The 72089-nt window shown below is 38.7% G+C and overlaps 1 protein-coding gene across 1 annotated transcript; it reads left to right on the top strand.

The window, feature by feature from the left end:
- Nucleotides 1-32553: 32553 nt before the first annotated feature.
- LOC149286340 (netrin-1-like) lies at nucleotides 32554-57814 on the top strand. The gene is made up of 7 exons (XM_089494244.1): nucleotides 32554-32650; nucleotides 35023-35958; nucleotides 37488-37676; nucleotides 39299-39448; nucleotides 45235-45288; nucleotides 45375-45455; nucleotides 57486-57814. Exons 1-7 carry the CDS (start codon nucleotides 32554-32556, stop codon nucleotides 57812-57814), a joined length of 1836 nt encoding a protein of 611 aa, XP_089350370.1.
- Nucleotides 57815-72089: the final 14275 nt, after the last annotated feature.

Below are 72089 nucleotides of genomic sequence, written 5' to 3'. Positions count from 1 at the left end.
CATTGCAATTTCCAGTTGTATTACTGTTTGTGGGAGTTCTATGTTTTATTTTGCGTGATATAATTACACTTTATGAAATAAAACATTAGGTAGACACCTAGATTTCATCTTAAGTGATACTACAAGGTACAACCACTACAGACTATGATCTCAAAAGAAGGATTAATGAGTCTAGAAAGTCTGTTTTTAAATTAATATATGATGAATTGTTTTATAGGTTGGTTTTCCGTAAAGCTCTTGCATATCTTATGTATTTTATTAGACTTTAGTGTAATAAATTACTGAAAAGATCATGCATGCAAATATTTAATTAATTCTTACATGCTGGTAGGCAAGATAATTATTAGAGAAATAGTCAGTTTTTCTTTCATTTTTTTTTATTCCTCATTTGATTATCATTTCATTACCCTTCAAAATGTTGACTAATTTATATAGAAGAATATAAAGTACTCACATTGGTATAATATAAAGGGGTTAACATATTTAAAATCTATATTGAGAACTCTGCTATAATATCCTTTAATCAATAGAACTGGCATTGCATTGAATTTACCTTGAAAGTTGTGATCACCAAAATGGCAGAAAAAAGGTTACACTACAGGCAACTGAGTCATTATAAATCACTATGAATAAACATTGCAAGCATGTAGGTGCTGGCAGAGATGTCTGTTATGGTGCAAGACGTTTTCAGAACAGTTAACTATGTCTGGTATCCAGTTAACTAAACATTTTTAGAGCAGCTATAAGAGATCACGGTAAGTACCAATTTACTTAAATAAACTGACTCTATATGTACTTTTCCAACATCTGTCCTAAACTGTTTTTCGGGACTTTGTTCATCTGGATTGTAAAATCCAGGCTTGAAGTTAAGGTTTGTAATACTCGTGTAAAGTGTATTAAAGAATTCTCGGGATTAAACAACATTTTCAAATGACACACAAAATAACGGGTGCAAGGATGTAAAAAAACAGAAGTCAAATGTTAAGATTCAACTGATTTTTACGTTAAGAGAAGCATAAGTGAATATGACATTCAATTGTTTTAATCCAAAATAATGATTTAACCTAAATATTCCAATTTACATATATTTGACACAAACATTCTAAATTTTAAGCAACTCATAGAGCCATTGGCATTTTATGTGTTAACACAAAGCTACATCAGTAAACTTAACAGAATGTACATCTGCTTAAAACAGACATAGATTTTTTTCCTTCATAAAATAGATAATATAGATTACTTTTATTTTCTTACATCCTACAACATCTGGCATATCACATAAATGTGTTGCCTAAAAGCATGAAATTAAAGGGAATGAGAGTAAGATATGTAGATCTCTTTAACTGATAACTTTTTACATGCATGAGGATTTTTAAAATAAACACAGACAGCTTAATCACGCGGGGAGCAGAGAAATTTTCTGTGGTTGTCAATGAAATTCCTTGAACAAAAACATGGACTCCAGTTGGTTATGGGAATAGATATAGAAATTAAACTAGACCAACGCAAAATATATGTTAAAAACCACACATTCTGTGCCAGCCACACGATACGTGGCAAAGCCAAGATGCCAACCATGTATCTTATACATGGTGACATCCATGGGCCCTATCATGGTCGTTTCTTGTGCTGACCAGAAGCCATCTTCCCCGTCCCAGCGAAAGTCTTGCATTTTTAACTTAGCTTAGGAGAAGAAAGCCTTGAGACAAATAGTATGGCTTTCTTTGTATTGAACAGAATGCTGCAGATTAGGGTCATCTTCTCAGAGACTAAAAAATCTGATCCCTACCTTTAGCCACAGATGTCGCTCGTACGGACCTTTAACTCCTGACGGCGAAACTCCGCCTGTGGAGACCATTGGTCTACCTGCTCCAGGAGTTAAAGGTCCGTACGAGCGACCAATAGAGTCACTCGTACAAGCCTTTAACTCATTGTCAACTGAATTTAGTTTTTATAGCATCATTCTTGCAAATGACTGCATTTGTTCTGCCTAATGAAAATATACTACAGTAATGCTATATACCAAAATATTTTTTTATTTGAACATAATTTAGGAGAAGCATTCTACATGAAGCCATCCTTGTTATTTTATGTTATCAAGTTTCTTTGGTGTTCACATTTATGTTGAGCTGCCATGTGCATTCAGATTGTTATCTATTCCTTTTGCATTTATTGACATAGTCACCTGGAACATTAAAATACATGCGTCTTATTTTAGCATCACCACGTAAATCATGTCAAGAATGCAAAAAGCCTGCTCATTAAAAGAAATACCTACTGAGTATTTTGTTGTATGAGTAACTAACAAATATCTGTTACAATTTTTTCTTACTTCATTCCTTACCAGCTCTTCTTCTAAGCCTAATTTAAGACTGCTTCTTAGATGGAGGTGTTACATGATACACCATCTTTTATATCACTGGCAACAGTCATTTCCTACAGGCAGCAAGGTGAAAATTTCTCAGAAGGATATAATAATATCTTTAAAAACTTGATATAACAAAACAACCAAGGAGCGCATATACATGAGGAGAAAAACAAAAACAACACAAATAGTGTAATATGTATGTAAAAATGAAAAGTAAAAAAGGGTGTAAGATCCCTTGTGTGTTGGCTGTTCTTGATGACTTGATTCTTTGGGAGGGGATCTCTCAGCGTTTACCCCAAGTGTAAAGAGTTGTAGAAGATATAAAAATTCTGCTACTATTGAACCCTGATGAGCCTGACTTATTCAGCAAGTTTGTGAGTGGATCTTACACCCTTTTTTACTTTTCATTTTTACATACATATTACACTATTTGTGTTGTTTTTGTTTTTCTCCTCATGTATATGCGCTCCTTGGTTGTTTTGTTGTATCGTTGAACACCTTGAGGAAGAGTGTTTTTGGAAGCTGCAATCTTGGGGAGTATTCATTTAATTATTATTATTTGCACTTCACACGTGGAATTTGGATCTCTGTTTTTGTGGTTTATATTTAAAACTTGATATAAGTCATGATATTATTTGTCTCCACCATGTTTGTTTCAAGAATATGTAGGCTCAAGGGCCGGCCTTAGGGGTGTGTGACCTGTGCGGCCGCAACAGGGGCGCCTGCCAGGGACTTAAATTAAAACATTGTTGTTTTTTTTTGTTTAGTTTTTTTAACTTTATTTAACATCCTCCATGTTAAATAAAGTTTTCTTAACATGGAGGATGTTAAAGTTAAAACAACACAAAACAACACAAAAAAAACAATGTTTTAATTTAAGTCCTGGGCAGAATGATTCTATATCAAATTAGTCTATAGTTTGGCCAATGTGGAGGTACACAAGGTTATCCTTGATCGATTGCTGTCTGTTTATGTATTGTAGTGCTTAATGTGTCTCTTAATGTATTTGGTGGATATTATTTTATGCATGCTCTGATTTTTTTTTTTGCCACTGGTCAAGTTCAGCATGTTTAACCAATAACCATGAAATTTAAATTTATTTAGAAACATAGCATATGGCTTTCAACATGATGTTGCCCTGGGCATAGTATATAGTAAGGAAATAAATCCCTGGATCAACGTTCTGTCCCTATTAATCTAATATCCATAACTTGTAATATTATTGCTTTCAAGAAACACGTCCAGGCTCCTTTTGAACTCTTTTATTGAGTTTACCATTACCACTTCCTCTGGCAGAGAGTTCCATAATCTCACCGCTCTTACTGTAAAGAACCCCCGTCTGTGCTGGTGTAGAAACCTTCTTTCCTCCAGCCGTAGAGGATGTCCCCTTGTTATAGATACAGTCCTGGGTATAAATAGGTCCTGGGAGTGATCTCTGTACTGCCCCCTTATATATTTATACATAGTTATTAAGTCCCCCCTAAGCCGTCTTTTTTCCAAACTAAATAACCCCAATTCTGATAACCTTTCTGGGTACTGTAGTCCTCCCATTCCCCTTATTACTCTGGTTGCCCGTCTTTGAACCCTCTCCAGCTCCACTATATCTTTCTTGTACACTGGTGCCCAGTACTGTACACAGTATTCCATGTGTGGTCTGACTAGTGACTTGTACAGTGGTAGAATTATTTCCTTGTCGTGGGCATCTATGCCCCTTTTGATGCACCCCATGATTTTATTTGCTTTAGCAGCAGCTGCCTGACACTGGTCGCTACAGGTAAATTTACTGTTAACTAAAACTCCTAAGTCCTTTTCCATGTCAGTCGTCCCCAGTGTTTTCCCATTTAATACATATTCCCAGCCTGGATTTTTCTTCCCCCTGGATTTTTCTTACATTTATCTGTGTTGAACCTCATCTGCCACATCCCAGCCCAAGCCTCCAACCTATGCAGATCCATTTGTAACCGTGCACTGTCCTCTATTGTGTTAACCACGTTACAGAGCTTAGTATCGTCTGCAAAGATTGATACTTTACTATACAATCCCTCTACAAGGTCATTAATAAATATATTAAAAAGAATAGGACCCAAAACTGACCCCTATGGTACCCCACTAGCAACAGTCACCCACTCAGAGTATGCACCATTAATAACCACCCTCTGTTTCCTATCACTGAGCCAGTTACTTACCCACATACACACATTCTCCCCTAGCCCAAGTATTCTCATTTTATGTACCAGCCTTTTATGTGGCACCGTATCAAATGCTTTGGAAAAATCAAGATATACGACATCCAGCGATTCACCCCAGTCTTGAGCTCACCTCCTCATAAAGGCTGATCAGGTTAGTTTGACAGGACCGATCCCTTGTAAACCCATGCTGATATGGAGTCATACATTTATTTTCATTGAGATACTCCAAAATAGCATCTCTTAGGAAACCCTCAAACAGTTTACACACAACAGAAGTTAAACTAACAGGCCTATAATTCCCCGGGTCACTTTTTGTCCCCTTTTTCAATATTGGCACAACATTTGCTATGCGCCAGTCCTGGGGAACAGACCCTGTCACTATAGAGTCCTAGAATATTAGAAATAGGGGTCTGTCTATTACATTACTTAACAACCTTAGAACGCAGGGGTGAATGCCATCTGGACCTGGTGATTTGTCTATTTTGATTTTTTTTAGGCGGCACTGCACTTCTTCCTGGGTTAGACAGGCGACATGTACTGGGGCATTTATCTCATCCTGCTGTATATTACCTGGCATTTCATTTTCCTCTGTGAATACAGCAGAGAAGAATATATTTAATTGATTAGCTTTTTCCTGATCCCCGTCTATAACTTCTCCCTCATTACTTTTTAAGGGGCCAACGCTTTCATTTTTAACTTTTTTACTATTTATATAGTTAAAGAACATTTTGGGGTTTGTTTTACTCTCTTTGGCAATGAGTCTTTCTGTCTCCAATTTTGCTGCTTTTATCTGATTTTTAATTATTTTATTTTTTTCCCGATAGCTTTTTAGTGCTTCCTCACTGCCTTCCTGTTTTAGTAGCTTAAATGCCTTTTTTGCCATTTATTGCCCCCTTTACATTTTTATTTATCCACATTGGTTTTCTCTTGTTCCTGACTCTTTTATTCCCATACGGTATGTACCTTTCACAGTGAGAATTTAAGATATTCTTAAAAATCTCCCATTGAGTGTCTGTACTCTTGTTTTTGAGGACATTTTCCCAATTTACAGTGTTAAGGGCTTCTCTTAGTTGATCAAACTTTGCCTTCCTAAAGTTCATAGTTGTTATGGCTCCTCTAAGAGTTCCCTTATTGAAGGACAAATTATAATGTATCATATTGTGATCACTATTTCCTAGATGCCCCCTGACCTGCACATTAGTTACTCTGTCAGGTCTGTTGGTTAATATTTAGTCCAGTAGGGCGCCCCCTCTGGTCGGGTACCATTTGGGACAGATAATTATCCTTACTTATAGTCAGAAACCGGTTTCCTTCATGAGATTCACAGGTCCCGGTTTCCCAGTTTATGTCGGGATAGTTAAAGTCCCCCATAATAACCACCTCATTGTGATTAGCTGCCTTGTTTATTTACTTTAATAATTGATCTTCTGCTGCTTCCATTATATTTGGTGGCTTATAGCAAACCCGACCAGTATTTTATTATTTTTCTTTCCATATATTTCTACCCATAATGACTCCACATTATCATTTCCCTCACATATATTCTCCCGCAGTGTGGCCTTTAGGCTGGACTTTACATAAAGGCAAACTCCTCCCCCTTTTCGGTTTTTTCGATCCTTCCTGAATAGACTATAACCCTGTATGTTAACTGCCCAGTCATAGCTATCATCCAACCATATCTCTGTTATACCCACTATGTCATAATTTTCTTCAGACATTATTAACTCCAGTTCGTCAGTTTTATTGGTCAGACTTCTGGCATTAGTAAGCATACAATTTAGAGGTGTATGGTTTTTTTCCCCTATGAAGCCTATCCCTATTAACTATTCTAACCCCTCCCTCCGCTCCACCCCCAGGTACATTTATAAGCCCCAGCTCTCTATCTACACTATCTTCCCCTTCTATATTGTAGTTTCCCTCCCCCCCTTCCCCTAGTTTAAACACTCCTCCACCCTTCTGGCCATCTTCTTCCGAGCACAGCTGCACCCTCCCCATTGAGGTGCAGCCCGTCCCTACCGTAGAGCCTGTATCCGACAGAAAAGTCCTACACCAGCTTCTGAGCCACTTGTTTAGCTCCCTAATCTCCCGCTGCCTCTCTGGTGTGGCACGTAGTACAGGTAATATTTCAGAAAATACTAGGTGTTCCATTTAGTCACAATTATGAAAGACGGCTTGTTTTTCTCAAGAGAACAATGTGTTTAAAACATAAAAACAGTACAACCCAGCACAAAAATCACTGTATATCTTGCCTGATCTCTGAGCAATAAAGTTAATTTGATCTTATTAATATATAATATATAAGTGCTCATTTGCTTTAGCATTTTATAAATACTTACATAATATGTATTAATATTATGCTTGTCATTGAGAGCTTTTTATGTTAAAAACTAATAAGTCATAATATATTATTTTCTAAATTTTACTACTTGAAATGTAAGAAAACATTTTTCTGTCCAGAAGAATATACAGAGATATTCAGATCAGTGATTTGGTTTGGACAATACTGTTACAGAAACTTGGCAAGATATGAAACAAAGCTAAATAAAGGGGCTTTTGTATTTTAAATTTCATTTTTGAACTGATAGAAACAATATGGCTTGTAATCACTTCCAATAAGAAACACAGAACACTTGTAAGTGAATAAATGATTTACTGACCTGACGAGCTCTGAACTAAATATCAGTTATATATTGCTTAGCCATTCACCACAGCGTCTGCATTTTATGTTCCATTTGGAATATAAAAAAGAGGTATTGTTTTTTTGCCTGTTATGTGCCTCTCTCCCTCTTGCTGTCATTGATTATGGTTGCTCCTTCATGACCATGTAGCACAGGTCTCGTGTTACTACCTTGTGCAACTACTAGAGTCCTACTATAACCTGGTGCTCTGGTCAGTGCAATTGCATGAGGTTACATCAGGTATAGAAGCAAGAAGATCGGTGCTAAGGATATTTCATTCCTTCATTTCATTTCATTAAAGTTTAAAGTCTTAATTTGCACTGTTTTAATGCAAATATTTTGTTTGTAATTTACAAAGGCCACTCGTTTATGTTAAGTCACAAACTGCTTAAAGGTAACACCAGGTTGTTGAACTTGAGATTTGTGTCTCAAAACAGCTAAAGGAAATAAAGCTATCAAGTAGTCGGCAAACTGCTTTTGTTCACTGTGAAACAGTCATAATGGCCCCCTGTCTAGAATCCTCGCTTACTCAGTTCTCAGGAGTTTTGCTTTCTTTATGTGTCAAAAATTTCTACCAGTTCTAACATGTAGTCATGGTGCACCACCGGGAGAACACTCATGCGGAGAGTCAGAAGTAGATAGTAGGGGTAGCTTTAAGTCCTATAATGCATTCCAAAAGCCTTCTCTTTATTGAATCTATTAAAATTTTTCTTTAAAAACACTATATTTGTATTAATATAAATTCATTGAGCTCTGTATTAGGACTTGGCAGCAGATAAGAAGCATTTGGCCCATCTAGACTTCAATATTCAGTCCTTGGTCATGTCTTGGATTCACAATAGCTTTATGCCTTATACCGTACAAGTTTAAATTCACTCTTTAGGTTTCTAGAACTGTAAACAATAACATAGGTGAAGTCTGACCAGAGATCTGTAAAGTAGCAGAACCATCTTATTTTACTAATGGCTCTAGTCTACCCTGTTGCAGACATTTGTATCACTTGCAAAAAGACATGCCTTACCATTAAAATCATTTTTAATACCTCTAATAAAGATATTAAAGTATGAGTACCAGTGCTGATCCTCAAGTTACCTTATTAGTAATCAGACCTTCATCTGAATGTAGAGCAGTAATTACAACCTCCTGTTACTTGTCTCTCAACCATTGCCTTAGCCATTCTGGTATTTTAACATCCAAACTCAAAGACTGCAATTTATTTATGTCTTCTATGAGGGACAGTATGCATTATCTTACTATTATCTAGATAGATAGATCCACTGCTCCACTGACAAGATCTCCCTGTAGCAAACCCATGTGTTTCTGATCTTGCAAACCTTTTAGGATGGGTTGCATCAATTTTCCAACTACTGACATAAGTCTTCCCTGCTACCTTCTTTGTAAAGCGGTACTATTGTTATAATTATTTATTGTTTTATATCGCGTCATCATATTCTGCATCACTGCATAACTTCAAATCTTTTGGAACTATTCCTTTAAATGGTGACTGGAAAAATCTGCTAAAGGTTTTGCCAGGACACTTCGAAGCTCTCTTAAGGTTTTGGGTATATCTCATCAGATTCCATGGGTTTGTCTGTTTTTAGTGGCTCTTCTTCCATTTGTAAACACATATGCTTTACATGTATCCCTATTTCTTGTTACTAACAGAGGTCCACCTAACTCTTTAAAAACTGAACAGAAATATTTGTTTAAGCAGTCAGCTAGATACTTATTCCCATTTAAATAACTCCCTTCATTTTTGTTTAACCGCTTTGTGTCCAGGGGTTTCATTTGCCTAAGTGATTTAAGTTTTTTTGCTACTTTTAGCATTTCCCCTTTTCCATGTTCGGAGTATCTGCATAAATACTCCATTACTTCAAATACTCCAGGACTCCATTGCCCTTTATTATTGATTGCAGCACCGATGATCAGATAGTAGGTCTCATAAGGACTGACACTGCTGGAAGAAAATGCCCAAACAGAAGAGTGCTGAGTTATTCCAGTGTACTATCTGCATCAGTGATGCCAGCTCCTGCTGACAGAGGAGACCCCAGGCCTGATCTCCATACCTGGGAACTCTCGGGGTTTGACCCGGAGATTGCCGGGTGAGCGCTGCTCCTCCGGTTCTCCGGGTCAAGTCCCGCTCCCCGTCAATTTTTCCTATAAATGGGGGTGTTTCTCGCTGCTGTTAGACGTCAGCGGGACCGCCCACCATCGTCAGCGGGCGGTCCCGGCCACGTCCCACGTTCCCAGGTATGCTGATGTCCCGTCTACCGGCAGGGAAATGTGAGGTTTAGAAGATCTCAGGTCTGATATTTATTCACCTATGTTTCATAACTCTATTATATGCAAAGAAGGTATGGCACATATTTCTACAGAAATATTTATTAGTATATGTAATATGAAAAAAATCATGTCATAGTTAAATAAACTAGGCAAAAACAGGGAAAGCATGACTTAATCAACCATAGATTTAAATTCCAACCCAGTAATGACATAGCCAATAAATATACTATAAAAAGTAGAGCGCAGCCAGTATCGAGATCAGAACATAACAATGCAACAAAAAAGCATCCTTCTAGAAGTTGTATGGTATTATATCATTCATTTATTAAGCTTTCCTCTATCGCTACACATTAATATGTATATCAAAAAAGATACACAGGGCTTATATATGTATGTATACCATACCATTGTTCAGTATATTGTTTCCTATATGCTAATCTATGGCTGTTGGTTTCCCGCTATAGTATAATGAATAGTAATAAGCTATCTCCAAAGGGATTTCAAAGCGATTTGAAGGAATAAATAATCCTACTCTTTGATCTAAAACAACTTTGAACTTGAAATTTTTGCAAGGAGTGGATCAAAGAAAAATTGCTAGTACAGTTGGGATGTAAACTGAAAAGGACAATTCAAAACAAAGAAATCAATTAGCAACACAATTAGGTTCCATAAATAACAAAGTAATTTGCAGCATGTCATCTTTTACTTTCAGAGTAATTCTATCAGCAGAACAATATGTTTTTGCTGCTTTCAGTACCAAACACAGTGCAGACATTACCAGATTTCACATACTATTCAAAATAAACCCAAGTATTTTAATTCCCTATTTTTAACCAAATTGAAAATGCCTTTCAAGTAACAACTACACACTAACCTTCTTCCTTCAAATGTTACTTCTAAGAACAGAAACCATAGAAGGAGGCTTAACAGATGTAGTAGTTTATGAGGTTGTTTATAGATTCTCAAAACTTGCTATGACCAATGTTTGCCTTAATGACTGCTTTAACTCTATCCGGCAAGATTGTGAATAATTTCATTCCAGGACCCCTTTAGAACATCCTAGAGATTGTCTAGAGATGTCAGTATGTTTCTCCATTTTACTTTAAAATTTTCCCAGAGATGTACAATGGGCTTGTGGTCCAATGCAGTGCAAATTGACACTCCTTACTCTTCCTTGGAATTCAGCTATGCCTTGTACAGTGTCAATGTGGCAACAGCCCTTCAGGAAAATGAACCCTCTTCCATACAACTTTAAGTCAAAAGTGATGGTATGCCTTTGCAAGATTGAGTATTTCTTCTCTCTGGTCAAAGTGCAGTTGGTCGGGTGCAAGTCACCAACTTCAGAATAGGCAAAGCATCACTACGCCTCAATATTTTCTGCACCATATTTAATTGAGGTTTTACACATAGTCACGTTAGCCTCTTAAATGAACTGTGCGATTGCAACAATCAACAATTTTTTGAGTCTTCCGCTGGGAAAATGTATTGGTTGGCCCATGCTAAAAAAATTTGACTAATAAGTGGCTTAGAATTAGCCTCTCTCCCACAAAGTCCACCCTTTGCTAGTCATCTTTTTACTGTACTTTTGTTTACTGGGGTAGATGTTCTTGGTTCAGCTGTGCTTAAAAAAGCTGTGCTTTAATTGCAATTATGTTAACTTGATATACTGGTCTTCTGACCGTTTGGTCACTTTAGGTCTGCCTGGTCTTGCTTTGGATGTAAATGGTTTGATTTTAGAAAATCTCTGCAAGGAAAATTGATGTCATTCACAGGTGGTATGCACACTTTATAGCTGAACTCATCTTCACAGTGTCATGCTTTCTTTGTACAGTATGTAATTTACATACTGTACCACCCAAGGACCGATGTATGTTGACTCATTTATTTATTTGTAGTACCTGTAAACAAAGAGAATCTCTACAGTGTGTGTTGTATTGCCTTCTTTTAAAGTATTCAACTTAGCTGCAATTTGGGAAAGTTCTTTCAGCACTCAGAAGAACAACTTTTCGTCAGATTACTTCACTAAGCTCCTTTGACATGATTACAAAAGGCATTTTAACTGATGTCCTTCTTCAAAGGCCCCAACAGGAGCGCTAGTAGAAAAACCAGCAGGAACATACTAACAGAATTAACATCATGCGTTAATAGTTGAAAGACAAAATGCAACTGACATGTGCGCTAGGATGTTACCCTTTGAATGAAACATATAGTGTCACAACAGTTTTGAGAATTTTTAAGCAAATGGTGTTTAAGGATAATAATAAAATGGCAATTTTCCCATTAACGTCCTCACCCTTTGTGCCATGGGGTTAATTAAATAAATCTGACGGGGTGCATTGCCCTTATATACTCCCCTCACCTATCCCCTGGGGGGTTAAACATTATACAGTTACTCTATAGGGTGTACAGATGTCAAACCTTGCCTCCCCTGTACCCATACCATGTTCCTTGTGGCATGGGGGTTAAAGTATTTACCTGGTACATCATAGGTAAAAAATGTTGCCACGTCACCACAATCATGGTGAGAACGGGGGCACTTCTGCTGCTGTCTTACAGAAAATCAGGGCAGACCAGCAACAGAAAGACATAGCCCCTCTGAGCCTTTGATCACTTCTATGGGGGCAATAATGCAGGCATGATCGCCAGCTTACCATGATTGAATCCTAGCTGGCAGCTTCAGGGATATAGTTCAGTTTCCTAGCCTCTCTTGCTGCCTGATTACTGATTACAAATAGGTTGTTTTTTTACTTTCATCCTAGTAAAATAGTTTAAACTGTAAGCTTTAAAAATGATATACCGTATTCATCGGCGTATAACACGCACTGGTGTATAACACGCACCCTCATTTTAACAAGGAAATTTGAGTAATTTTTTTTTAAAAAATAAATGAATTGGAAGCTCAGAACTTAATGCTGGAGTAATTTTTATTACATTATAACATTTATTATAACATGTATACCACTTATAAGGCAAATATGAAAGAAAAAGCACCTATTTGAACAAAAAAACTGAACAAAAAAAACTTAATCAGAATCACTGCTATCTGGGAAACCACACACACACTCAGACACACACACGAACACACTCAGACACACACACACTCAGAGACACACACACATTAATTTTATATATTACTCCCTACCCTTTGGGAGATCTGGTATGGGTCCTCTCTATCTTCCGGCGTTTTACTTTTTGTGCTGATGACGGGGCCGGAGTGACGTCATCACCCGGCCCCCAGCATCAGAGAGGGCGCAAGAGAGTTGTGCAGAGGAAGATTGTGCAGCTCTAGGATTTATCGGCATATAACACGCAGGTAGGGTTCTAGTTAAACAAGTGCGTGTTATACGGTAGTTTTCTTCAGCACATTTGCCTTTTCTAGCCACTTTTGGGGCCAAACTCCCAGAATATCATTTAAAAAAAAACATAACTCTACTTTGGAAACAGTGATACATGTCATTTATAGTTAAGCCTTGTAACTACCAATAAATGCAAATACCAGGAAATATGAGGTGTTTCCAATATCAGGACAAATACCTACATTTTGTATAGATATGTATTATTTTTATAGGTGTTCCAAGTTCAAGTTAGGGCCAAATGAAGGAGCTCCTCTATCCCCTGATTGGGGAGAGGACGTCACCGCAGGGGCCATCGTATTGCCCCAAGTTTAAATTAGGGTTTCTTTAACGTCTTCTTTCCTGATTAAAGGATCGGGGGGATGTCGTCACCGCAAGCGCTGCCATATTGCCCCGAGTTCAAGTTAGGGCAAAATGATTACCCTTTTGGTGAAGTCCTTTCCCCAAATTGGAGGATGGAGGAAAGGACGTCACCGCAAGCGCCGCCATTTTGGCAGAAGTACTTGCTGGGTTATGTCCTCTGAGATGAAGATAGGAGATAGTAGATTGAAGATAGAAACAAGAGAGAAGGTAGAAGACGAAGAAGATGTGGAAGCAGTCTGCAGAAGCAGAAGTGGATGGAAGAGCAAGTAGAGAAACATTTAGCGAGCGTGAGCGAGAATGAAAGAGTGAGAGTGTGAGTGAATGTAGGCCCACAAATTTTAATTGCAAATCGCCGGTTAATGAATTTGTGAGTTGCCTCTTTTTTTCAATTCACATACGCTCGACTCTTCTACAGTAAGGGTGTGGGAGTTGTGATTTTTTTTAACTGCTAATTCAAGTTGGCATTATTGTATTAGCAAGTTAGTTAATTGTTACTTGCAAATTAGAATTTTGGCCAACTTGTAAAAACACACATTTTAGTGAATACATCTAACAGACTGTCCAGGAAGATCTTCAAAACACAGAAAAAGACATTACCATAGCTAAGAAAAAACAGTGCTTATTCAGAAACAGCAGTAAGAAGCACCTGCGAGTAAAATTACAGATGTGCCTGCAATGTATCCAGGTTCTTCCAAAAATGCTTATTTTGGAAACCCTGAACATATAATTTTGTATGTATATAAACCTGTATTCACATTGCTGCGTTGCAATGTAATCCAGTTCATCTTGTTTGACATAAGTATTGTTTTGCTCAAAAAGGTAGTTTCTTTATGCTATGTCTTTGCTCCTTAAATACTTCTCAGTTCTCGGCCTCTTAGAACGAGCAAACTTGTTTCATCTTGAAGTTTTCTAGTTAACAGACATGGGCAGGTGCAATAGATTTTACAATAGACAGAAAGCTTCTTGCTCCACTAAATGTTCTGCAGTAACAAAAAAAAGGGTTAAGTGGTATGTGTATGTCATTTTTGTAACATTACTTTGGTGGAGTTAATACCCTGCACTGACAAAACATTTTGTATGTAAACTTAGATTTAAGTTGCTTAAATAAAGTGTACAATATTATCTAATGAAGTTTGTATGACATCAGTATTGTTTTGACTTTGCTCCATTAATATCAATCGGACCCTTTCAGTTCAGAGCATGCCAGAACATTGTCTCAACCCTGGTGTTTTCAACCTTGATGTTTTCTTGTTAACAGACATCTGCAGGTGGAATAGATCTTACAATAGACAGAAAGCTCCTTGCTCAACATAATGCTTGGCAGCAAAAAGTGGTTAAGTGTAAGTTGTGTTTAAAAAAAGGAAAATGGTATGTGTATGTAGTTTATGCAACATTACATTGGACAGATCTGGCTGCGTTCATGCCTATTCAACATGTATGGGGTAAGAAACATTCCCTACAAAGAATAAAACATTTGAGTTTGAAGGCAAACATGAAAATGGGATAGAGAACAGATGGTGAAGCAGAGGGGAAGTTGGAAGTGTTTTGAGGGGGTGGGATAGAAGTCCCAGAGGATGAGAACTCCAGTACAATACAAAATCCAACTGTGCAGATTATTTTTCTTTTCTAAACAGGATGAAACTCTTGCAGACCAAAATGTGTGTGGAATACTATTTGATACATTTTTTCCACTGATTTTTTAAGTTAATGTTCTCATATTTAACACCTAGCTACGCCATTTTATCATCTTTTGTTATTATGAGTTAGTAGACTGTAGCAAACCTTAAACTCATTGATTACCTATCTAAAATATTTGTTCACAGAGCCTCACCGAATATTATTAGAGCGAAAATTAGGATTAGATACAAAATACATTAGATCCCAACACCTTGTCCAGAACTGTGTTTTTCTAGCCCAAATGATCCTTTCCTCATAAGATTATTATGGCAACAATAAATACATTTTTAAGAATCATGATTATTTTGTCCTGAATATAGCGTATGAAAAATGTTGACAATATATTAAACCTAATTCCCCTCTATGGTTAGATACAGCACAGCTATTATGCAGCTGTTGCTGTTACTCTGTTGTCAGTTAATCTCATTTTCTATTTTACTTTTTTGTTTTAATATAAATTGAAATATTTTGTAATGTGAATTTTTTTTATAACAAAAAAAGATTAACCTAAACTGAGCGTCTTTTATGTAATAATAGCAAATACATTTTAAATATCAATGAAATTATTTTACTTCTTAAATCTTAAATTTGAACTGCTGCTTAAGTGAAGTTCCTTGGTATATGAATAATGTTTACTGGGTTTAGCCAAACTAATAGATTAAAGCATTTTATGAGAAAAAAAAGGAATTACATTTATTGATGCATAATTATGGCTTAACATTTAAGGTGGAAGACATAGGTCTATGAAATCTTTTAAAATAGTATATAAAATATTTTTTCATGCTTAAATCAAGTACCTAATCATAAAAGCATTGTGCGTTTTAACAACTGGGCTTTTATTAGAATCAGTAAAAACTGAATAATTTATATTTACAGAAAGATGATTTATTTACCAATTGATGTAATAATAGTTTAGGGCTGTCAATTGTTAATATTTTTCATATATTAAATTTGTATAAACTCCAAATTTAAAAGTTATATGCTATTATACCGTTTGTGTCAATAATTGGTTGAATGTTTACATACAATACATTATTTTCATTTTCATGAAATAAAATTATAGTAAAGTATCCTTTGTGATCTGAAAGAGTGAATATACACTATGAGAATCCAGACATATCAGTTATTACAAAGTAATTCAATACACTAATACAGAGGGATATATCAACATATTTATCATTATTATTATTACTACTATTTTTATTAATTGATTGATTTATATAGTGCCATCATAGTCTGCAGTGCTGTACAAAGGGTAGACAAAACATAACAAGCAGTGTATTGCATAACAATGTGAACTTACAGAAACAAAAGGTGAGGAATAATATCTTTTATATCATACATATATACTTTCTCTCTATATAACTATATCTCTTTTTCTTAGTAGCCGCTGTATTTTAGTTTTTAATTTTTGTAGAAACAGCTTGTGAATATTATGTTGCAAATATCAATAACAATCTAGTCTGTGTTTAAAAAAAAAACCATATTTTAGATACACAAATTTCTTAATTCTAATACTATTGCTTATTAAGTATGGCTAATGTGCAACATCGGGTTAAAGACATCCAATTCACAAAACAGCCTTTTGTAACATATATTGCGTTGCAGGTTCTTGATTTTTTATTGTGTATTTTCCTTATTTTAATTTTATGTTTGAATGAAGGACTATATACATATTAGCATCTATCATAAGAGTGCCGATTGCATATAACATAAATTATTGATTTGCATTCTGTATGCAATTTACTTTCCAGTGAAGCAATTACTCAGGTTGTCAATTTCTCCAATCCAAATTATTAAAAATATAAAGAAATATTTCAGTATTCATTTAAAAAATTGGATAGAGTGACATGTTAATGGAACATGGGGAAGTGTAATGTGCTCCTCACTTGGCCTAGAATGTTTATACAAATCTCTAATCCAGTCAACAAGAAAAGGTCACAAGGACATAAAGGGTCATCTCCTTTTAACATACTGTTGATCCCTCCTAAAATCTAATTCCTCCTTCAACACTTTTTTTAACAGGAGCCCTTGTACTCCCTGCATATCCATCAAACACCCAGTTATACAGTCTCCTTGTGTTTTTTCTCCCCTATCCCTTTCTGCTTTATTTATGGACACTTAGGTCATCCTTTCCTACTCTATCATAAGTGGCACAAGCTAATCCTTACCACCTACATGGCTAACAAAGGTAAACAAAACACCGAAAGCAATGGGACATATGGTATTCAAGTCCTGTAAAACACATATACATATGCGTTGCAGGTTTCTGCAGCTAGACATTTTTAGGACACCTCCATTCTAGCACTACAAAAGTATGGTTATAATCATGATTTGTTAAATGTTTTTGTGTTTATTTTCGCAGTCATAAATTCAAGGAGAAAGTAATCTGTATGCAACTTGGCACATCTGTTCTGAATGGATATCCAAGTATGTCCCAGCAGATTCAGCAAAGTTGGTTAAGTGGTTTTCAAAATACTTGAACACTCAGAATATGCTAGATGTTTCTTTGTTAGGCTGCAGAAGAAGCCCAATGATAGAAAATAGCATTGACAGTGAAAATCGTTAATTACTTTTAGAAACAGGTATAGATATTTATATAATTGTTTTAAATGGTTAAACAAAAAAAGTTTTAGTGATAGATTCTATACAAACCGGCAGGCAACTTGCTATTTAGAATGCACATTTAATGTTTCTTTCTCTTTGTTGATTTTTGCACCATTTTTAAATTATTTAAAAACTTAAATTCCAGTACCCATATTGGTATTTTAATTTTTTAGTTGTTGTCCATTTTGCATGGTCTCTAAAGCAGTTCGGTACATGCATTCTTTAGTTACTGGAATTAGAAATCGAGACCTTGTTTTGATAAAGGTCTGTCATGATATGTGAGCACAGCATATTGTCATTATAACTTGGCCCCCACAAGCCTGTAAAGACTGAAGACTCAAGCATTAACCCCTTCAATGCTGCAACAGTGATCTCACCATTGATGCTGTTAATGCTGCACTCTCATGAAGCCACCATGCAGCATATGTAAACACACTTACCTGGGTATTATACACACCATCAGGACTCTTGAAAAAGGGGTAAATTGTGCATATTATACCCAATATTTTAATAGCAAGAGAGAGAAATATTGAGAGAGAGAGATTTATAGAACATCATAGATTTTCATGGCAGAAGTGGAACTGGTCCATCTAGTCAGCCCTTTACAAAATCTTTTTGTAGCTTTCTTGAATTTCTGTACTGTGCTTGCATTTACTACTTCCACATATCTACTACCCTTTCTATAAAGTCAAATATATTTTACCCCGTTTGTATTTTCAATATTATGTCACATTCTACAAGCATTTTAGTTGATGGCAGGAGGGGGCTATATCAATAGTCATACCTGTCAATTCTTTAAAAAGTAATCTGTTATTGGATGTTGGAAATGTAAATTGTAAACCCATGTGTTGTTCCACCTGAATTTTAACTAAATACTTTATGAGAAATGCAATCATTTATAAAGTTGAATATCCCAATCCTTCCAGTAAAGAATTTGCTAATTATGTAAAATTGGTTAATTAATGCAAAATCATGTCTCATTAATTAATTAATGAAAAGTAATGAAAAATGAAAAAGCTTCATAATGTATTATGTGTTTTATGTGATTTAACCTTTAGAGAAAATAATGAAATGACAGATCTGCTAAGGTTTATTTGCTTAGCACACCGGGGAAGTAGTTTATTTTTTGTCATAATGGAACAACACTTTTAAAGTGTTTTAAGTCTTTTTGAGTATTACTTGCATGCTGTGTTTTATGGTCACTCAAATACTTGTGAAAATATTTGTTTTAAGGCATGTGTATGTGGAAAAAACATTTAAAAATTAATGTCAAAGTGAATTCCAACGCTGTATATACCTTGTATTTAGAAAAAAGGGAATCTCTGGTCGAGTATTTCAGAGACAGGATCAAAGTTATAATTCCCTTTACAATGAATAAGCACTAAGAACACCCAAGGTGTCAGTAAGCTCCTTACAATGCCTTTACCTTCAGGCCTCGTGGGATTCAATGATTCACTGACCATGAAAGGAGATTCAAACTTTGGCTGCAAATCTATAAACAATAAAGCAACATTTTGAAACCAAATTCCTTTAGGAACAAAAAACCTTGTCTAACAAAATGTCTTATAGATGTTTCTTTCACGGGCAAAAAGCATTTGCCATCCATTGATGCTGGGAACTTTTTTAGCCAAGTGTCATGGTTGCACCGTGCTTGCCAGGCTCCTGTATATATTATACCTGTTGTGGTGCTATTTTCATTTGCAGCCTCTAGTGGCCACTGTTCTGGGTTTGGGAACTCTGGCTACTCAAGAATTGTGTCAGCTGGGCCTGGTTATTTGTGCAGCCCTACCTGCAAAAACATGCTGCTTTTTGCAAATGGAGCCTTTGCATTGTTTGAGATGCAGCCTTCTGTTATTTCATTGGCCCCTCACTTGTTGCTATTAGCAGAATCCTGCCCGTATCCAGCCCTAGTTATGACTCTGGTACAATAGTTATGAGAATTATCCCACACTTTACATTAACAGAGCCGTTTAAAAATGACTAAATTTACCATTACCTTATAAACATCAATGTCCAAGTGGTTTTACCTATCCTTAAGTGAGTAAAACTGATGAAATGAGTGTCAGACCCCAGTTGGCCTCAGACTCTAGCCTGAGGCCTTCTTCCCCAGGGGACAGGTAAAGCCAAGTGGTCCTATCTGCTCCTTCACCCCCACCGGCAAAGCACATACGCACTGGCACACATATTCAGACATACTCTCACATTTACACACTCACGCTAACACACATACTAATACAGACTCCTGCTAACACACAGTCCCTCATACACACTTATACATACACATTGGCAATGTTGAGTACCGTATACCCAATGGTCGGCCAAGGAAACTTAGTGCTGAAGTTTATAGACATATAATGCATACTTCCCTTTGCAACTGTAAGATGTCCAGCAGCGCCTTTAGCTCAGAATTGTCAGAAAACAGTGGGACTCTGGTATCACCATCTACTGTCCTGAGACATCTGGTCAGACGTGGTCTTCATGACTTGTGTCCAAAAAGCCATACCTCTGACATGGAAACCAGGCTAAGCGGCTTGACTATTCAAAAAACACAGGAACAGGGATGCATAAAAAATTGCACTGTTATCTACATGTTATGGTTTACAGCTGGTCCTTGAGACTCCTCTGTGTTTTTTTCTATGCAGACAACTGTACACGCACTCACACACACCCTTCAATTGTACTTCACCAGCCAATTTGTCTGTATTCACGAGAGTGATACGTTGTCTCCATAGCCTTCTCCGTCTTGTGACGATATCACACTGTCTCTATTATAAGAGCAATTTCAGACGAGCTGTACCTTTGACCAGTATTGTGCTTTATTGAATTTTTGTGATTTCTGGAATGTACACATGTACTATGTTTTTTTTATATGACCAATAAATCACAATTTAAAAAAAAATAAAAAATTGCAGCAGTGGCTCTGGATTGAAATATTTGGCTATAGGAGAAGACAGTTTGTTCAGAGAAGGGCTGGAGAATGGTACAAGAATAAGAATTTGCAGGTAACAGTGAAGCATGATGGAGGTTCCTTGCAAGTTTGGGGCTGTATTTCTCCAAATAAAGTTGTGGATTTGGTCAAAATTAATGGTCTCCTCAATGATGGAAAAATACAGGCATATACTTATCCATCTTCCAATACCATCAGGGAGACATCTGATTGGCCCCATATGCATTCTGCTACATGACAACCACCCTGTGTATAGAAGAACAAGGAGTCCTGTTCGCAACATAATCGCAACATAATCACGTTTCTCTGGGATTACATTGAGAGAGAAGCAACGGAGGCTACCTAAATCCACAGAAGAACTCTCCAAGACATTTGGAACAACCTACCTGTCAAGTTCTTTTAAAAACTGTGTGCAAGTGTACCAGTTAATAACTGATTCAACCTACATATTTAATTGTTTAATCATACATCTCTGTATGCCTACAGACTTTGTATAAGGGTACCTACAATAATTAAGGCTGATTTGGAGGCAAAGGGTAGTCATACCAAATATTGATTTGATTTTTTATTTTTCTTCTGTTTATTCCCTTTTCAATGCGTTAAATGATAAAAATATTTACACATTTCACACATGCCTAGATCTTTTGCTAGTGTACATACACTGTCATTCTAACATACATTTATGCATACATATATGTGTACCCTTTTTCTCACCCCTTTAACTCATAGCTTTCTTTCTGACCTGCTCTTTGTGAACTATTTTGGACTGGCTGGGGGCAATTACTGTTAGGCTTTTAAGATACAACAGGTCCTCCAATCATAATAGGAAGCAATATCCTTAAACCAAAGCAACAATAGGGATAATGTTTGCTTAGGTATTGCCTAAAATTATTTGTGACTTGCGACTATTATTAATATTACTTATTTACTTGGACTGTCACTTCCTCCTGGTCCTCATGTTTTTTGCCTGTTAATAAACAAATTGTAAAAATGTTAATATCAATTTTCTAATTCAGCAAATGATTCTATGTTCATCTCCCTATCTTCTCATCAAATATTAAATAAAAGACAAGTTATACAAAAAATCTATTATTTATATAGTACAAACAGTTAATACAGTGAATGTACAAAGCTTGTGGATGGCATATCAAGAAAGACAGACCCAGGTTAATACCTATTGTAAACAGATACCTATTTTTAAACTTAGACTGTTTCCTGTTTCATGCTCATTTTTTTTTATCTTCATAATTCCTACCAACCATAACTCTTCTACCATTGTACTGCCTCACCTCATTTTGTCTACCCACTGTTGCAAGATTTTATACAGTCATGCTTCTTTGGCTTAATTTTCATGTTGTTAGCGTGATGTTTATGTTAAATTGTGGCAGTGACAAGATATTGGACCTTTATTATTTAGAGGATATCCGTGCACAATGAACTCAACTCTTTAATGTGTGACTATAGTGATGCGTGATTCGTTAATGCATATTTCAAAATATGTATATAGAAAGCCAATGTTTTTAAGCAACGTGTTTTTATTTTTGCGTTTGTATTTTCTCCAATAGTACTCCGCAGTACATTCGTGTTGGTATTTCTTAGTTAAGGTATGTGGAGACATGTATCTTAATTTCCCTTTGCACTGAAAAAATTTCAGATCAGTAAGAAGGATTCAAACTTACAGGTGCACATTGTAAAAGTGAATGTCTCTTGGGACTACCAATAAATTTCTTCCTCACAGTGGAGTAGTGATGAAACTCATAGTATGCTCTGGAGTGAACTAGGATTAACGCAGTACCCGACACACATGTTGATGTTCTCTTTGAAGAGCAGAGGGGGTTTAGGTTATGTGAAACAAATTAGGCATCAGAGCAGGATGGGGGAATACCCTAAAGTAATGGTTGATTTATGCATTTTCCTCATGCCATCATCTATACTATCCCTGTGGGATGAAGAAAAGCTACAGCTGGACCTAGATAGAATGTAATGCATTTTGTATAAAAGAATGTTGGTTGCCATAGATTCTATGTTCATTAGCTTGCACAAGCATTCCAAGCTACTGTGATTTTTTGCTTTGTGATGATTAAACTTATATTGCAAACAAGACATTTCATGGTGAAATGTATTATTATGTCATCAAATATATTGCTAGCTAGGCAATGGAGTTGATGTTTTTTATATTTAAGAAACAATGGGAAAACAATATTCCTTTAGTTCATAATATGATATCTGCTGCTTAAAGTTTCAATGAATATATCAAGAAACCCAAGGCAAAAAAATGGTTTCATGTTAATTTCCAACTAATATTGGATAATAAGGGTTTAACAGAATAACGTATTTTATACCAGGGGTTGACAAATTTGGTTTGGATCTTGGAGCCTGCTAAAAAATGTAGGAGCTGTTTTTTTAAGTCCCCATAATATAAAATATTATATGAATCTTAATTAAGAAATATGTCCCATTCTAAAGATAATAAATATATCTCACAAAATATATGTAATAAATAATAAAAAAAGTATTGATTAATACATTAATAAATAAAATATTTGTCAAATCTAATAATCCACTTAATAAAGAATTAAGATGAAGCAAATCAAATAAATAATGAATTGATAAATATTCAATAATAAAATATACTAAATACATTTAACTAGCATACCCTCATACAGTATAACACACGATAAAATCACATGTTTACAAACACACACCGCAGTCACACATGCTAGCACCATGTGCTCATGCACATTCATGCTAACACCATGCAACAATATACATACCTCAACACTTTATGCTAACATACACTCTAGTACACACACAGTAATACCATACAGTAACACACACCATGCACTCATACACGCTAACACCACACTCTCATACACATGCAATAGCTATCCAACAACATACACTAACACACTGACTCTGGCAGTTTAAATACACACTGGCTAACAGTATACACACACATTGACCCTAACACTGCAGTACACACACTGACTCTGGCACTATACATATACACATACTGACTGAAAAAATGCATATGCCCATACTGACTCTGACACCATGCATACACACACATACAAACTGACTCTCACACTACAGTAAACACAAACACGCTGATTTTAGCACTGTACATAAAGAAACATACATACACATTGACTCTAACACTATACTGTACATACACACTCAGTTTCTCATAACATGGGAGCCAGGATGTTGTACACACGCCTCAGCACCCCTCTTTAGCCAAGCAGGTGGGTTTGTTGAACCCTGTCTTATTCTACATCATAGATTGTATCTATATAAAATATGTATATAATGTAAAGTGTTATTTGTATGTTCTGCATTACATTCACTCAAAACATGCCACATATATGTTTTTGTTTAAATACCCAATTCTATAAATGCAGTTTATAGAATTAAGCATTCTTCCACTGCATTCATGGATTAAGATTGGGAAATAGTGGACAATTAATATATGCACAGGAGATCAATAATGGCCTTAAAAGCATTTTCAAATGTAGCTCAGTGCCAATAAAAATATTGGAATTTTGTGAAGTAGATTTTGCAGAGCCAGACTAGGCATTTGCCTAGGGGTGGCAAGAAAACCAAAGTAAATGGGTATAAATGGTAGCTACTCCTATTCCACCATTTTATACCATATGTCTTGCCTACAAAGCAGTTTGGATATGGAGCAAGTAGGGTCACTAAACTTTACTCTAAGGGGCCCATACAATGTCAACAATGTTTAAGCATATTATGTAATCAGTATTTAAACTTTATAGTATTTGTCTATGTCTAGACATCTCAACATCAGCAAGCAAACTTAATATCACTGTTTTTGAAACATCAATTTTACCACAATGCAAAGTTATCTTAAAAATGCACAGTTTTACTAATTGTCTGAAAGTAGAATTGATATTCCTTCCAGTGCTAGACTTAAATCCATGAAGAAAAATGTATTGTCAGCTCTGAAGCTACAAATGAGTTAAATAGCTCAAAAAGAAGTTATTGAGATAGTAATTGTTGCTTCCATACAGTGGCGGAACTATCGGGGTCGCAGGGGTCGCGACTGCGACCGGGCCCCTGCGGCAGGGGGGCCCAAGCCAAGGGGCCGCCCGAAATCTTTTTTCCTTTTTTTTTAAATAAGGCAGGGGCGTCCAACATGCGGCCCGCGGGCCAAATGCGGCCCGCGAGACCTCGAGGTGCGGCCCGCGTAAGATCGGCAGCCAGGGCAACCGATCTTACACGAGCTGCACCTCAAGCCCTGCTACTTACTTGTGGGAGGGTCTTCTGGACTGCACAGAGGAAGCGGAGTTCACGTGACATCCTACTTCCTCTGTGCTTTAGCAGAGAAGGCAGAGGGAGGCCGCGCCCCCTGCTGAAGTCTGTAAGCGGCATCGAGGAGCTGCAGTGCAGGTAATGGGGTGGGGAGGGTGTTTGAATGAGTGTGTGTGATTGAGGGAATTAATCTGTGAATGAATGATTATATGAATAAATGAGTGTGTGTGTGTGTGTGTGTGTGTGATAGCATGGATGTGTAAGTGCTGGAACCTAGGCATGATGGGACTGTGACTACTGTTAGCAATCACACTCCTATCATGCCAAGTCAGCCAGTACATGCTGAAACCTAGCTAGCTGCCCCCCTTGTGTAGTGATGCTGCCAGCAGTATGGGGTCTGCACATCACTTACAGCCACCCTGTACCAGCATGTACTGGCTGACTTGGCATGATAGGAGTGTGATTGCTAACAGCAATCACAGAGAGCACAGTCCCATCATGCCTAGGTACCAGCATTTACTGGTTGCCTGGGTATGATAGGAGTGTGATTGCTGTTAGCAATCACACTCCTATCATGCCAAGTCATATTGCTAATTTTGTCCAATTGTGTGTTACCTTCTTTTATTAAACATGTGAGTTTTTATTATTATTTTTAAAGGTGGGGGTCATTTTCGGTTTTGGCTAAGTGAACCCTGAATGTTTTGGTCCAGAATTTTCATTTTAGTTCATCCCTAGAATAAATCTAGGGAATCCTGAATTTGTAGTCGCAAAACTTTCAAGGCCCAGAAATCAGTGAGAGGAAGAGTAAAGGTTTTGTGTCATTTTACTTTATTTTAATCTGGATATTTAATTAAAGGCCATATTTTTTGTCACAGTGAAAAATGAGTGTGGCCCGCGCACGTATACAATTCTGATGAAGTGGCCCACTGCAGAAAAAACTTGGACACCCCTGGATTATGTCATTTGTACATGCGCCCCTTTTTCTTTGATTTTTTTACAGATATGATTCAATATGTAAATTGAATTTGTTGAAAAAAAATTGTTGGGTAAAAATCATGGTTTTTTGGGGGGGGTGAGGGGGTGGGGGGGCCCTTAACAGATTCTCGCACCCGGGCCCTGAGGCGTCTAGTTACGCCCCTGCTTCCATACATCTATATCTGGGTTAATTCAGTCCGTGCCTGCTCCATGAAGAACAACATTAAGTCTGTCATCACTTGGCCATTAAACCAGTATGTATGTGTTGCTAAAAATGCACATTGCCAGATTAATTGCAGAGCCGGGGAAAGAGGAAAGATCTGTCACAGGAACTCTTCAGTTTTGTTTGTTGGTAAACCTTCGCAGGATGTGCCAAGTGTAATCAAATCACAAAAAATAGTTGTTCCTACAAGGTGTTCTTTCATCACTTCTTAATCACAGGAAGTGCATGGCTTTTTCAATCATACATACACTCCAAGTGCCCTTATTTAGAAGGGACTGTCTCACTCTGTGACCTAACTCCTTCTCTCACACTTTCAACAGACTTTATAGTTTGTATAAGGCTTTCACAGCATTCTGCAGCCATAAACACATACTATATATAAACAAGAGAACATGTACATAAAATGCATTATTACATGTATTTTGCCCAATTACATACTGCATATAGTTATTCATGGGACACAAAGCCTTGGAAAAACACTGACCTATACAACTGTAAAGCAAAGGTGTAATTTTTTGGTCACTTGAAGTGCTGATGTAGTTGAACACAATTGGGAACCGCTTCATGCTTTGTAATGAAGGGGTTAACTATTGTGTTCAGCTACATTGCGTGTAGTTTTTCTTTTTGCATGTTCTAATGGGAGTTGGCTTTAACCATTTGAATGCCAGGGGTTTGGCCAAATGTTCCCCTGGTAGGCTGGGACGTTTTCCACAATGTCCGGCAGTCCGCATCTTTTCGTGATTCCCAGGAAAAGTTTTCACTTTACCCCTGGAGACATATGTATGTTGTTGTTTTTTTCCATAAACGTTCAGCTTTTAATTGGTAGCTGAATTGATGCAAATTTTGCATCATGGGACAAGATATAAAAACATAAGTAAAAATATTTAAACAATTACATATCCTCATACTATTTCTTCTTATAAAACTACCAGAATCAATGGTTTGTTCTAATAAATATGTTTATTTAATACTAAAACATCCCCTGGTTATATTATATATTGAATACATTGAATATTGAATATATGAAGATTTAAGTATATTTTTTGTAAAGATATACCGAAAATTGTTAATTTTTATTTATAAAATAGATATAAGTGAAAAAGTCTGTGGTACAACTGATATAAAGAGTCAAAATAAAAAAACTATATATTTCTTGATCACATCTAGGACAATAAAATAAGCATAGGTTTATCTTCTTTCTTAACCCTGTGAGTTTACAATCAACTTAAAAATATGTTTTTAGCACATTTTTAGGGTAAATCAAATTTTTATTGCATTTTCAAACAGTAGAGGGAGGGATAGAGAAAGGAAAAAAGGGAGGGAGGGGGGAGGGGGGGGACATAGGTAGCATCACAGTAGATTACAGGAGTGGTTCCCAGCATGCCGTTGCGTAACAAAAGACGGGCCATGATGAAATGCAAGCGCAATATCACACAGAATGACATATGCAAAACCAACGGAACAAGGGACCAGGCACATGTCCCTCAAAAAGAGGGTACAGCATGGATGAAACCAAAAGCACACAGGTGAACGTTAACACAGGTTCCAGAACAGCAGAGCAGGTGGACACCATGTAGTTGTGTAACGTGTGTGAGGCAAATGGGCGAAAGTAGGAAAATGAAGGCAGCATCCGCAGGGTCGCGGAAACAAAACAAGCGGACCATGAGACAAGGTCCAGGACCAGCGGGTCAAGCGTGTGAGAAAGAAGGAGCCCAGTAGCACATAGGAAAGGACTCATAAGAGGATAGCAATTGTCGTGGCACCGCGAGACCGGGAAACCTGATCACGGAGCAACAGTGACACAGAGGGGAGGGGTAGGAAGGATAAGGAGTGGGAAGGAGGGGGGAGAAAAAAAAAAAATAAAAGGGGGGTAAGAAAAGGGGAGAGAAAGAAAGAGGAAAGAAAAGGAGGGGGAATCCAGGAGAAGTGGCGAGACAGCAAACTTAGAGGATTTAGGTAAACAGAGAGCGAACCAGGGGGCCAGACAGAAAGTCCAACCAATAGAACCACATTTTCTGATACCTCTCAGCAGCCCCCGTGGCCAAAAGGGACAACTCCTCCAACACCCGTATCTGTTCCACCCGAAGGATCCACTCCTTGGTAGTAGGGGGAGCAGGATCACCCCAGTGCAGGGGGACCAACGCCTTAGCAGCCGTGAGGAGGTGACGGACAACCGACTTCCGGAACCAGGACGCCGAGTACGGAATGTGATGAAGGAGAAAAAATTCAGGCGTAAATGGGATTTCTCTATCAGTAAAATGAGCTAGCTGGCGATGAATAGATTCCCAGAAAGGAACGATGCGGGGACAGTACCACCACAAGTGCAGAAGAGAGCCCGGGGCAGCATCACACCTCCAGCACTTGTTCGGAATGTCAGGATGATATCTGGACGTGACAGAGGGGGGCCGGTACCAACGGGCAAGCAATTTATATGCCATCTCTTGATCCCTGTTACTCCTGGAGCAGTGGCGGGTAAGGTCACAGATCTTCCCCCATTGCTCAGAAGAGAGAACAATCTGAAGCTCAGACTCCCACCACCCCATAAACGGGGGGTGGTCAGGGTAGGAGGTCTCAAGGAGCAGGCCATAGAGACGCGAGATACCGTGAGCAGGGAGTGAGGGCGCTGCGCAAAGGTCCTCAAACCGCGTGAGGGCACGCAACACATTGTGCTGAGGAGTCAAGGAGCGGAAGAAGCTGTGCAGCTGTGCATAGTGGAAGACATCAGTCAAAGAGGGAGGCGAGCGGGTAGCAAGCTGACCCAACGGCTTAAGACCCCCTGTAGTCACAAAAAAGCGTATGTCAGACCTCCGCGCAGGAGGAGACGAGGGGAAGAGGGTGGCACCCACCCCAGGTGGAAAATCAGGATTATCCCGAACAGGAGTCAAAGGGGAGGGGATAGAAGACAACCGGGACTTCCATAGAATGGAAAGCCACTCTTTCCAGGTAGCATGAGTAAAAGGGCGGGGCAGCGCCGCACAACGAGCCGTCGGAACGGAAAGCCAGGGCAGAACCCTCGCAGGAAAACCCAGCAGGGTAGACTCAACCTCAACCCATTGCTTATGGCCCGGGAGGTGATACCACTCCAACACTCGGAGCAGGTGGCAGGCCCTATAATAAGAGCGTGGACAAGGCAAGGCCAGCCCACCCAGGGGCTTAGGCAAAATCAGAGTAGTGAAGCGGATCTGGGGGGTCCGCGAGTTCCACACAAAGCGCATGAAAGCCGTTCGGAGGGAGGCGAAGAAGGAAGACGGGATAGCAATAGGGAGGGTCTGAAAGAGATATAACACACGGGGCATGACATTCATTTTAATCGCATTTATCCTGCCAACCCAGGAGATTGTTAGCCGCTTCCACGATCGGAGATCAGCTTGAATGACAGTCAGCAGAGGCGCGAAGTTATACAAAAAGAGCTGGGTGAAGTCGGGAGACAGCCACACACCCAGGTATTTAAGCTTGGGGCAACACCAAGAGAAGGGAAACGAGGACTTCAAAGGAGAAACAACAGCAGGGGGCAAATTTATGTTGAGGATCTCTGATTTGGAGGCATTAATTTTGAAGTTGGTAAGCTTACCATAGACCGAAAATTCCCGGAGAAGATTGGGGAGGGTAATGGTGGGCCGGGTGACAATAAACAAAAGGTCGTCAGCGTAGCCAAGAACCTTATGATGAGTCCTCCCAACCTGAAGCCCGCTGATATCCGGGTTCATCCTAACGGCCTGAAGGAACGGTTCTAGAGCAAGCACGAAGAGAAGCGGGGAAAGCGGGCAGCCCTGTCGAGTCCCATTCCGGATATAGAGGGGATCGGAGAGGGAACCATTGACACGGACACGAGCCGAAGGAGTGGTATACAAAGATCCTATCCAGGAGAGCAGGCCAGGGCCAAAACCCATATGGGACAGGGTGGACAGCAAGAAGGACCAGTCCACCCTATCGAAGGCCTTTTCCGTGTCGGTGGATAACAGCAGAGTCGGAGTGGAGGTATGCTTTGCATAGTGCATAAGGTTCAAGGCCCTGATAGTGCTGTCCCGAGCTTCCCGGCGAGGCACGAAGCCAGTTTGATCAGGATGGACCAAAAAAGACATGAAAGGCTTCATCCGATTGGCCAGAATCTTCGCGAAGAGCTTCAGGTCCACATTCAGCAAAGAAATGGGACGATAGCTGCCACACAGCTCAGGATCCTTACCCTCCTTGGGCACCAGGGCTATCGAAGCCGCCAGAGTGTGATCGTGGATGCGACCACCATCCAAGATGGAGTTGAAAGCCTCAACAAAGTGGGGACCCAAAAGCTCACGGAACACCGAGTAGTATCTCAAGGAGAGCCCATCGGGGCCGGGACATTTCCCAGACTTAGAGGATTTAAGGGCCAGGACAACCTCCGGTAAAGAGATCGGAGCGTCAAGAAGGGCAGCCTCTTCAACTGTCAATTTCCTACCGATCGTCCTATCCAGGTATGAATGAAGGTCTGTCGAGACCCCCGGTGGGGGCTGAGAGGGCGCAGCAGGTCGGAGGTTGTACAACCTCTCATAGTAATCCCGAAAGCAGTTGGTGATATCCGAGGGCAGAGAGCGGGACAGGCCATCAGGAGAGCGGAGTTTGGAGACATACGTGGAGCTCCGACCCACACGAAGCGTACGGGCCAAGTATTTACTCGTCTTATTGGCATGTTCATAGAACAAGGCCCTGGATTTCAGAAAGGAGCGCTGCATTTTAGAGTGAAGAAGAGTGGCCAGTTCGCCGCGTAAGGATAAAAGGAGCTGAAGATCATCACTAGACAGAGAAGTTTTGTGTGCCTGTTCAGCCAGAGCTATTTGCTGGTAGAGTCCCTCTACCCTCTCCGCCTCGCGGCGCCTTCGCAGAGAGCAGGCACTAATGAAGTGTCCCCTGACCACACATTTGTGAGCCTCCCAGACAGTCAGCCTGGGGGTCTCGGGGGTCAGGTTGTCCTTAAAGAAATTCTCAAGGACCTGAGAAGTTTCAGCGCAAAACGCCGCATCAGAGAGAATGGACTCATTAAGGCGCCAGGAACGCATGGAGGGACGGGTCAGAGGAGAAGCTAAGGAGATGGAGAGGGGAGCGTGATCGGACCAAGTAGAGATCCCGGTAGTGGACCGGCGCAAAAGTGGTGCGAAGTGACAGGGGAGGAAAAAGTAATCAATACGGGAGTAGGAGCGATGGGGCGTGGAGAAAAAGGTATAATCACGGGCAGCAGGGTGGAGAGCCCTCCAACAGTCAACCAGCTTGCGATCTGTGAGGAGAGAGGCAACTCTATTCGTGACATGACGAGGAGTCCTCGTACTGCCCGCGGAGGTGTCAAAGGCAGGGTGCAAAGCAACATTAAAGTCTCCCCCAAGGATCAGCAACCCCTCCTGAAAGCTATCAAGCTCACGAAGAACGGCACGCAGGGCGAGATGCTGCCCCCGATTAGGCAGATAAACGTTGGCAAAGGTGTAGACCTGTTGCAAAATCGTGCCTTTCACGAACAAGAACCGCCCCTCCGGATCAACCCGAAAAAAGCACCGCCACCCCTTTAGTTTTAGCGAGAGGGTTGTTACTCAGATACACGGTAGGATAGAGCCGGTTGTGAAGCCTGGGAGCCTTAGGCCCAAAAAAGTGAGTTTCCTGCACAAACGCGATATCAGCTCGTTGCTTTTTGAGCTCCCGAAAAAGGGTGGAACGTTTCTCAGGAGTGTTCAGACCACGGGCGTTAATAGAGAGAAGAGTCAGCTCGCCAGGCGCCGGAGTCGACATAGTGTAAAGAGGAGCAAAGCAAGAAAAAGAAAAGAGGAGCACATTTTTTATTTATTTATTTCCGCAACAAATACAGCATCTGCATATTTGATTAGGTATTTATCAAATGTTAGCTGGGTGAAAGGAAATAAACATGTGTATACTGTATATCTCCAAAGTCTCCTGAATAATACAATACCATATATATTATGGTATGTCCTCAAATAAAAGCCGTTTCAAGTCCAAAACTTTTCACGATTGAACCATAGCATGTGCACCTCGTGTCACCACTCCCTTAACATCACAATAACCCATAGAAACCATATTTTGCTTGAAAGCATGCCTCTTGTAGATTTAATATACACCCAACTAAACTTTCTAGATCGCCCACAACAACCATGAATCATCCAAGAACAGGGGATTTTTGTATTTTCCCTCAACTTTTTTTATGTTCCAGGTATATTTGAGGAGGAATGCTGTACCCTGGTCTACCTGGCAAGAAAGGAAATGCAAAACTAGTCCAAAACACCAAAATAACCCTCACAAACTATATGTTCCCTGAAAGCACATCACCTGAAGATTTCAAAAAACACCACAGTTACCTGTCTAGGTCAGGGCCGGATTAAAATTGGGGCTGATGGAGCTGCAGATCCAGGCCCCTGCCTGAAAATTGGCCCAGTCAGGGCCGAACTGACTAGGCCTCTGCTAAGCGTAACACACTCCAAAAGGGGCAGCTGAGCCTGCAGCAACTGTGGTCGCAAGTGTTGCAACTGCGACTGGGCCCACCACTCTAGTGGGCCTGGGCGACCCGCAGGGGTTCACTACTTACTTGTGTCTCTTGTACCGCCAAGGGGATGCAGGAACCCAGCGGTGTCACGGCACGTATGTCACATGACCCTGCTGCGCATCTGCTTCCCCTGGGCGGTAAAACAGAAGCAGCGGGCCACTGCAGAAGTCTGTGAGCTGCACAGGGACATTTGCAGTTCAGGTAAGGGGGTGGAAGAGGCTGTATGAATATGTAAGATTGAGTGAATTAATGAGTATCTGTGAAGAAGTGAATGAATATTAAATACACAAATATTTCAAAAAGACTTGGGATTGCTACAGTATGTTTCAGAATACCCAAAAACTGATAAAATTTGTTATTAGCCTCACAAAATATCTCTCCTATCTCTCTGACCAAATTCCCACACTGCCCCCGTTATGGGCACCATCTTAGTACATTTGGTAATATCCTGAGAAGCAAGTTGAAGCTTTTTTTTTCTTAAATATGGTTGTTTACAATACTCTTCTGGGGTTCAGTTTATTATGTGAGGTACTCAGTTGCTGCATTTGATGGGACAATTGGAAAAAATGTGCTCTGGAAGATATATCTGAAAGGTATAACTAATCAAGCCTATGGTAATGTTATAATTTGTTTAATTTCTAAAACCCATAAAACAATTATGCAATCTGACCAATTTTTTTTGATTTATTGAGTTGGGCATAACTTGCACAGAAAAACATGAAATCGTTGTACATCTTGGCAAAATGGCTGGATTACAAGTGCCTAAAAGCTCCTAGTGAAATACCTTTGTCTGCTTTCTAGAAGTATATACTTTGTGGGTGTATTTTTAAGTGATGGTGATGCTATACTTTTTGAAATGCGTTATATAAGTCTAGCGACAAAAATAAATGTTATTTTAGAAACTATAATGGGCATATTCTGATTTGTGCTCTAATAACTAGAGTGTTAGAAACCGTTATCACAAAGGAATTTAAGAATTTTTAGCGCTTAAACATTCTTTAACTTAAAAAGGACGGAGGACGTAATATTAAGTCCCAGCAAAACTACTATTTAAGGGCGAGAACATAATATTATATCCTCCAATACTGTTACTGATCGCTGCTAATTGCAAAAGCACAGACCTCAATCAATTTCACAACTTGTGGGTAATCCAGGGAAGATCATGTCTGTTAAACAATGAGGCAGCACATTGGAGCAATGCCTGATAATTTGTACTGCCCCTTTTAAATGAGGACAGTTGGGAGGTAAGCATGGATACTTGCATAAATTAGGCACATTTAGAATTCTGATTTACAGTAAATTTGGAAGAGTTATAATTATAGGCCGCACATTTGTTTCAGTGACTTTGCCATACCTTTGGCAAACATTAAGACTTATATTTACGCCAAAATGTAAAGCACTTTATTGCACATGGCTCTGTGTTTGTAGTGTTAATTGGGTACTCTGAATTATTTATCGCAGTAAAATCAAGAGGTTTTGAGGACCCTTGTAAAAGAGGAGAGAATGAGTAAATAATACTCTTTGTCTACTAATAATGAGCTGCCACTCAGGTTCTATGTTTTCTTGAAACTGTAATTAATTTATCCCATTTAATTGTAGTCACATTGCATTAAGGTTCACAAGGCTTCTGTATTTTCGTGAACAATAGAGACTTGAGGAGACTATACTAGATAAAATCTCATGATGACATGGATGTCGTCTGGTATTATTGCATTGACTGGGTTTGATGTGCTGCCCTTTAAGGTTTCTCACATTTATATTCTTTTAATTTTTGTCAAGTACATTTCACACGAAAATGCTAATATATGCATTGTATTGTGCTAGTTAGCATAATGAAAAGGAGGGAAAAAAGTGTGAAGAAAATTAGCCCTTTTAAAATTAATGCTGTATTAGTAGATAAAGCATCCAATTAGTATTCAAGCAGACAAAAATGGTAAACAGGAAGCTGTTGGTACTGCTCCAGCTTTCTCTGTCAGATGTAGTTAGTGATTTACCAGTACATAGACTACGTAAATTTATGGATATATACAAAGACTGTATATCTAAGTATTTTATGTGAACTACTCAATTCAACCTATGACCTCTAAACGTCAGAAACATTAGATACAACTTTATTCTTTATTTGTTTATTTAAAGGTGCAGTCATGCCCAATATATTTGCTTCACTGCCCCTTGTCTTATATTTGCTTTCCTGGTAGCTGCTTCATGTTTTCTGTCAGGCAACAAAGGCTGTTTTTCTGAATTGAACCTAGAAGGTTCTGGGCTACTGATATGAGTACCTTCTGAACATGCGAACGTATCAGATCATAAAAGGAACTGGAGCTGATGGAGCTATGTAGACTATTTCACATAAAAACACCTTGCAAAGTGCAGGGGCTGTAAGGCCTCAATACAAAACAAAACAAAATATTGATGCAACCTGTATATACCTATATTTTATATATACATTACGATTTATATTACCTGATTTTTGTCTCCTCTTAGGTAATGTTCCTGACATCCTGATTGGTCTGACATGCCTCGAATTTTGTGGGGTTTAATTCCTTTTTATGTCATCTCCCTGCTGTGCCCAGTGCCAAAGGGACTAGAAGATAATTCTAATAACGCTTCAACCCACCGTGGATCTACAGATGGCCCCTGCTACGATGCCAAACAAAGGCCAAAGTACTGCATACCAGATTTTATCAATGTGGCTCTGGGGCAAGAGGTAAAAACATCCAATACTTGTGGGCGTTCCCCCCAGAAACTTTGCTATTTCCTAGACGCCACAAATGTGACATCACGTAGGTGTCAACTGTGTGATCAAAAAAAATCAGAGACTTCCTATCCTCCTTCATACATGACTGACACAGATGCTGAAACATGTTGGCGGTCAGAAAGTGGAATTACATTTCCTCAAAATGTTACCTTAACTCTTCCTTTAGGCCGTAGATTTGAGTTAGTTTATGTGAGCTTACGATTTTGTTCTCCTCGTCCTGATTCCATGGCAATCTATAAATCTATGGACAATGGAAAGACATGGATTCCATTCCAGTACTATTCTACTCACTGTCGTCGGGTGTATAATCAACCAACCACAAGTGCCATTACAAAACCCATGCAGCATGAAGCTACATGTACTGACTTCCAAACTGGAGTCAAACCTCTCACTAAAGGACTTGTAGCATTCATGCCATTGGCAGGCCGTCCTTCAGCCCGTAGATTTGAATACAGCCCTGTTTTGCAAGACTGGGTAACTGCTACAGATATTCGTGTGGTCTTTAATCGCCTTCATCATGGCAAAAAAATGGAGATTCGGAGGAAGACAGCTTTCTATGGTGTCTCTGAGCTACAGGTTGGTGGCAGGTGTAAATGTAATGGTCATGCATCCCGCTGCATTGATGGAAAAGAGGGACTTACTTGTGAGTGTCAGCACAATACAATTGGTCCAGAATGTGATGCCTGCAAACCATTCTACTATGACAGGCCCTGGCAGAGAGCAACACCAAGCAACGCACATGAGTGTGTGGGTAAGTTTTTTGTACATTTGTAGATCAAAGGGATGCTGATTTTCTTTTGATAATGCAGAAAAACATTATTTTTTAACGTAAGCAAGTCCAAGATACTGCATGAAAATAAATTAGTAAATTGCATTATAGAAGTTTTCAGGATATGACATATAATTGATATTTCGCACTATAACATTTGAACAGATTTTCCTCTTTAAATCCATTGAAAGTACTTGTCAAAAATAGATATCAATACTGTATATTTAACTGTATATTGGCCACCCTCTTAAGTTAACTTAAGCATATGACTTAACTTGGTTTACAAGCAATTAAATATTGCAGTATATTGTTCAAACCCTACAGCGGGCATAAATAAGAATAGTAATAGTAACTGATTTAGACTGAATCGTTTCATACCTATTAAAGTACTAGATGAAAGATCAGACAATACTTGCATCTGGGCAGTGATTTTCACTGTTTTATAATTAATTTAGGGAAGCATTTTGAATTGTACATGTTATTCTAAATTCACATATCTGTAGAAGTTATCGTCCTTAATTAGGTTTTCATTTTTAGATTACCATATTTAACACTGGTGGATCAGTAAAAAGAGAGACTTTGTATTGAAGAAGAAATAAAATAAATATCCATTCATAAAAAAGTAGACAGGAGCAATATACTAAAAAGTAGAGGGGCGCAAGTGTATTTATGGTATATTTATTGCGTCCCTCTACTTTTTCATTATTGTTCATTTAAGGATTTCCCCTTTTTTGGGAAGAGGCAGCGTTTATTGAAAATATTAAGAATATAATTAGTCATTTTCATTGATAGTTTTTATTTGAGGAGAGTTTTATCTAGTGTTTCGTATATCATTCACCTTAGTTATAATTCATTTTGGAATTACCATTTCATATCATTTAATTTAACCCCTTAATGACAAAGCCCGTACATGTACGGGCTCAAAATGCATTGTTTTCAATGGGTTTTGGGACCGCCCATTGTCCTTAAGGGGTTAAACTTGGTTTTGTTATTTTACCTCCCAATTTGTTTATTTTTAAGTGCTACGTTATTTGTTTCTAGTGTTAACAATATATACATGTGTTACAAGAATTTTTTTGACGAAAAATATGTTAAAAAAATGTGCTTAAAAGATTAACAACTTTTCAGACAAAAATGTGATCATTAGACACATACTGATTTGCTGGGGGCCAGGACACAGTTTTCTCGGTGGCAGGCTGGGCTGGTTTTCATAGTTTTGCTGTAGTTACATTTAGAGCAGATCAGCGATCAGATTTTAATTTTGATTTTCTACTGTTGTAAAAGAAAATGTGATTTTTCTCTTTAACAGAAATATTTAAACATGGCACTAAAAGGGTGAAACGCATGATGAATATATATAATTATTTGTTTACAAATAGCGAGGGCAGAATGATGTGACACTTACAAATGTGTCTCGTTAAAGCAATTCAATATAATAGTATATCACATCAAAACAAATATCATATTAATCATTAAGATGCCTTTTTACTGATTTCTCATCACATCTCCAGCTTGTGAGTGCAACTTGCATTCCCATCGTTGTCGCTTTAACATGGAGCTGTACAAGCTTTCCGGTCGAAAAAGTGGAGGCATATGCTCAAATTGCCGGCACAACACTGCTGGGCGTCATTGTCACTACTGTAAGCAGGGATACAAACGGGACATGAGTAAACCTATTAATAGTCGAAAGGCCTGTAAACGTAAGTATTATAACCTTTACTTTACCTGTATAATTTCTCTATAGTCTCAAAAGCAACATAAAATGTATTCAGAAAACCATGTGTTTTTAACTGTAAAATAGCCACTTTTGAGTCCTTTTTGTTAATACATACTTAATTAACACATAAATAAGCTGCTAAGAAATAGTTCTCCCCCAGTTCCAAATTTTACTGTAGCTGATTCCATTCCATTCATTGATACATCATTGTATGCTATAGTGTTATTTCAGACTCATTTCCCCCTCAATTAGAATGCAAATGATTAACAAAAATATTATGATGCTATAATTCCCAAAGGATGATCCCCACTATTTTAAATACCAAGTAAGTAAGAAACAATAATATACATATGGATGTGATCAGCAAATAAGATTGGTAAACTGTCTGTCTTTGTAGCTAGATATTGCTTGGTACACAAACATAAACACACAAGGCTAGACTTACATCCTTACATTTTTACAAATTTTCTATATAGATACACTCACTAACCACTTTATTAGTTACACCTTGCTAGTAACAGGTTGGACCCCCTTTTTGGCTTCAGAACTGCCTTCATTTTTTGTGGAATACATTCCTTAGATATTTTCGTCCATATGGGCATGATGGCATCATGACGTTTCATGAGCAAGCAATAAAAATCGTTGCTCGAAAACGAATGGGCCAAAAACGAACACTAATAGTTTTTGGCCCATTTGCATATATAAACATATAATGTCACTGTACACTGGTGGCTGCAAACAGTTGAGGCTTAGATGACATGTTCACACTTAATGTCTTATTTCCAGTTGCTTGTTATGAAAGCCGTATGTGGAGCCAAGAGAGGATTATGGAAAATTATGAGGCTACTTGACGATTCCTCCATGAAACGAGCAATGCTTTTCTTGTCGCCTACTTTGTTCTGCCTGATTAGAAAGCCAACACTCTTGTTTTAGTTGAAGTAACTTGAATTTGAAGTACTTTACACTATTAATAGTAAGGACATTCAAAGTGCTGCTTTGCTTGTGTGGCAATAAAATGAACTCACACTGGATACTAAAAATGAATGTCTTTGCTGGTTACATCTATTCTGGTTATATTCACAATAATGTACACAGAAGTCCAAGTTCAGTTACAATTGCCTTGTGCATTATGTAAACACTGGGCTGCCCATGTGTTATAAGTACTGTGAATTATTTGTTCATTATACTGGCAATACTATATGTTTGTACTTAAATGTATATAATTAGAAGGAGAAGGGCTTAACACTTGAACAGTCCAAGTTATATATTAGAAAAAAAATATTGAAATTAATAGAAGATTATTTTATAATGTTAACATTAGTATAACATCAACTCATAGCCTAGATTTCAGTTACAAACTGGGAATTTACAATACAGAAATCAATACCAGGGTGCTGGAATAATTTGTTCGCATTCACCTAGTTCAGTGATTTAGTGACCCAAAACACTTTTGACAAAATACCCAGTAAACACTGTTTAGTCTGGAAAAAACCCAGTGGACATTTATCCCGCCCAACTCCAATAGCCCTTAACTGATTACCCCTGCATGACTTCAATGTGAGTTATTACTGTCATAAATAAAGTAATCAAATCATGTTTTTCCAGCCTGCCAGTGTCATCCAATAGGAGCAATAAATGCAATATGCAACCAGACAACAGGCCATTGTCAGTGCAAAAGTGGTGTCACTGGAATGACCTGTAATCGCTGTGCTCAAGGATTTCAACAAAGCCGATCTGCACACATGCCTTGCGTCCGTAAGTACTAAAAGTGTATGTCACTCTCTAGAAACAGTGGGCCGTACGCACACCTCCCAATTGTCCCTCCAAAAACCTCTGCGCCTGTTTCATCTCCTGATGTCCATCTTTTCTAGGAGCTCAGAATGTTTGCAGGGTATGAGTGTATCGCAGTTCTCTACATAATTAAAAGCCAGAATAATAATAATAATAAAATGTTTTTAGAAATTAAATTGTGTTAATAAAAAAACATTATTTTTCATCTATAATCCATACTCAGTAACGTAAATAGTTAGTTATAGATCATAACTTAAGGACAACCTTAAGGACAATGGGCGGTCCCAAAACCCATTGAAAACAATGCATTTTAAGCCCGTACATGTAGGGGCTTTGTCATTAAGGGGTTAACATAGAAAGTCTTCATAAGGCTTCACCCCCTAGCCTCTCCTCTAATGAAACTGTTCCATTTTGGTGATTTTAAATTATTGGTAGGTGTGCTTATTTTAAAGGCTGCTACCACAGATTTCAAGGAGTATATCGTGATGGGTAAATTTATATAGCAATCAAAATTATAGAATTTTGGTAATAATGATGTGTTTCTCAACTGGAGCCAAAGATATTTTAGGGGGCCACAGGAAAAACATGTAATAGGTAGCCACAGCATATGGTCGGTATGGACCATAGAGAAACAACATGTATTGTACTTAAAATGCTTGGTAATGCTTAAAATGCTTAGTAATGCCAGAAAACATACCAATTACTGGAGATGTAAGCTAACAATATTGAATGTCGGGAAGTGGGCCAGTTTTCTTCTTTTGGCATTAATTAGTTTTAATTTAAAATACTCAAGTATGTGGATCATTTGAAGAAGCTGCATAATTATTTGAAAGTTTGTTTCCATTACCTGCTGAATTTGGCTATTTCGGCCTGGATAGTAACATAGTAACATAGTAACATAGTTCATAAGGTTGAAAAAAGACCAAAGTCCATCAAGTTCAACCTATATACATATTGTGTCCCTACTGTGTTGATCCAGAGGAAGGCAAAAAAACCCTTATGAAGCAGATGCCAATTGCCCCATACCAGGGGGAAAATTCCTTCCCTGGCAATCAGAATAAATCCCTGGATCAACGTTCTGTCCCTATTAATCTAATATCCATAACTTGTAATATTATTGCTTTCAAGAAACACGTCCAGGCTCCTTTTGAACTCTTTTATTGAGTTTACCATAACCACTTCCTCTGGCAGAGAGTGCCATAATCTCACCGCTCTTACTGTAAAGAACCCCCGTCTGTGCTGGTGTAGAAACCTTCTTTCCTCCAGCCGTAGAGGATGTCCCCTTGTTATAGATACAGTCCTGGGTATAAATAGGTCCTGGGAGTGATCTCTGTACTGTCCCCTTATATATTTATACATAGTTATTAAGTCCCCCCTAAGCCGTCTTTTTTCCAAACTAAATAACCCCAATTCTGATAATCTTTCTGGGTACTGTAGTCCTCCCATTCCCCTTATTACTCTGGTTGCCCGTCTTTGAACCCTCTCCAGCTCCACTATATCTTTCTTGTACACTGGTGCCCAGTACTGTACACAGTATTCCATGTGTGGTCTGACTAGTGACTTGTACAGGGGTAGAATTATTTCCTTGTCGTGGGCATCTATGCCCCTTTTGATGCACCCCATGATTTTATTTGCCTTAGCAGCAGCTGCCTGACACTGGTCGCTACAGGTAAATTTACTGTTAACTAAAACTCCTAAGTCCTTTTCCATGTCAGTCGTCCCCAGTGTTTTCCCATTTAATACATATTCCCAGCCTGGATTTTTCTTCCCCATGTGCATAACCTTACATTTATCTGTGTTGAACCTCATCTGCCACATCCCAGCCCAAGCCTCCAACCTATGCAGATCCATTTGTAATCGTGCGCTGTCCTCTATTGTGTTAACCACGTTACAGAGCTTAGTATCGTCTGCAAAGATTGATACTTTACTATGCAATCCCTCTACAAGGTCATTAATAAATATATTAAAAAGAATAGGACCCAAAACTGACCCCTGTGGTACCCCACTAGCAACAGTCACCCACTCAGAGTATGTACCATTAATAACCACCCTCTGTTTCCTATCACTGAGCCAGTTACTTACCCACATACACACATTCTCCCCCAGCCCAAGCATTTTCATTTTATGTACGAGCCTTTTATGTGGCACCGTATCAAATGCTTTGGAAAAATCAAGATATACGACATCCAGCGATTCACCCCGATCCAGGATAATGGTCCCCGGTCCTGCCATTCTAGTCCAAGTTAAGCTAGGCCAGAATCCTTTGCTGAGCACTATTGCAGGGGTTGGTTTGCAGCTAGGAGCCAGTTAAAAAAATGTAGGAGCCAATTCCTCCCCAGTAATATATTTACTTTCATTTATTATGCCCTGGTCTGCAGTTTAAGGATGTTTATTGAGGCAATAGGACATAAAACACACCTTTCTTTAGTGCTGCCTCAATTTGTACTGCAGATGGTAAGGGGCATTTTACACCAAGACTCAAGCTTGTATGTTTAACCATTAGTCTTACACACACACACTAACACCTTACAGTAACACACTCACACACTAACATTCTACACTCATGTACATACACACTAAAACCAAACACTAATACACACACTATATGCTGACATTCACACTCATACTGATGCCTTACTGTAACATACACAACACTGTGCATGCCAACACCACATAGTAACATAGTAACATAGTTCATAAGGTTGAAAAAAGACCAAAGTCCATCAAGTTCAACCTATATACATATTGTGTCCCTACTGTGTTGATCCAGAGGATCCAGAAGCCGTCTTTTTTCCAAACTAAATAACCCTAATTCTGATAATCACATTCATATACACATACACACACAACCCAACACAATTCACATACTATTTCTAACACTAAACATATATAAAAACACACTCTAACACTATGCACATATAAACACTTAATCTGGCACTACAATATAGTAGACATGCTGACTCTGACACTACACCCTGACACTATAGTATACACATATACACACTGACTACAGCAGTATACAGTTAGATACTTACACTCTGACACTACAGTATACACTCACATAAACTATTCACCTCTCACCTCGTTCTTCCATTGTGAATCTGGTACCCTTCACTCTCCTGCAGGGGCACGGGTGCCGTGAGGTGCCTATTGGGGTGACATTAGGTGGATTACGGCACCGCTTCACCACATTTCCGCAGGAAATTGTAGGGTGCCACATTCACAATGGCAGCCCTGGTCAATGTTTACCCCCTTGTTCCACAAACTCTTGAATAGTGGTTTTCTAGTCACCCTGGCGACCTAGTGCACAGGGTTTGTCAAGCCCTGCCCTATTGCCCTCCCTGGTACCAGAATTCTTGCTCTTGTGGGTCTTGAGTGGAGAGTGGAAGGGAAATTGGACAGGACCCAATGACATTCACCTGCCTGGAGAGAAAAGAAACTGACCAGGGGAAGCAGGGCTTCTCTTCAAGACCCTGTGTAGAGTCCCCAGGCAGGGGAAAATTGTTTGGGTTGATAATGCATAATGTGCATAGACAAGCCATTTGGGCAAAAAATTGTGTTGCAAATAAGCCTTTAAAGGGCACTGACAAGGCTTGGGTAACCACATTTTATTTATTTATATACCGTATTGGCTCGGATATAGGCCGCACTTTTTCCCCCCACTTTAAGTCTTTAAAGTGGGGGTGCGGCCTATATTCGGGGTCTAGCGCCCGACGCCCGGGACATGCAGTCCCGGGCGCCGGGCAGGCAGCGGGGTTAGGATACAGATCCCCCGCAGCGGTGCAGGGGACCTGCATTCTACTCCCCGATACGCTCAGACAGCCTCCCCTGCCAGCACTTTCCACGGGGGGGGGGTGCCGGCATGGGAGGTTGTCTAAGCGCATCGTGCGGTTGTCTAACCGCACGATGCGTTTTACCTCTGGCCCCCCGCCTGACTTACCGGAGCAGACTCCCGGGTGTCTTGAGGGGCCGGCGGGGGACATCTACGCAATACGCGTATACAACTTCCGGTGCCGGCACATCCGGCACCGGAAGTTGTATACGCGTATTGCGTAGATGTCCCCCGCCGGCCTCGCAAGACACCCGGGAGTCAGCTCCGGTAAGTCGGGGGGCAGAGGAGGACAGTGGCAGCATATCTCGGGGAGGGAGGAGGACAGTGGCAGCATATCTCGGGGGGGGGACAGTGCAGCATATCTCGGGGGGGGGGCGGACAGTGGTAGCATATCTCGGGGAGGGAGGACAGTGACAGCATATCTCGAGGGGGGGGCAGAGTGGCAGCATGTTTTTTTGGTGCTTTTTTTAAGAAAAAAACTTTTTCTTTAAAAAAGCACCAAACTTTTAGGGTGCGGCCTATATACGGGGGCGGCCTATATCCGAGCCAATACGGTATTTATATTTCTCATATACACACTGTTTCACATATGCACATACCGTCACATACACATGAAATACATGTTATACTATAAAATTTATTAGGAAGCCTTGGGAACCATGTTGATTGCAGAATTCATTTTATAATAAGCATACATTAATTACCAGACACAAGCAGTCTCAGACAAATAACCCTCTTCATTAGCAGACATGAGCAGTTTCAGACAATTAACCCCCTCTATTACCAGGCATGAGCAGACAAACAAACACAAACAGACAAACACAGTCACATATCACACAGCGGGTTTGTTACCTGGTGCTGGCTGCAGCTTACACTGAGCTCCATATGGAGGGGGGAGGGGGCTTCTGAACTCTCAGCCAATCAGGAGAGTTGAGAAATCTCTCTTAATTGGCTGATACCTCCTTCACCATAGTGAGGGCTCATCATCCAGCCCCCTCTAATTAGTGGTCCAGTTTAGAACTTTTTTGGTTCCCTAATTGGGCTCCCCAGGACAGACTCATGGCGGCCCTGGTTACATGTACTGTATTCTGGCTATTTCTTTAACAGAAATTCCTTATTTAACGGTCAAATGACATTAACTGCCAAAATGCAAAACTCCTAATGTTGATTTATTTGGTCATATTTAGAAATATGAGTAACAAAAATGTGCATTGTGGTCCAAGCATACAGTTAGGGCACTTTAGAAACTATGATTATCTCATGCATAGCTTCCTTCTAGCTGCTTGAAAAACATTTTCTAGGAAATATTCTTATGTATCTTGGCTGCAGTTAGGCATAAATCAGTTTAGCAAGACATAAATGTTTTGCAAGTCTATCAGTAAGTGTTTTGTGGCAATAAGTAAGTGAAATGAACTACATTTGTACTTCCCCCCATTTATGTCCCACTGGATGATGAAATGAAGAAAAAAAAGGGATCTCTTTTTTTTAAAATGCAATGTATAGAATGACAAAAAATGACAAACACATGTGCATACATCCTTTAAATATTACAATTACTACCAATGGGGATGCAAAATCTCTAATTACAATAGAGAAGATACATTTGCTTTTTCAATGTAGATACCATATTAAATGCTATATTAAACTTAAATAATAAATGTGTAAAAGGGCAAAGTTATATCTGAAGCAGAACATGACTTACTGTCACCTAGGGCGCATATTCAACAGGCCATCCATGTATTGTGAAACATGTGGGTTTATCCTCCTTAACGTATACAGCCTATAAATAGATGAATATGATCTGCATAATGTCCTTCCCTCCTTACATGCATAGCTCTCAAAAACACTATTCCCTTTGATAACTAAAATGTCATGTTTACAATGAACATTAAACTATTTTTTTCTTGTTTCTTTCTAGGCATACAGGAAGAGATGACAACCACAACAGCTTATCCTCTGGAATGGAAAGCAGGTATAATACCCTTTACTGGCCTTGTTCTGTTAAAGTAAGAATCATGGCTCCATGCAGGTTGATAAATCATATTTTACTATTCAAAGGTACAGAATGCCAGTCCTACTGCAAACCATCCCATAGTCGTGTGCACATGAGCCTACGTAAATATTGCAAAAAGGACTATGGTAAGTAAGAAAAAATATTGCTTTTATTGTATATTCTGTTTGGAAAACCTGAATATAAGACTACCCTATGGGAAAAAAGCTTTACTAGTAAATATTAATTCATATGTAAACTATTTTTTTTTATATTTAATAAAAACTATGAGAAAAAATCATTTCTTGTTTTTATTCCATTTTATGTGCCAACCTGTCCCCCAGTTATGCACATCTGCGTCTAGTTATGCACATCTGCCCCCAGATTTGCCTTATACCCCCCTATATGCCACTCTGCCTCCCTGATATGCCTTATACCCCCTATTTTCCACTCTGCCTCCCTGATATGCGTTATACCCTCTATATGCCACTCTGTCCCTCTGATATGCTACTCTGCCCCCAGATATGCCTTATACCCCACTATATTCCACTCTGACCCTCTCCCCGACTTGCCAATGCATTCCTGTGCTTCAGACTCCCTGGTGTCTAGTGGGGGCAGCAGGTGAATGTCGGCACGATGGGCGTAGACAACCTCTGCTGCTACCCGGGCTTCTATGACTGAGCCAGTGCTAAATAAGAAGGTCATGTGATGCCGGCGCTCTACCGTAGAAGCCCCAGCTGCAACGGAGGATGTCCAGATGTTCACCGGCTCCCAGAGAGATGGATCCAGGTCCCCTGCAGAGCTTGCGGGGATATGGATCTTAGTCTAGTATCTGAGGTCTGATTATAAGACGACCTTGAATATAAGATGAGGGGTATTTGAAAAAAAACCTTGTCTTATATTCGAGCAAATACTGTATATAGGTTATAGCTATGCCCTATTAGGAGTAATTTTTATACTGTATATTCTGTACATTGCATAACCAGTTGGATTGCATGATGTTTAGTAAAAAGGGGGTTGTCCCACACGGTGTCACCTTGACTTCTATAATGTGTACTTTAAAATGGTGTAATGATTGTGCTGTAGACAGTTTAACAACCACCACTGGCATGTTTTCATTTGGATCCAGAGTCAGTATCTCTTAAAAACTGTGATTAAGGCAACTGCTTCTCTAACCTAAAGGCCTTGAGGTGCAGTTCCAGACTGCTAAAGGCTTTGCTAGTTTATAATATCCCAGACCAAAGCAATATTAATTTTTAATTGTATAAAGCATCAAAATAAAACAGCAAATTGTATGATGCAATAATACATGTACCTTTTTGTTAGTTAAAATAAATACAATTCATTCACCGAACAGTCCATTTAACAGTATATATTATTACAATAATGGCCTGTGACAAAAATGCCTTAAATGTATCCGCTGGATAAGAGTTGATTACTTTGGCAGTAATTCTAAAATGTAAACAGTTATGAAGACTAGTGATAATACTTAGTATCAAAGGCTGACATTTTTCATTAAGCCTAAAGTATTTAAATGAGATCTAATAGCCCTTTTGCTTACGAGTTTTACGTTTTTAGATGCAAATAAATAAGTTGGAACGACTGCATTCCTGACCTTTTCTTCCTCACCCTACTCTGTTTGAATCAATGTTCTCCCAGCAGGACTTTTTCTTGATCCCACAAGCACGGCTAGGATAAGATGACTGAAGGATCATCATTTCATAGGATTATTTAAATCCATGGCTTTGGGAAAATGAGGATGTTAGGGTGGGAAGCAAAGTGTGCACTGAAAAGCAGAGCGTGCTTGGGAGATGACCAAGAAGTTTTAGTCCAAGCCCTGCTGAGTTTGAAGAATGATTTTTAACAGCACAAAGGGATTTATCAAGTTAAGCTGATTTTCTCTTGATGGTGAGAACAGGAGGGCAAATATATTGAGGTGAGGGCAAAGACTAGGTTTAGCCTGATCAGCAAATTTGTCAGAAACATAATTTTTTATAATAACATTATGATTATTTGTATGATTTTAAATGTTTGAGTTTTTTTCAAATCTTGTTTTATTTTTTTTATCACACATCTTTGTGGCTTTATGGTCCAGACATTTAACATAACAGTTATGTTGTATCTTACTGGCAGAAAATGAGTACATTTTTTCAGTTAAAGAGTGGCCTGTGATGCATTAAATAGCAATGAGTTCCAGGCCAAGTTCTCTGTAATTAAAGGCATAAGAGGCCCTCCAGCATTTCTCTAAAAGAAGAGGAACATAAGGAAAAGAGGAATTTCTTGTGATTGATTGTCTTTGTGTCAAGACTAATAAAACTAAACAGTCTTTACACAAGTGACGACCAACTGATGAAACTAAAGGCGTGAAGCCACAAGTTAAGTGTGTGCAGCCACCCAAGGTGTGTGTATATGTTAACATGCCAACTATAAATCTTCAGAAATGCTGCCTATTTTCTAAAACTGTAAGACAATTCTACAAATTGTATATACTGTGTACCTCTAAAATGCTCTATTAATAAATAGGCATAATCTGCTCAAGGGACATAAAGACTGTTATATGGTTTCTTATATTATAACTACCGTATATTCTGGCGTATAAGACGACTGGGCGTATAAGACGACCCCCAACTTTTCCAGTTAAAATATAGAGTTTGGGCTATACTCGCCGTATAAGACTACCCCTCTACCCAGCATACAACAACCAGCCAATCACGGCCCTTACACTGCCCTTACACACACACACACACACACACACACACACACACACACACACACATACGCCTGTCCATACATACACATTTATACATACATACGGTATATATACATGTCTATATATATATATATATACACACCAGCTTACAAACACACAAATACCTACACTGCTCTTACACACACCTGACCATACACATACACTGACCATCTCACACCAACATACATACACTGCACTCACACCCCTTTCTCCCCATCTCTTACCTTTCTCATCTTCTATCTTCTTTCTTCCATCCAGTTGTGGGAGCGCGAGGTCTGTCATTTCAGACCTCTGCTTTACTGCTCCCTCATCACTACGCGCCGGCAATCAATGCCGAGCGCCGGGACATGACGTCATCCCCGCGCTCGGCATTAATAGCCGGCGCGTACTGATTAGGGAGCAGGGAAGCCGAGGTCTGAAGTGCCAGACCTCGAGCTCCCTAATGTTGGGCTAGTTAGAGGGAAGTCATGATCTCCATAACCAGCCCTGCTGATCAGGGATAGTTGGGTAGATCAAGATCTTGCACCTACTTCGGCGCGGCCCTGAAGACCTCGCCCCTCCCCTAGAGATTCGTGGCTTCGTGGGAATCTCCGGCTCGGTAAGTGCCCGGTACTCGGTTAGTACCCGGCGTATAAGACGACCCCAGACTTTTGAGATTTTCTGGGGTTAAAAAGTCGTCTTATACGCCGGAATATACGGTACCTCCACCATTACTTAATTGTGTGAGGGTGATGCAGGTAATAATAAAGCAACATCTTGCAATTTGTAAACCCTAGAATATTTTCTTTGAAGATCAGATTCCCTTTCCATTTATAAGTACATCTGCATTCAAATCTTAAAGGTTCTAGGGTCAACTTTAGGGTAAGCAGTCACAACTGGACTCCTCCACTGTTTTTTAAGTATAGCCTAATTTCAACTCTGAAATACCCACAATCGCATCATTTGGCAGAGGGTCAATAATCTGCATCAACGACTTGTTGCCTACAAGTGAAACATCCACCCGGAGTTTAAACACCAGTATCGGAATCAAGGTCCTTCTATCGATATATACAATGATAAGGATTACAGATTTACATTTGGGCTATCTCCCTGGAGCGGTATTGATTGTCCATTTGCCTTTTCAGGTCTCCTTGACTAAATTCTTAAAACAAAGAGTCTTTGTGGCACCTAAAGGACAAATATAAAAAATGATAAACCTAGATAAGGACACAGCGTTTTAACACTTATCAATCAAAATTAAAATAGTTGCTGTTTATAAAGTTAAATATATGCTCCCCATAAATTAATTAGTTAATTGCAATGAAGAATGACACATTCACTTTTTGCTGCCACTGAAAATAATTTAATAAAAGTGGAGCAGGGGTACATAATGCAGCCACACGTATAGATTCCTGTTTAATTTCTTTTTAAATGGGAAAAACCCAAGCTCATGAGAAACTTGTAATGACCTACATATGTTTTTTTTATAATGAGCTAGAATTCAATAATTACTGTTCATAAAGTGAAAAACATACCCTCTATAAGCAGGGGGGGGGTGAATTACATTAATCATTATTAAACTTGGATACATTATTTAATCCAAAGTGGTGCAGTATTATTAATTCATAAGAAAAAAAAGACAATATTCAATACCAGTATAATATGATATTACAAATTACAGCGAAGGACATTCTGAGCATCCCTCTGTTTGGTTAACTACCAGAAGTGTGTTTACTTGCCAAGGACTTGAGGCAGGATTTACAGAATGGATAAATGCTGTGCCCCAGATTTGGGATTTCTATGCAATCGTTTTGCTGAATGGAAGTTAGACAGGACTAGCTTAGGCATACTGAAGGACTTTTCTGCCAAATGTTTACTGGCTTACTTTATAAATGTAACAAAATTAATATCAGTGTAGTGGAGACCCCAATATATCATAAATAAGAATACATTAAGTTAAAAATAATAATACATTCCCAGAGTATAGCAGCACCCAGAATGACACAGGGGAAAGAAAAAAGAGAAAATATATAGTGGAGAACATTCAAACTAATAAAAATTAAAAGAGGAATGTGTCTATGCTCTCACAAAACTTCAGAGATGATAAGGCTCTTGATAAAACCACATCTTTACTTCCATGATCAATGGGGCATGCACATGAATACAATGTCCAAAAAACAGCATATACAAGTCCTTAAGATCTTCCTCTTGGGTTCTAAACGTTCCTATAAAGTGCTTTGTGTTTCTTAAAGTGCTAGATAGATCTCTTAGATAGTATATGTAGATGATGGAAAACTCCTTTAAAGTGAGTTGTGTTTCTTTAAGATGCTATGTGCATCCTCAAGGCACTGTATAGAAGCCCCTTACTTTAATTAAAGTGCTGGATGCCTTGATTCAAAAGCATATGGCCATCCAAAATAAACAGATAAATAAATATTTAACTTTTTACAATTTTTTTTAAACATGCCACCAAAAAAACTCTTAGAAATCATGTAAAGATGTGAGTTTTCAGAGTCATAAGATGACCTACCTCTTTCCTCAAACGTAACACCTTCGAGTTTGGCTAGTTTTCCAACTGCCATAAAAACCACCACATAAGTGTCAGAATTGGCTATTAAGCATTATGGCCTTTTTGGCCTCTTGTGGGCAGTGTTTTTTTTTTTAAACTCAAAGACTTGATTAACACGAGTTTACAGCAGATTCCATTGAATAACATGAGATTAGCTGAACTGAAACCAAGACAGAGCGATACAGAGGACAATTTGCATCAACTTCACATTGAGTTGACTAAGCAAGCTACAGCAACATCTAACAAACAAGCTGGAAAACTGCAAAATTTTGAGGATACCAACCTTCCAGAGTCAATTCACACTTTGACTTATTACGAGAGCAGCACCCAACACCAGTTAGCAGTTCCCAGTTCTATAGAGAAAGACCAATGTAAGTGTAGTTAATTGGTGAGAGCACTAACACACATAATTGTGAACAGTTACAGATAAAAGCAATCAATATTTAGTAATGATAAAAATAAACAATGATAAAAATGGATATTACACAAGAATTTAAAATTCATATAATTTAACAAAAAAACAAAACATCCATCTCACCAAATAGGTTCCCTCAGATCTTGTGGTAGAATAGGTGTAAATAAAATTGAATACATAAATATATGAATGGTGGCTGGGGGGAAAAATTAATAAAAATAAAAGAATGTAAATTATATAAAAATAAATGGGGAAAAAAGTGAAAAAAATATTAATAAAAGAATCTATATTTGGAGAATGAAGTTGTAAATAACGGATGTGTAGATTGACTAAAGTGAACATTTTAAAATGAAAAAACTACGCATAGTGGAAAGTTAGTGCAGTATAAAAATTTTTAAAATGCCTACTATCGAGGTACCCGAATTTTCACACAATAAATAATTACCTTTATCAAAAGGCATAAAGCTATATATATTATAGAATGTGTGTAGAGTATAGATCAGGTATGTTGAGGCAGACAAGAGATAAAGATTAGAGACATGCTGAACTACCCTAGACTCCCTTTAAAAAGATATGATGTGGAAACATAGTATTAATTGGTATAACAACTTGAAGAAGTGGAAGTAAAGGAGTTTTGGCTATACATTTTAAACCTCTCAGACAGCTCCGCAGATAGATTATGTTGCTGCTTGTGCAGGATCAAGAATCTTTGATGTTATACTGTTGACCAGTTTGACTGGAGCTTTAGGATGTGATGATCTTATTTTTAAGTGTTTTGGTCTCTCTTTAGGGGACACATGAGTTGCATTTAAAGAAGCCTCTGCACAGCCCAAAATGATCCTGTTGTCATGGGTTACTCTTTGTATTTAAGTAGCTGTGATCTATAAATATTGTGAATGGTGTCTATGTCCTTATCCAAGAGCAAGAATCTTTCCAAGATCTTTTACCTTGGAAACAGGATTTGAGATGTTGAACTTGTAAGTCAACAACCTCTAGACAATTCCATCTGAATCTTTGAAACTGGTCTTTAGGCATAATTTTTTTTTTAGACTAGGTCAGAAATGGCAACTACTAACGGAAATATAGCCATTTACATCAAGGAGTATGAGATAATCGTAGTCTTGATGTTGTTGTTTTTAATGTACATAATGTACTGTGGACTCCAAATCATGAAGATATTGTCGATGTAACTATAATAACATATGATGGATGGATAATCCACATATGGTTGTTTTCCCAGTTGGCCATAAAAAAGTTGTGGTAACAGGGTAAAAATTTTGTTTGCAGGAAGAAACCTCTGTTGAACCAGCTATTATTGTAGGATGAAGTTGATGCTCTCTAAGATGAATTGTGCCTGGTCAGCTGGCATTGAGGTATCGTTATTGAGCAGTTCTTTTATTGCTCAAATTCTGATTTGTGTTGAATGTTTGTATATATGGTGATTCCTAAGTCAGAGAGACAAAGCATGTTAGGTTATCATGTTGTTCTGACATATAATGCACTGTGCGATATAATCCTGCTGCTGGCCTTTTAATGGAAACAAATAAATCTTTGATTTTACTACTCTATAGCAGAGTGCGATTGGATTGATTTAAGACAGCTGTTCATGGGTACGCACTGGCCACTGAGTGGAGGAGTTGATTTGTGCATTGATATATAGTGATTGAAGATGTCCATAGTGTCTTTCAAATAGGACTTAAATTTCATTCTCTTGGTATAGGAGAACATTAATATATTTTTTTATTTTTTAATATAATTTAAATTTTTTATTTTTTCCAGCCACCATTCATAAATTTGTGTATTCATTTACACCCATTCTACCACCATACACTGCTTTCATTTTATATTTACAATAGTACTATAATTCTCCTGGCTTCTTCCCTATTTCGTGTACACCCCCATAGTTAGTGTAATACCCTTACCATTTTTAACATCTACTCTTCCTTAAATTCCCTATACACATTTGTTTGAACATAACAGCAGTTGGTCACATATAGCATTATGTTGTGATCTTATAACATCTAATTCCAGTGTTTTTCTTGTTTTACTCACTCTTCATGACAACTAGGATGGCTAGCCCCTCCTTCAACACACCTCTACCCTTGCCATTTAACTCCTTGAAAAATGGCTATGGCGCTTGCGCTGCCAGTGTAAAAAGTGCTGCCAGTGTATTGCATAAAGATTTTGTTTGCCATCCATTATTTATTCATGTATTAGAAACAACCAGAGAATTGCAAGACTGCCTGTCTTAATTTTTTTCATGAAAACACACAATCCTTTCTCGATTCGCATTAGACGGATGCACCAGATGAAGTCCAGATGTAAAAGTTCCAAATTGAAAAATGTGCAACCCCAAATGTAGCCTTTTAGGCCCCAAACCACCCAACAAACCTATGCGTGGGTGGTATCGCTGTACTCAAGAGATGTTGCTGAATATGTATTTGGGTGTTGTTTGAAAATGACACACACCAGGAAATGTAAATTCATACTTGAATTATAAAAAATACTACCACAAAATCTGGTAGTAGGATTAGTGGATGGAAAGAGTAAAAATACTAGCATTAGAAATACCCTGGGTGTCTAGTTTTCAAACATATATGCGTACAAAAATGTTTTTAAAAGCTGCTCTGTCCTTAAGGAGTTAATGGATACGCTCAATGAAATGATAAAAGATGTCTAAAACACAGAGATAAATAATGCTTAATGACAAATCCTAATAACGTTTCTTTCTATGGTGGGAACACATATTGGATTGCTCTACTTTATATTATCGGATGAAACATGTCAGGTTTGCTTAAATCCAAAAATAAACTGCCTTTAAAAAGGTCACTAGTGCCTGGTTTGTAAACTGAATACTAATTAAAGTTGGTTGACAAACCCAATGGAACAGCTCCAGTTTCTCGGATACATTGTGTTCTAGAAATATTGATAGACCAGAAATAGTGCTTTATGAATAATATGAATATGAATATGTTAGCTGTCAGATTGGTTAGTGAAAGTTGTGATCTTTATATACTGGTATATGCCACATTTGAGATAACATTACAACAAACACAAATAAAGGAACAATATAACATATGTGTATAACTTATTTTGTATAGTCTAGCTTATACTTTTACATTTGCATATAACAGGAGCTGTACTTGCTCTACTGGGACCACTATATCCAAATATAGCTTTTGTTTAGGGACTTGGAATTTCTACATATTTGGTAATAAAGATATGGATATAAGGTGCTTTGGTTTAAACATGTTTGGGTATAATATAAACTCTAAAAGACCAGATGTGCTTTTGTAGACTTTTTTCACATAAAAGTGATGTTCTGTCTGCAGGAATGTTCACACAAGACCAATAATTAAAAATGCACAAAACTATCAGTATCTCTAATAAAGAGATTTTACGCAAAGAAATAATGGAGATCACATAATATTAATTGGAAAAATAGATCCCAGCTTTGCATGTATAGATAAATTGAAATTCATATGTGTACTAAGCACTGAAGGTATAGATCAAATAAACAGAATCAGACATACAAATCCTGTATTTGCAGGTATACAATAATAATTTATGGAAACATAGCATAGCAGATATAGATCAACAGAATAACACAAAAACTAAGTTTTGTAAGTATGGATCAACTGGAATTCACATAAAAACTCAGCATTAAAGGTATAGATAAAACCCCCTAAATTACAAGCATAGTTTACAGGTTGCACACTCTATAGGCCAGCCCTGACGTCCACACTGCCCTCATAGAACCTTACTAGCACCCAAATTACACACACATGACTTGCCATCTTTGTCCCCAAACAGCCCAGCATGAGTCAACTTTGCCTGCCCTGTGCCATCTTTGCCCCATAAATACACTGCCTGTGCCATCTTTGTCCCATAAAGACCCTGCTTGTGCCATCTTTGCCTTTCCACAAATCAATTACACATCTATGATCAGGGCTGGTGCAAGGATTTTTGCCACCCTAGGCAAAACATAATATTGCTGCCTCCTGGCTCCACACCCACTTATACCCCACCTCTTTTAATGCTTGTTACCTTGTTTAATGCTTGTTTTTGTCAAGTTTAGGCAGGCGCCTACTTTGCCTATAGGTGGCACCGGCCCTGCTCGCTTCCACTCCTCCCCATAGTGACCACGACCCGCTTCCGCGGTTACTGAGTGACCGCAGCCAGCGCCTCGCGGCTGCAGCCTGCACTGCCTGTGTGGCTGCCTGCCTCCCATCCAGTGACCGCGAGCCGCGGCTGGCGGTTCACCGCTGCAGGCTGCGCGGCTGCCAGGGCCAGACTGGGACTGAAAAGCAGCCCTGGAAACATTTGGAGACCAGCCCCATATAGTTTATCTCGCGGTCGAGCTCTTGTACCTACACGTACCCCTTATACATACCCGAGTCACACTATTTGCCATACAAATAACTATAAAACATTCTTTTTATCAAATTGTTTGTATTAAAATGCCAGAAAGCAAAAGTGTTAAAAGGCCCTAATAAATTAAATACATTAAATACATTAGACATAATGGAATCAAAACATTTGCTACTGCAAACATTTTTAGATGAAAGAGTTCCATTTTATTAAGTGGAACAAATCAGTGATCACATTATTCTTCACAATATTCTTGTAAGAAACTTTTATTTCTTTATGAATTCATGTAAACTATTTTATTTAATAAAAGCTATGGTTTTTGTTTTTATTTGCCAACCTGCTCCCCCCTGTAATGCACATCTGCCCCCAGGCTTGCCACTCTGCCCCCAGAAATGCCTTATACCCTCCTATATGCCACTCTGCCCCATTATTTGCTTTTTAACCCCCTCTATGCCACTCTGTCTCTAGAAGTGGCATAAAGGGGGTTAAAAGCCATATCATGGGGCAGAGTGGCATATAGGAGGGTATAAGGCATTTCTGGGGGCAGAGTGGCAAGCCTGGGGGCAGATGTGCATTACAGGGGGGAGCAGGTTGGCAAATAAAAACAAAAACCATAGCTTTTATTAAATAAAATAGTTTACATGAATTAATAAAGAAATAAAAGTTAAATAATGAAGTTAAAGGGGCCGGCCTGCACGCACTGCGCCGCCCAATGGCTGTGCCTTAGCACTTCGTCCCACGTCTTAAAAGGGGTGGGACGAAGGGGTGGTGCCGGCGGCCCAAGAAGGCTGCCCGGCTGTCGCTTTCAATCCCACTCGCAGATGCTCAGCGGCTGATTTGAATGTTGGTCTGCTGGCCGCGCGGCCCACGGACCAACCGGCCCACTGGGAAATTTCCTGGTATCCCGTTGGGCCAGTCCGGGCGCCTACTTTGCCTATGTTTGTCTATGATACACGCTAACACTTTTACAGTCACTCAATATTTCACACTTTCATTCACACAATCATTTATTCTCACTCATTCATACAAATCATTTACAGATATTCATTAATGCATTCTCACACAATTCATCCACGCATTCATTTATACTCTTACTAATTCACACAATTCACACACACATTAATTCATTAATTCTCTCACTCATTCACACAATTCATCTGTACATGAATTAATTCATTCTCACTCTTTATTTCATTATTCTTACTACCTCAACTCTCACTATCTACCCTCTCCTCCCCTTTTCACTATCTACCCTATCCCCCTTCTCACTATCTACCCTATCCCCCTTCTCACAATCTACACTATATCCCATTCTCACTATCTACCCCCTTCTTACAATCTGACGTCGTCCCCCGTTCCTCACTACCTACCCGCCTTCTCACCATCTACCCTCTGTCTTTTTCTCATTGTCTACCCTCTCTCCCCTTTGTAGTTCACTTACCTTGCAGAAGTCCTGAGGTGGGAGCACAAGGCCTCTGTCTCTCTGCTCTGCTGCAGTGTGCGCTGCTTCACTGCTGAGCGCCGGTATATGACGTCATATTCCGGCACTCAGCATGAAATGCTGGCTACTGCATGTAGAACAAACTAGGTAGCTACTTAACAATAATATGTGCTAAGAATATTTTTGTTAATTTAAGCAAAATAGCAGGAAAACTAACATATTTGCACGTGTGATCCTTACACAAATATATCACAAAAGTGAAAAAAAAAACATGAGAGTTTACTTTTAAGCTTTGACTATGACACATATGTGGAAAACATGTAAGTCTAATTGATGCAGGTGATTCTTCCCCCTCATGTGTGATTCATGTTTGTTTTGAGCATTTAATAACATTTATATGTATATTTTTAATATTGCAAAAGTGTGTCCTCCTACAGTAAAGTTGCACTGACATAGTTTTTAATTATTATTATTAGTTTTCTTTCTATAAGTAACATTGTTTTTTTTTGGCTCTGCAAGACACTGTCAGACAAATAATTAATTTGTTACATGCACTCTTCCCTGAGGGCATAGTTTAGTAGGCAATATATATATGAGTATAATGTGTAATATTAAATATACATTTATATAATGGTGTTTGTGTTATTGCTTACAGTTCTTCGTGCGCAGCTCTTGTCTATGGAGAAGTCTGGAGAGTGGTGGCAATTCACAGCCACAGTGCTAACAGTATATAGGCAGAGGAGGGTGCCCATTCGCCGTGGTGACCAACCTATATGGGTACCTGATCAGGACTTATCATGTGACTGTCTCCGTGTGCAGGTGGGCAAGTCGTACCTAATTATTGGCAATGATGAGGAATCTCCAGACCCAGCCCGACTGATTTTGGATAAGAATAGCCTGGCACTTCCATGGCGTGATGTTTGGGCCCACAAACTGAGACGATTTCAGCAGCAAAACCGTCGTGGAAAATGCAGATTGTCATGATTAGTCTGCTTAGTAATGCAAGTGTTTTAAGTGTCAGTTGTTGTCTCAAAGCAGAACTATGTAGATTGGAGTAATTACCTTGACCTGTTATCCGAACCTTCACATAATTTTATGTGGCTCACTACCTCTATATTACAGAATATATCAACTGTAAATTCTGGCTGAGATATGGAAATATTTGAGTCCAATAAAATATTTAGCCATTATATGTAGATTAAAATGATTCTTGCAAAATTAATTGCAAACATTAAGAAATGTATTACATTGGGTCATGTACTCAGGTGCTCGAGAGTAAAATCATGTTTGTTGTCTTTATACAGAATATACATTTTGTGTGTAGTAATTAATGTATCAATGTTAGATTGATTTAATATAGGATATAAGTGCCCTGCTTTTTGTACAAGGGACATAAAACTAGTGTGTTTTAGTAACCCACCTATTGATTTGTGATCTCCCCAATACCTGGCAAACCATCAGAAGTGAATTTATTTTTGATTACTCAGGAAATCAGTACATGAGTTGGTCAAAATAACATCCATCTTGGGGGGGGGCTATGCTACCAGTTTTTGAAGCAGTTGGCTAACCATACCTTCCAGTATTTTCAAATACAATACAGTGTTTTAAGGTGTGTAGTTAGCCACTCTCTTCCATAAAGAATGATGCTTGGGTTAATATGTAGAGAGTCTTAGGGTCAGCTCATTTAGAAAATTCCCAGATATGGTAACTGGCAACTCCTACCCATTTGTGTCTGTTCATTAGTCCTAGGAGTCCACCCTATTTCATGTGCTTTCTGCCTGCTCTCCATCATAACCCTGTCTAAAGTTTTAGAAATTAAAGCCGCCTATCACAAGTTTTTAATATGTGCTGCTTGAATTGTAAAACATGTTAAGCCCCTTAACGCCCCTATTAGATGTACAGGTACGTCCATAAAAAGGTGCCCCTTAGGGTGTACCTGTATACCATGGAACTTCTCTTGTCAGCAGAAGCCAACTTTATCAACTTTCTACAATAGGAATACCCAAATCCGCCTTCATGCCTTCCCTCTGGAAGGTCTTTTCTAGGGAAAAAGACCTTAGAAGATCTACCCAAAAATTAAATAAATATGAATAAATATAAATAAACATTATAAGGAGACCTGTGATGTCACTGTAACATAAGATGCAAGAGAGATCCCCAATCCTCTATCCACATTGCACAATGTTTGTTTTAGAGAGTGCCTCGATATCCCTGAGCCTTACTACTACAAGTAAAAAAAAAAATGTTAAAAAAAACACCACCCTATAGGGTAAAGAATGAATAAGGCTTCAGAACATAAAACAAGCTATGTGGGGTATTGCCATAATCAGGGAATGTTGCTGAACATAAATTGAGTGATTGTTCAGCAGTGGTGCCTACTAGGAGAATTTTTTTTTCTATTTTAGTATATATTTGGGTTTACATGTAAGCACTAATAATTATTATGCTTTATTATGCATTACTCTAATTTTAAAAGAAGGCCCTATTTGTCTTGAACAAAATTAAGTATAATTTGGTGAGTACATGGTTTAAGAAACATATGGTAAAAATTATTTTTAAAAAAGTTACTCCTGAAAGGGTTAAACATAGTGTTCCCTGTTTGCAAAGGAATAATTATGGATCCACTATGAAGAAGAATTGTTAGATTTTATGTTATCATGCCTCTCTCGCCTCTTTTCACTGAGTTGCGGAAACCCAGTAAAGCTTTTCGGATGGTCACAGCAGATCTCTTTAGTGGCTGCGGTGGCCGTCAAAAAGCTTTACTGAGATACTGAAATGTCTTCTTTCTCCTGACCAGGGCTTCAGGAGTGTTTCATCAAAGGGGCGCACACACCTTCTTCCGTCCCTTTGAGGAAGTGCTCCGTGAAGCCTTGGTCAGCAGAGATGGTACCTGTGAGAAGAAGCCAGAAGAAAGAAGACAGAAAAAGAGGCAAGAGAAGAAGTGGAGCTGCAGGAGAGAAGACTGTGGCATGAAAGCACTCAGCAGAGAAGGTATGGAGACATTCAGAGAGAAACTGAGAACTTGTGAGAGTGTAAGACAACATGAGTGAGAGTGAGTGTGAGAGCATGAGAGTGTGGGAAAGCATGAATAAGAGTGAGAGAGAGCGCGAGTATGAGAAAGTGAATAAGAGTGAGAGAGAGCATGAGAGTAAAAAAGTGTGTGGGAGCATGTAAATGAGAGCCTGAGAGAGCATACATGAGAATAAGTGAGAATGTGAGATAGTTTGGGAGCACGAGTGAGATTGTGAAAACATGTTAGAGAGCATGTGTTAGAGAATGTGATAGTGAGTTAGAGTAAGAATGCGATGGAGTGTGAGAGGGTAAGTGAGAGTGCAAGTGAAAATGTGAGTGTAAGCTTGAGAAAGAGAGAATACATGAGAATGATTGTGCATCAATAAGAGTGAGCAAGAGTGTGGGATAGGGACTGAGAGTGAAAAAATATAAATAAGAGAGAATCTGAGAGAGCATGAGTGAAAAAGTGAGAGGGCTTGTGAGAGTGAGGGACACTGTAAGATAGGGAGAGCCTGAGAGGATGAGTAAGATCATGAGATTGCTTGAGAGAGCATTAAAAAGAGTGACAGGGTGTGAGAGAGTCTGAAAGTCTTAGAGTGAAAAGTCAATGAAATGCAAGCGGAAATGATGATCAAAGACTTGAGTTATGCTGTACCACTGTTAATGTCTGGCTCAGTATATAGATAGGCGTTGTGGTGTGCCACCGTCGTTGTCTGGATAACTGTATAATAAAAGGAGTCATGCTGTACCACCGGTGGTACAGCATGATTCCTATCATCATTTAGTGATCCAGACACTGACGCATTTCATCTGTGTCTGGGTATATAAAAAAGAGTAATTCGTGGTCGAGGTAACAGGCAAAGGGTCACCTGGAATAGAAGGAGGCAGGTAATCCAAAGCAATGGGTTACACTGACTGACAGCTTTCAACTAATGAAGTAGAGAAAAAGAGGCAGACAGAATACTGCAATCTGTATTAATCTCAACCATCTCCCTCTCTTACAGGTATGATTATCTCAGTGCATCTGATCCACCTCTGAACCCCTCATCTCCTGCTGTAATCCCTTGTTTTCACCTGGCATGTCTCTATCCTGCCTGTCTCCATGCCCTGTTACTTTCAAAGGGTTAACCTCTTGTCTAACTTAATTGCAATCACCTTATCTGACCAATTGTGGCCCTATAAATTTGTAGGCCTCACTTGTAAACAAGCTGGCTTTAAACGGTAGCTGCAGTAGCCTCATCCCCAGTGGACTCTATAAGTGGACAGATACTAGTTACACTGGAGTTAAACAGGAGGAAAACTGCAAAACCATCGCCCTGTGAACTCAGCAGGTAACCCACCCAATCTCTTGTCCCAGTTGCCTTAATCCTCACTATGAAGAACCTCTACATGTTTTTACCCTTCTCTGTAAAAATATTTCCTCTACTTTCTCCTACTGGCTCCTCATTTAATTGCACCTCCCCCAACACATCAGTAAGGTTTTGGTAGCACTATAAACTGCTTTGTGTGCCCACTATGTAGGAGTTGAGAGTAGGTTCTCACCCTATTTAGAGCGTGCTTTGACATGGTGGGTGAGCTTAATTATGCTTTGGCCAATTCATATAACCAAAACCTCTCATTTATATTATGTTTATATATTTATAGCCAACTAGAGTGAGAAGTTTTTGTTTTTTTGTATACACTGTACAGCCAATACACTGTATTTAGTTACATAGTTACATAGTTCATAAGGTTGAAAAAAGACCTAAGTCCATCAAGTTCAACCCTTCTACCTAACCTTCCTATTCTTTGCAGCATGCTCACACCTGTTTAGCAGGCCTAATTTTACATATATTATTTGAGCCTGGGACTCACCCACCACTAACCACTCTCAGGTGAAGGCATCCCATCCCTACAAATCGCAATCCCATTTGTTATCTATCTGTTGTCTGAAATCCCACCATTTTCTAGAAGTGTACAACCTTTCCTTCTAACACTCATCATCCTAATTAAGCCATTTGAATGATCAATAACCTCCACAGATCATGCAGACCCTATCAACTCATCACCATCCAAGTAGTTCTCTTCTACTGTTTCACTTCCCCTCAACCACTGACTAGATTTTAAGATCACAAGAGCAGGACCCTCTTCTCCTTCTAATGTTTATAATGTTGAGATTGTCACTACCTGAGTCCCCAAGGACACTTTAAGTATTTGATGGGTAGGCATGATTTATGGCTCATTCAGCCAATCTTGGGTCTAGCATGGGCCAGCTTGGATCATGATGTATCATGGCTGTTTCTCTAGACTTTATTAACTCTACAACTTTTGCTCTAAGGTTATTTCATTCACCTACCAGTGATTATTTATGACCTGAAAATATTATAATTTTCTTTTATTCGATTTTATTACAATAGATATAAGCACATATTCATGCCAGGTCCCATAAAGAAACGCAAAGAAAGTACATTTCACAGAAGGAATGTATATTCTACTATACTAATTAGAGTAAAACCACATAATTAGAACATTGACATTTGATCCACTTTTTTCACCATGGGAATAATTATTTAATTAAAAATATAGTACATGTTTTGTCTTGTTCATTTTCTAGAATGCCTCCTAAATATAAGGTTATCCTGTCAACAGTAGGCTAAAGGAGAACAGAGGGACCCAAGCTTAAATAACATGTGTCCAAGGTGATCCCTGCCTTGTTTTCACAGACCAAGACTAATTTTATTTCAGCATGAGCTGCTGGGGCTCTTGGACCGTGAAATCAACATCTGTTCACAGGGGTCCTTATCAGTGTGCCAAATGACTTTCTAAACAGTGTCAAGTTACTGTATTATGGATCACATGAAATAATGTGACTGAAAGCTTGTCATGTCCCTCTGCGTGCCCAGATTGGTTTTGTGACAATATAGCATTCCTCTTTAAAAACAATATTCTGGAAGTTACAAATGAGTATCCCTCAATTTTAGCTGTGGCATAATGTGTTATGTGCAGCCAAGCTAAAAGTGTCTGTCAGTTTTCTTTAAAAAAAAAAAATGCATTAAATTGTGATATACAGTACAGGGTTTCTTTAAAGAATGATTTTTCCAAGCTTGTAGCTATATAATCATGAAGTTGTTTAGGTGTTTATTCAACCCATCAACCACTATGAAGAGAGAAAAACTCACTAGGTACATAAGATGTGATAAACAAATATAGACATTTTGAAGATATCTGTTACCATAAAAAATAATGGTTTCATGCTGCTCATAAGTGTTAGAATTACATAAAATATTGAGTGTGTACTGAGTATGAGTATGCAGAACTAAAGCTGAGTGGGCGCCAACAAAATCTCGCTTAGCTAGAAATGAAATTTCTCTGGCTTATTTGAGTCTTGAATTTGACAGCATTCAAAAGAGATGTGGAAACCAGCAGGGAACCCTAGCTTGTACGTTTCTTTCCATTACTTCTTCTTTTGACCTCACACAGCATATTAACTCCCTTACTCATAATGATGAACACACCCTGGACCTTATTTTCTCTAGCATGTGCTCTCTCTCTAACTTATCTAATTCCCCTTTTGCCCTCTCTGACCAATACTTCCTATCTTGCTCTCTCACCTTGCCTCCTACTCCTTTTCCTGCCCCCCCCAAAAAAAATCACCTAACCAGAGACCTTAGCTCTTTCAATACTCAGAAATTCTCAATCAATTTAATCCCTCACTTCTACCCAACTCAAACATATCATGCCTTAACCATGCTGCCTCTCTACAACTCCACCCGCACCTCTGATCTTGACAATGTAGCCCTATTTACTGCTCGCTCCTCTTGACGCTCACGTTTTTAACCCTGCACACAACAGTAATCCAACACCTACAACACTGTTCTCGCACTGCTGAACGTAGCGGGAGGAAGTCTCATTCTATGTTTGACTTCCTGCACTATAAATTAATTCTACGCTCCTACTATTGTGCTCTCACCCTTGCCAGGTAAACCTACTTTACCTACCTTATCTCGGAGCCTAAACGTCTCTAATTCCCTTCTTTGCCCAATTACAACTACCCCTTCCACTAGCCTTATTGCCTTTGACTTTGCCACTTACTTAAATAATAAAATTGAAACTCTCAAATATGAAATATTACCTGAATAAAATGCCTTCTCTACATTTAACCAATTCTCTCTTGTCACAGAAGAGGAGGTTCATGCTCTTCTTTTTTTCCTCTTGTCCAACCACATGTCCCCTTGATCTTCAACATCTCCCTCTCTCTACTGGATCTGTCACATCTTCCTTTAAGCATGCTACCATAGTGCCTGTTTTGAAAAAGCCATTCCTGGACCCGACTGATCTGTCCCGCTACGGTCTCATCTATCTACTAACTCTCACTTCCAAGCTTCTTGAAAGAATTGTCTACACCCAACTAACTAACTTTCTTTAATCCAAGTCCTTACTCGACCCTTTTCAATCTGGAATCCGTTCTTGACATTCTACTGAGACCGCCCTTCCATGAATACGGGTTTCAAACATAGGTTAGAGGTTGTCTTTGTCCTGTTTGGAGAAATTACTAAACAGGAATGAGGCTTCCTTCTGCCTGTCTGGGCCTTTGCATTACAGTTCATCTGCCCACTGCCTGGCCTAGTTCTCCTGCTACAGCCATTGTGACCTGGCTTGCTTTTGACTTTGTTCCTTGGATTCCGGTTTGGCAATCCCAACACAGTAGGGACACAATATGTATATAGGTTGAACTTGATGGACTTTGGTCTTTTTTCAACCTTATGAACTATGTTACTATGTTACTAATGTTACCGTCCTTCTGGTTATGACCCAGCCTGCCTGACTATGTCTGCTCTGCCTGAGGGCTCCCAAGCCATGTGCCCTGCCACTCTGGTTTCCCCTGTCCTCACTACAGTTTTCCTTTATTCTTTGATTCCAGTCCTGCTTTTCTGTCTGTTGTGTGCCTGTCTGTACCTACCTACCAGTCATGATGCATCAAAGGGTGTAGACAGAGCCCCTGGTATCCCCTGCAACTGGGCACCTACCCGAACCTGCTGGCCCAGGTCCTGACACAATGCTTTCAGAGCTTCCTCTTTAAAATACTTCACCTCACCCTTGAATGGTAGATGTATTAACGTGTTACTGTTTTAACATGTTACTGACATAGTGGTTATGCACAACTTCCCCTTTACACCTATATAATTTGTCACACCTACTGCTAAACCCAAGGGCCACTACTCTGTGCTAAACCTACTTGACCTTTCTGCTGCTTTTGAAACAGTGGGCTTCCCACTTCTCCTTCAAACTCTTCGTGACCACTGCTCTATCCTGGTTCACATTTTACCTTTCTGATCATACATTCAGCATCTCCCTCTCCAGTAACACTTACCCTCCCTTTCCTCTCTCAGTTGGGGTACCCCAAGACTCAGTTCTAGGACCTCTTCTGTTCTCTCTTTACACAGCCTCACTTGGCAAACTAATCTCATCTTTTGGTTTCAATACTCTCTCTATGCTGATAACACCCAGATATACTTATCATCTCCTCATCTCTCTATCTCTGCAGGATGTCTGCATGTTTCCTGAAACTTAAACTCTTTAAGTTCAAGGGCTGCCCTCCACTGGCCTTCCCCCTGCCTTCGGTCCTTCAAAAAATCCCTTAAGATGCATCTACAAACTTACTTACACCTTAACACCCTTCCTCCCATATTCATTTACCTCACCTTTCCTAGCCCCGTTCCTGCAATACTTACATAGTTACACAGTTATATAGGCTGAAAAAAGACATGCGTCCATCAAGTTCAGCCTTTCCTATATCGGTTAATTTGTTGCTGTTGATCCAAAAGAAGGCAAAAAGACCCCGTTTTGGCTCTTTCCAATTTTGCACTAACCAGGGAAAAATTCCTTCTTGACCCCAAACTGGCAGTCAGATTTCTCCTTGGATCAATAAGCTGTTTCCCCATAATTAAAGATTATATCCCTGAATATTATGTTTTTCCAAGTATCCATCCAGTTGCAGTTTAAACGTCTGTACAGACTCAGATAAAACTACCTCTGCAGGCAGAGAATTCCACATACTTATTGTCCTTACTGTAAAAAACCCTTTCCTCTGTCTAAACGCATGACCACGTGTCCTATGCATAGTCCTGTTTATGAACAGATTTCCACACAATGATTTGTATTGGCCCCAAATATATTTATATAATGTTATCATATCCCCTCTGAGGTGCCGTTTTTCTAAACTAAACAGATTTAAATTTGTTTACCTTCCTTCATAACTATAGTGCTCCATTCCTTTTATTAAGTTTGTAGCCCGCCTCTGCACCCTTTCTAGTGCTATGATATCCTTCTTTAGAATAGGTGCCCAAAATTGCACAGCAAATTCAAGGTGCGGCCTTACCATTGATTTATACAGAGGCAAAATTATATTTTTATCCTGCGAATTGATGCCTCTTTTTATCCACGACAATACCTTACTGGCCTTAGCAACTGCTGACTGACATTGCACATTGTTGCCCAGTTTGTTGTCTATAACAATTTCCAAATCCTTCTCATTTGTCGTGACCCCTAACTCACTACTGTTTAGGGTGTAGGTTGCTTGTGCATTCCCTACCCCGTAGTGCATAACTTTACATTTATCTACATTGAATTTCATCTGCCATTTGTGTGCCCAGTCCCCCAGTCTATCTAGATCCCTCTGCAGCACTGTAATATCCCGCTCGCACTGTATTACTTTACCTAGTTTAGTGTCATCCGCAAACACAGAAACATGACTTTCAACGCCTATTGCCAGGTCATTTATAAATGTGTTGAATAAAATTGCTCCCAGAACAGAACCCTGAGGGACACCACTTACCAGTTTTGACCAGCTTGAAAATGTACCATTTATAACAACTCTCTGTTCTCTATCTCTAAGCCAATGTTCTACACAAGCACAAGAATTTGCATCTAGACCAATTTCCTTCAGTTTGAATACTAACCTATTGTGTGGAACCGTGTCAAACGCTTGGCAAAATCCAAGTAGATTACATCCACTGCAACACCCTGATCGAAACTTCTACTTACTTCTTCACAGAATGCAATTAAATTAGTTTGACAGGATCTATATTTCATAAAACCATGTTGATTTTTGCTAATAACATTGTTCTTCCCAATTAGAAACAGAGGTTCACTTATTTCCTGACTCAGCTCCTTAAGTACTCGTGGGTGAATACCGTCAGGCCCCGGAGCTTTGTTAACATTAACTTTCTTTAGTTGCTGCAGCACCTTGTCCTGAGCCATCCAATCACAGTTTGACAGAAAAAAATTTCAGTAGTCCTATGTATATCCATTGCCATAGGTTCCTCCTTAATATATACTGAGGAAAAATAGTTATTTAAAGTTTCTGCTTTTTCCTGGTCCTCCTTAACCAGCACTCCCCTCTCTACGTTTTCATTTTTTGTTTTTTTAGAATTTATGTGCTTAAAGAATTTTTTGGGGTTAGTTTTGCTCTCTTTGGCAATCACTCTCTCATTTTCTAGTTTAGCCCATCTAATCAGCTTTTTGCATGCTTTATTGGCTTCCTTACATCTTATACAGGATGCCTCTGATTCGTCTGATTTAAATGCTGTAAAAGCCATTTTCTTATTTTTAATTTTCTGCTTAACGTCCCCACTAAGCCACATTGGTTTATATTTATTTCCTAGTGGTACATACTGAGAGGTATGCCAGTCAATAAGTTGTAAAGCTGCCCTTATCTTATTGAAATTGGCCTTCTTAAAATTATACGTTTTAGTATTCCCCATGGGCAATTTCTTTTTTGAGTTTATTTCAAAAGAGACAATATTGTGATCACTATTACCCAAGTGCTCCCCCACTTGAATGTTAGACAAAAGATCAACATTGTTTGTTATAACAAGATCCAGACAAGAATCCTTTCTAGTTGGTGCTTGTACCAGTTGTGACATGAAGGCGTCATTTAACAGATTCACAAACCTGAATCCCCTTGCAGAACTACTAGTGCCTCTATCCCAATTTATGTCCGGGTAATTAAAATCTCCAATAATTAACGTGTTACCCAGATGTGCAGCTTTCTCAATTTGCTCTAACAGCTGCTCTTCCTCATCAGTATTAACATTAAGTGGTTTATAACATATCCCAACCAGTAGTTCATTTCCTTTTTTTGCCCCAAGTTGATATCTACCGATAAAGCTTCCACATTTCCCTTGTCGTATTCAAGATGCTTAATATTTGACTTTAGCTTGTTGTTAACATACAAGCATACTCCTCCACCCTTCCTGATTTTTCTGTCCTTTCTATATAACATATAACCTTTTAAGTTAACTGCCGAGTCATGGGTCTCATCCCACCATGTTTCTGTTATGCCTATTATATCATATTGCTTAGTGTATGCTATTGCCTCTAGTTCCCCCATTTTGTTATTTAGGCTCCTTGCATTAGCAAGCATACATTTAATATTTTCCTGAGTCTCTTGAATTTTATGAGAATTTTTATTAATACATACCTCCTCTTTTCTGATCTTGCCCCTCCCCCCATCTCCACCCCCCTTGTTCTGATCTGAAGCCCCTCTCCTTTCTGTGCTATGTCCATTTTCAAGATCTCTGTGTCCCCCCCCACCACTAGTTTAAAAACCCCTCCAGCCTTCTAGCCATCCTCTCCCCTAGCACAGCAGACCCTCTTCCGTTTAGGTGCAATCCATCACCGCTATAAAGATTGTACCCAAGTGCAAAATCAGCCCAGTGCTCTAGAAAGCCAAAACCCTCCTTCCTACACCATGACTTTAGCCACACATTTACCTCCCTGATCTCCCGCTGCCTTTCTACTTTTGCGCGTGGCACAGGTAATATTTCTAAAAATACTACCTTGGAGGTCCTTTTCTTCAGTTTATCTCCTAATTCCCTGAAATCGTTCTTTAGGACCTTCCATTTTCCACTGACTTTGTCATTGGTACCAATATGGACCATGACAGCCGGGTCTTCCCCAGCCCCTCCCAATAATCCATCCACTCTGTCAGCAACATGCTGGACCCGAGCACCCGGGAGACAGCAAACTGTTCAGTTGAGCCTATAAGAGCGGGAGATTACCCTATCTACTCTCTTAATAATAGAATCCCCTACCACCACAACCTGTCTAGCCTTTCTTATGTTCTCAACCCCACTCATACTAGAGGGGCTACTTATGCTAGTGTAGCTGGTCCATCCCTAACAATGGTACTTTTACCTCTTGTATAACACACCCTAACATCATCATTTGACTACCTGTTGTTTCTGTATGCCATCTTGTTATGCTATTTACTAATAGTTATGTGCTGTCTACCCTTTGTACAGTGTTGTGGAGCTATAAAAAACAATAAATAATAATAATAACCTATTTCAAGAAAAAGGAAGCAACTTAGTGACAGAGGCACTATTAGACTGTAGCTTCCTGGGGGAAGGCCTCGGTGTCGGTGTGCAGAGTAGTTAATTCTGTTAGTGAGGGTGGGGACCCTGGACACACACAACTCACTTGTGTTTATTTAGTTATTGTTCATTTACTTTGGTTTTAGGAAAATGTAGAAAAATGGGGTTGGTCTTAACAGCTTGATTGTTCACTTTGCTGCTAAACTTGGGTGGTTGGGTGAATCTTGTTTGCACTGTATGGAAGATGACTACTGTACCCTCTCAGGATTATTCTTTTAATGGAACCCTGTATATTGACTATTACATTATTTCCAATGCATGTGAATGCATGTGAAGAAAAAAGTACTGTGGGGGCTTACTGGGGCTCATGCTATAGCTACAAGTTCTAGCTACTGCTATATATGCAATATTCTATTTGTGCTTCCCATTGAAAGATTTAGGACTGGAAGTAATTCAGCTCAATATAGAGAACCTGAATTTAAAGCCCTGGAAACAGACCGGTATTCAAACTATACAAGCTCTTTTAGTGGATACAAGTCTTTCCCCCCAGCTACAGGAAGAATTTTCCTTCTCTTCTAAAGAAATGTTCTCTTATTTAAGAATTAAATGGTTTTTGATGAAATACCAAATAGTGGGAGAAAGTGAAGGGCTGAGACAATTTAAGACTATATATAGTGTGGGAAATACTATGGGAATAATTACTAGATGCTTGACCTTTATAAGAAACAACAATGGGAATATGTCACTTTGGGTGATTAAGACCTGGGAAAAAGAGCTAAATAGGACTATTCCTATGGAAAATTGGATTGCCTCTATATGAGAGGTTAACCGATACATACATTGTTTAAATATCAGAGAAAATTTCTATAAAGTATGTAATAGGTGGTATTTAGTACCAACCAAACTAGCAAAAATTTATGGACAGGTGGAGTCTAATTGTTTGCGATGTGAGGGGGAAACTGGCAGTTTTCTACATATTTGGTGGTCATGTGGGTTGGTTAAAGATATATGGCGAAAGGTTTTTGACCACATTGAGAGCATATGTGGGATTAAGTTGCCTTTTACTCTGGATTGTGTTTTGCTACACCTGGATTGGCCTATAGTCTCAAAAGTTGATAAAATGTTGATAATCCATATTCTGTTGGCCATGAAATTATTGATAGCTAAAATTTGGAGAAGCACAAAAATGATCCAGTGGGAAGAGAAATTTTATGTAATAATATTTGATAAACTGAATAAAGAATTATTAAAAAAAGAAAGAAAAAAAGAGGAGATTTAGGACAGCCCAGTTAATTGAACATGTTTTTTATTGTATGCTAGTTTATTATTTCTATTAACATGCCTGCTTTTAATTCAGTGTTGTATTTTCAAAATTTTATAAATAAATAACAGCCAGTTGAACGTTAACCATGTAAGGGCACAGTGAAAATGTCTGTTAGGGTATATCATTTTTATTTATGTACCCAGTTTTATATAGTTTTATACATTTTAATTTATTTATTACCTTTACTTTTCTTTACTGGATAAAGATCCATTGTATAAGTAATACTTAATTACTATGTTAGATAGCAATGTACATGACATTGATTGTTTTAATTCATATAACGATACACCAAAGATATTAACTCATAATGCTATGATATGTTGAGCCAAGAAAAACTTCCTTGTTCTAAGCCCAACCAAGGAAATAACTAAAAAATTTGAAATTTCAGGGATTGTAAAGGCAATTTAAAAACTTGCTAAGAACACCAACAAAACAATGCATGCAATAGATGTTATTAAAACACATCAAAGGCTTAATACAATAGAACTACTACTATGAATTCCACAACTTCATAAATAACCGTAATTAAACAGCAATCAGAGGAAAATGTTTTTCCCTTAATAGCAGGAGGGAAATGTTATGCTAAATGAGTACATATACAAAAATGTGTTATACGTGTAATCATCCGTCCAAATTATAATCAAAAGAGTTTTTTTGCGCAAAGTGGTTTGGACATGACATTTTCCAGTTGCAATTGTTTAAATGTTCTGCCTCAAAGGAATGAAATAATCATGTACAATACACTGCTTTCTGCTTAGCTTGTTGCCAGCAGCAAACAAGGGTGATTAAACAGTTCTTACTCATCCCTTTAAAATAAAACCAGCCAAGCAGTACATTGCCAAAGTATTGGCTGCTATTGATGTTACTCATTCACCTACCAAAGGAAACATATTTATAAACAGGAGAGCTTACTTCAACATATGCTGCTATACAGTGCACAGCAAAGACAGTACATGTCTGAAAATAGTTATTTTGCAAATTTCAAACGTTCCAGTTCGGGATAAAATGAGACAGCTGTTAATTTTATGTGGCATCACCAAGACATTTCTTAATATAAACATTTAACTTACTGAATCCAGAGCATACCAGCTTTTGTAAATGAGTATTCAGTAAATGTATGTAAACCACAATATAAACAAGCAATGTAGTTCCAGTTATACGCACCATTCCTACTAGACTGTTAGCATTCTAGACCTTAAAGTTTTTTATTGATGGGATATATTTATAATATTAAAAATCCCTTAATGTTCAAAATAACATAAAACATTCCAGGGGTTACATTTAAAAATTTGAATTGTTGGTATTGGGATATTTTTCCTCGGATGCTGGTGTACTTTTCCAGTGATTTGTGGAAAATGTAATTTTGCAGCCTCAAACTTGCACAAACAAATCACTGCATCCTGGACTTACCTCGCTATGTCTTTGAAAATGCTGAGCTGGTGGCAGGGTTCAGTAAGGTCACCCTTCACAGTGAATTGCATGAATGTGTAAGTGTCTGGTTATGTTAATATGTCTGAGTGTCCGGGTGTCTTTTAATGTTTGTTTCTATGTGTGTTGGTGTGAGTGG

Source organism: Sceloporus occidentalis, unplaced genomic scaffold (genome assembly GCF_023333645.1).
Source record: "Sceloporus occidentalis isolate IW3139 unplaced genomic scaffold, rSceOcc1.0.p SCAF_70, whole genome shotgun sequence".
Classification (NCBI taxonomy): Eukaryota; Metazoa; Chordata; class Lepidosauria; order Squamata; family Phrynosomatidae; genus Sceloporus; species Sceloporus occidentalis.
The sequence above is the reverse complement of the archived record's forward strand: the minus strand, read 5'-3'. Positions and strand labels throughout refer to the sequence as shown.

Excerpts from the sequence above, each read along its gene's own strand:
- LOC149286340 (XM_089494244.1), top strand. The coding sequence starts at position 32,554 with ATGACCCTGCTGCGCATCTGCTTCCCCTGGGCGGTAAAACAGAAGCAG. Across the intron at positions 37,677-39,298 it reads TAGTCGAAAGGCCTGTAAAC|CCTGCCAGTGTCATCCAATA; the intron begins GTAAGTATTATA and ends ATGTTTTTCCAG. Across the intron at positions 45,456-57,485 it reads ATATTGCAAAAAGGACTATG|TTCTTCGTGCGCAGCTCTTG; the intron begins GTAAGTAAGAAA and ends TATTGCTTACAG.